The 60,948-nt window shown below is 37.2% G+C and overlaps 2 protein-coding genes across 3 annotated transcripts; one reads left to right on the top strand and one right to left on the bottom strand.

Moving 5' to 3' along the window:
* Positions 1-3,371: 3,371 nt before the first annotated feature.
* LOC109155102 (vacuolar fusion protein CCZ1 homolog) lies at positions 3,372-11,502 on the bottom strand. 2 transcript variants are annotated; one of them, XM_019302836.1, is made up of 11 exons: positions 11,365-11,502; positions 9,913-10,126; positions 8,838-8,931; positions 7,888-8,071; positions 7,749-7,787; positions 7,538-7,647; positions 6,638-6,733; positions 5,930-6,388; positions 5,423-5,578; positions 4,722-4,951; positions 3,372-3,930 (listed from the first exon to the last, which is right to left on the bottom strand). In XM_019302836.1, exons 2-11 carry the CDS (start codon positions 10,092-10,094, stop codon positions 3,900-3,902), a joined length of 1,581 nt encoding a protein of 526 aa, XP_019158381.1. In that variant the 5' UTR covers positions 10,095-10,126; positions 11,365-11,502; the 3' UTR covers positions 3,372-3,899. The 2 variants fall into 2 exon arrangements, with proteins under 2 accessions (XP_019158381.1, XP_019158382.1); XM_019302837.1 differs by lacking the exon at positions 7,749-7,787 and having other exon boundaries at positions 3,392-3,930.
* Positions 11,503-14,935: 3,433 nt separating this feature from the next.
* LOC109155103 (zinc finger BED domain-containing protein RICESLEEPER 2-like) lies at positions 14,936-15,908 on the top strand. The gene is made up of 3 exons (XM_019302838.1): positions 14,936-14,950; positions 15,267-15,699; positions 15,849-15,908. The coding sequence occupies exons 2-3, from the start codon at positions 15,343-15,345 to the stop codon at positions 15,885-15,887; spliced, it is 396 nt and encodes a 131-aa protein (XP_019158383.1). The 5' UTR covers positions 14,936-14,950; positions 15,267-15,342; the 3' UTR covers positions 15,888-15,908.
* The last annotated feature ends 45,040 nt before the right edge of the window (positions 15,909-60,948 follow it).

Raw genomic sequence — 60,948 nt, 5'->3', positions numbered from 1 at the left:
CTCAAGAACAGGAAAGTGATTTCACCTCAGTCCAGTTCAAACACATCCTGATTCCTTTCCTGACGCAGACAGGCATTTTGGTTTCGTTGGATGTAATCATACTGTAAAAACTTCATCTTTCAAGCATCAAAATCATGGAATTTTACACTTTATTTGTGTAATGGCCGGAAAATTTTAACATTTCAAAAACGCATTTTCAACTTGCGTTTTACCTATTCGAACCAAAAACTCACTTGCGAATTGCGTTTTGTGGTTCTCGCCCGCCTTCAACTTCGCCGGAGACGGCGAGTACAAAAAAATGACAAAAACGCAACTTGGTTTTGCGTTTTACGTATAATACGTAAAACGCAAAACCAAGTTGCGTTTTGGTGGATACCGTATTGCCTCAAAAACGCAAGAGCGTATTGCGTTTTACGTATACGAATACGTAAACGCAACTGCCTCTTGCGTTTTTCACAAATACAAGAAAAAATACAAAATACACCAAAAACACAACTCCAAAAGGAGTTTTGCATATTGTTGTCAAAAAAAAAATACGACACATTTTGGAAATTTGGGCTTGTTGACCGCACATTTTAGTCTTTTTCCCGGGATCTTGAGCCACCAAAGCTGAGACCAAGCAGCAAAAGGAAGACGACTATCAATCTGGGAATTAAACAACATTATGTATCCCTGTTTGACCGAATATAAACCTCTAAGATTACCCCTCCAACACCATTTGGTCATCATATTCAGGAGAAATAGGAATTTTAAACATGAGGTCAACGTGCGTCCCTTTGGGAGAAATGCTCCTGGATTAAATCTACATCCCAATCACCAGTCTGTGCATCAATGAAGCTAGCCACCGTGGAGTTAGCAAGAAGAGGAGTAATAGCAGTAACAAGGAACGGGTTACTTTGATCAAGCAACCAAGGGTGAGACCAAATTTTCGTAGCTCTCCCATTTCTTATCCTCCGGCACACCCTTCTCTCAAAAGCTGTTAGCTCCAACAAAAGTTGGGGTTGGCACCAACAGTAGCTTCAAGAAACCTGGATCATACCGAGCCATCGACAATCTGGAGGGTTTTTGACTGAAATAGGAATGGGACTTGACAAGAATGGGAATGAATTTTTTTTTTTTGACAAAAAGGGAAAACCGAGTTTGGGAAACGCGGTTGAGCTGAAAACCGCATTTCCCAAACTCGATTTTATTTAATGCCAACGTCAACTACAGCCGCATTTCCCAAATGCGGCTGTAGTATAATATACCACAAACGCATTTCCCGAATGCGGATTTGCTTTATACTACAACTGCATTTGGAAAATGCAGTTGTGGTATATTATACTACAGCCGCATTTGAGAAATGCGGCTGTAGTTGACGTTGGCATTAAATAAAACCGAGTTTGGGAAATGCGGCTTTCAGCTCAACCGCGTTTCCCAAACTTGGTTTTCCCATTTTTGTCAAAAAAAATTCATTCCCATTCTTGTCAATCACTCTAGCCCCATTCCTATTTCAGTCAAAAAGCCCAATCTGGAAGCCAAGGAGGTTACAATATAGATCCTACTGCCCCCTTAAGAATCAATTTAGTTATATTGTTTTCTTGACTAGTTTAGTTACCTTTTTTATTAAAGATTGCATTCATATCTAGTTTAGCAGTTTTTAGAATATTATTTCCTAATATCGTTGGTTATACCTAGAGAATATTAATTTGTTTGGTTAAGTTGGTATTGAATAAAATCAAAAGGAGGTGTCTTCCCCAATTTCTCCTCTCTCATACTATCATCAGCCACCATAGGTAAACCATCTTCTTCTTCGATTAGCCATAGACCCGTGACGCGTAGTCTAACTATTGAAACATATCAGTCGTGTCGTGAGCAATTTCCAGCCTTGCTTAACTAACAAGGCCTTGTTGAATAAATGCAATTTCTTGAACCTCCAGACCACCCTTTTTCTTAGGAACACAGAGTCGATCCCATGACAACCAATAAACATTACTCCCTGTTGCATGTTTAGATTCCCACCAGAATATATTACATACTCTCTCCAGCCTCTCACAAAATGAAATGGGGAGATAGTAGAGGCTCAGGGTGTAGGTAAGAATGACTGTGCAACACTCTTTAACAAGATTTCCTTCTCGGCTCTAGAAAGAATTTTCTTCACCCCACCCACCAATTCTGTGTTGCAGCTTTCTTTCAATGAAAGATAAAATCTCATGTTTGTTCCTGCACACGTCTATAGGAAGGCCCAAATATTGTTCCAGTTGGTCGCCTTCTAATTCGTGACTTAAGAAGGCGATCAGTTTGGTCGCCTTCTCCCTCGTCAAAAAAGTCAGCAACCAACTTTTTTTAAAAAAAAAAATAAATAAAAATAAAAATTCACAGACAGACTTACGTGTCTATTTGACCGCGAAGAAAAATAAAAACAAAACAAAATTATATGACAACAAACGTATTTGAGAAATGATCTTTTCTTATTTTCGTCCCGTTTTCAAAACTGTCCTATTTTTGTCAACTTTTTTATTTTGTTCCCATTAGTCTTTAACCCACCTTATCGCCTCCTCCGGGTCCCCCTCCCTTTGTTCAAAAAATTATATAACACGTGTTTTCATTTTTGACATAAGAAACCAAAATTCAAGTCAAATTTAGTGAGTGATTGTCACCAGGGCTGTTAACGAACTGAACATAAACGAACGGAGATTATTCGTGTTCGTTTGTTAAGAATTTTGGAATGTTCGTGTTCGTTTGTTAAGGTTTTTGAAAATCCTATTCGTGTTTGTTAACGTTCGCGAACACGTTCACAAACATGTTCGTTAACAAGCACTTTCATGAACATGTTGGTTTACGTTCATGAACACGTTCGTGAACCTTTAATAATCAAACACCTGCACATGTTCATGATCACAATTCGTTCGTGATCAACAAATAATCTACGTTCAAAAAATAATCAATGTTCATAATCACAATATAATCTATGTATATATGTTTTTGTGGACATGTTCGTGAACATTATTAAACGAACACAAACGAGCTTGTTCACGATCTCTTAGCAAACGAGCATACAACTGTTCAAGCTCTGTTCGTTTATCAACCGAACTCTAAATTTTGTTTGTTAATAGTTCGTTTACCTTAACAAACGAACATAAACGAATGCTTACCGAACACGAACACGAGTAGTTTACCAAAAACTCTGTTCGGTAACACCCCTAATTGTCACCCATAGCAGTTAAATTAAAATCACCTGATCTTCTATGCATTTCTCCAATGCATTATTTGATGGTTGTGTTATCTTTGAAACTACTGAAAACAGTATCCAATAGCTCTGCTTCTACAAATTAATCATCAAACTGGAAATCAAGCAATACACACAAGGCTTTCTGTATGAAGGCTGGCTCTCACAAGAAAGATTAATATCTCTCACCAGGCAAGGCACTTCCTCAATCCTCACTACACTTTATTTCAAAGTTCATAGAATGAGATTTGTCCTCAAGTACATAGAATAATCTAGATATCTGTACATTCACAAGAGTGTCATGTTCTTAATTTAACCTCTTCCAAGAAATCACAAAGAGGCAAAAAGGAAAGCTAGTGTACAATTAGGTTAATACATGGAATATAGCATAGCATGGTGTTCCAGCATTGCTACCTTTGTAAAACTCAACCTGAAGATGATCAACATATTTGCGAACGTGTACAATATACTTTATGGCAGTTGTAATATCAAATCCCTTTCCAACTGATTGGAGCCAGTCCAACCATTCTCCAAATCATAGGCAGTACTAGAAGCATATTCGGGGGTATATTCCTTTGTCACCAATCTCATATTATCAGAGCACCAAGTATAACATTTAAGTGCCTAAGTTAAAACAAGTGTTCCAAGTGTCTCTCCTTCATATGAGTACGAAAACTAAAGATGATAATCATCACCCCAGGGAAAAAGCTCCATTGCAATACCTGTGCGATTTAAACATAAGGTGTGCCATAATGATAATTGTAAAACAAGAGAAGTTGGAAAGAAAACATAGATAGAGCATGTGTGCCCTAAAGGCTTTTTATACATGCAGTATGAGGCATGCCCATTGTTGCAAAAATCGGTTTAAGCGCCCGCCTAGGCGCTAGGCGCCCCTAGACCGTGGCGATTTCCCCCCTAGGCGACCGGCCGCCTAGCCCTAACTCGGCCGACTTGGCTGCCTAGCGTCTAACTTAGCTGAGTTAACTCATCCATTTTGGTCGAGTTAACCCGATCAGCTCGGCCTTGCTAATTTTTTTTCATTAATGTGTGTGTGTGTGTATATATATACATATATACATACATATATATATATATATAATGACATATATACACCCATAGACTAGTTTGATACTTTGAATCTTTGAATGATTGAAGTATTTGAGTATTTTTAATTTTTAATATTGTTTTGATGTTATGACTTATGAATTATCATTATTTCATTTATTTGGATGTGTTATTTGATTGAAGGTTGAAAACAGTCTCATTAAAATTGTCAAACTGCAAGTCTGTCACTATTTTTTTTGCGCCCGCCTAGATCGCCTAGGCTCTGCCCAGGTGCCCGACTAGCGCCTAGCACCTAGCACCTACTGCAACCATGGCATGCCTAGTATGTGTATGCATACATAGATGTTCAATTAAAACCAGTCTGGTGGGTGTGTGTGTGTTACTTGAACTGAACATCTTCACCAACAGAAGAGTTTAGTGGTTTGAATTTATCGAGATGAATTGTTACCTGTCACTGAATTTCTCAACAGTATCATTGGCATAGAGAAGTGTCTCATTGGCCTTCTCAAGAACCATGAAAAGAACCTTCCCTCTTGTTAGCCTAGCAATCACCCAAGCATTGTTTTTGGCTCTGATACATATTTCTTGATCTTTTTCATTGCCAGAAACATCACACTTTGCTCTGTTTCTTTCCAAATCAACCTCTTCTCGAAGCTTAGTCAGTGCAATTAAAGAATCCTAAACAGTGTCACAAAACAAAGGATTTTACAGTCATACGAAATTAATTCGAACTTAAGTACCTGCAACATGAATGTGTGGGCTGTGGGAATAAAAGATATTACCAACTTTTAAGACAAGAAAACCAACTTTGCAGAAAATAAACTTCTTAACTTAAACAATGCACCACTAATTTCAATAGACATAAATAACCCTTTCCATAATTATGAGGACTACTCTCTAACAGAGTACACAACCCCAACATACTGAATTAAACTGAATGAATTTCTGAAAATTGGAAAGCTGAGTTCACAAATATCACTTTAGAATATGAAGAGAACTCAACTTAAAATGGTTGGAAACTATACAACTTAATATTAAATATGCAAAAGTAGTTTTATATCAAACAGGTAGAATAATAATGGTTGTCAATTATACAACTCATATACTACATTTAATAAGCAAAAGTATCATACTGACAATAATGCTCACCTTTGTCAGAGTTGTTACTTTTCCCGTCGGAGAAGCTCTAGAGATATATCTATCACTGTCTACCAGCAAATAGCGGTACCCACTCACATGATATGCATTCTCACCACCCCATCCTCGTGATAATTTCTCCTCAACTTTAATTATCTTATGTGATGCCTGAAAGTGACAAGATATTTTATAATTATTTCATTCTGACATCCAACTTATTTAGTCAAGCAAGCAAAAGGGCAAGAAAGTAAAAAAGAGAGAATTGCAACATATATTTATTTATACAAAATAGAAATTAAAAAACTAAACATGCTTGAAAAGGACTTTCTTCCCAGGGAAGAAGGGAGAGAGAGAGAGATAACCAGGGAAGGGAAATATTATACAAAAAATAAATATACTTTCCAGTTTCCAACCTAAGATATTGCATTAGAAAAAATGATCTTGGCATAAAAACAAATATACACAGTAGGCAATTTAGTTGTAAATATGAACTAATAAGTAATCACTATAGTAACTCACTTGCTCCAAAACCTGCCGCTTCACTATGGAAATCCCCTGCTCCCCATTGAGCACAGATGCAAAGGGAATGAGAAGCACGACAGTTAGGCTCCTATGCTGATAAGCACAAAGATACATTCTTTCCTCGGTCTGCTTAAGCCAAACAGTTGGGCTGGCAGGATTTAAGCTACCAACCTCTGCCCCCCAAATATCAGTAACAAGAAAACCATCTTTCCCTTTTGACCACTTGTCTAGCTGTAACGGCCTCACAACATGATAACTTCGTATGCCAACAGGAGAACTGTCACGCAAGGCATTATATTGATCAAGTATTGAGGAAGAGCCTCCCAACAAAGAACCTCCAGAAGTATTAGATGAAGTATTTCCTTTACGTAAATAAGACAAGGAGCTCTGTCCAGAGGACAAAGCACGTGGAGTCAACCTCATGACAGCATAGGTAAATATATTTATTAAGTCATCCTGCAGAAGAGAAATCGATAAAAGAGCTCAGCAAGAGGCACTTAACTCTTCAATAGTCATAATTTATAACAGGAAACAAAATAGAATGTGTATGCATATATGATTATATGTAGATACATGTATATATATTAAGATATGCCTATCACTTGTACGGAGTATTTCTTAATTTTGAATAGCCATCTGGCCTATCTGCACTGAACCTGGGGCAGAAAAATGTGCAGGTGTATGTAGAGAGAGAAGAAACCATACATTAGAAAGTGTTGTTGACACCAGCAGGTCCTGGAACATGATTAATGAATAGCACTGCATGTTTTCAGCACAAGATTCCAACACTCTGACCAGTGACTGCCAAAGCCATATGTAACATAAATTTATTAAAAGAAGAAAGAGTAACTTTATCTAACTTTATGGTCTCCTAAACAATTTTGTTTAGTTGTTTACATTAGAAAACATAAGTTATGAGCAGCATTTAACAGTTCTTTCTTTCAATTTGCAATAATGTATCCTAAATTACAACATTTCTCCATGGAAGAAGGATCCTTAAAGTTGCATGTCTCAACTAAGTGTTAACCTTAGTCTAACACGGGACATGTTAGAACAATAAAGGGCAATCCCTGTTTCCACAGAGTCAATTTGCATACTAACATCAGATACGTCAAACCATACACACTCTGAAGATATCAAGGCCATCAACACATGCCCACGCCGCATCTAGAACTCGTGTGAATAAGGCACCAAGAAGACAGTGCAGAACACTCAACAGTTCAATTATGGCATTCAATAGTGAATTAAAGATCATGCTTGTGAATATTTACAGCAATTTTGATATAATTTTTTGTTAAAGAAAGGAAGACCGACGATGGCTACATGAGAAACAGGAAATAGATTCCGCTTATTTTTTTTAGCTAATGGTCAGAGGAATTTAACCAGAAATTATTTTTATGTTTCCAAGGAATTCTAACCAAAAAGGAGCCCCAAAATAACAATGAACTCTGACCCAATTTATTGAATGGAAATATACACAGAAAAAGAAACCTCTCTGATAATTGATAGAATTGAATTCACCTGCAAAATTATATTACCCATTTATCCTATTACCCATGAAAGCCCAATTATGTTGATGCACTTGAAAAAGAAACAAGGGAAAACCTGAACTTCAAGAGCTGCCTCCCTCCCAATTGTCAACATCTGTACTGTTCCACGTTCCTTCAATGAATCACGAAAATTTGGCAACTGAAGCCTCTTCCCAACAAGAAAATCTGCCTCGAGGAAAAAAAACAGGTAAAATGTGCTACAGCTTAAGATTGTGCAATAGCAAAATTTGAAAGGATATCATTTGATCCAGACACTGCAGCATTACCCCAGCAGCAAAAATCCAATGTAGCACGTTTTTGAAAAGCTGACAATTAGTGACTTAACAATGAAATATTTCAAACTAGAAAATCCTTAATAAGAAAACAGAATTCACAAAATTTTAAAATGAAAATGATGATGCTAACCATTTAAATAATCCATGAGGAAGTAATACAAGTGGGTCCTGATAAGTCCTCCGCTTGGTTCTTTATCCAGCAATGCTCTTACAGACCCATGAAACATCACAAAAAGGGAGTGAACTTCACAAAGAACTCTTCGTAGTCCATCAATTCGCCAAATAGTTTCTGAATCTTTACTTTTCTCAACCACCTAAACAGAAAATAGTATATTACAAAAACATAAACAAGCATGGTGCAAAAAATTAAACAATATTTCCTTCCACTATGTAACTGTAGAAAATGAATTGCAAAATTTACAGATTTACTCGCTGTGCATTTTACACCAACTAAACTTGACAGGTTACACTAACAAAACAAAAGCTAGTCAGAGAAGAAAAATGCATATAATAATTCATTATGAAAATATGATAATGAATTGAATTTTGAACCACCAAAATTTGATGTGTGTGCATATGAAATAAAATGACACGGTATATCTGAAATAACATATTTTGCACTTTGGTTCAATTTTTCCTTATAGAGAAAGATGTTCTCCCAACATGGAGCATCAACCCGGTTTAACTATAATTGCATATATATTCTAAAGAAACACATTGGATAAAGTATTTGAATATCAAAGAATTTGCCATGCAGACACAAGACATGATATTTGCATATGCTATAGTATTTTATTAAATATTCAAGATTCTTATACACACACACACACACACACATAGCTTCAGGGGGTGGAGGGAGCATACTCTTTATAGGAAAGGTGTAAAGCAAAACCCATGGTATGTAAGGCCCATCCGTTCTAAAATTATTTTCACTATGTTAATAACAGATGATATGTAGAATTAAGTGATGTTAGTGAAAATATCCCTTAATTCTACAGGCTCAAACCACAAATGTGGTTATCTGATTTATCATTATTTTAATAAAACATAAATCATTTTTGTAGGATAAAGCTATCGCACCATCACCATCCAGATATCTGGCTCAGCCTCGTAAAAAACATGAGAGTGCATCTCTGCTTCTATAGTCTCACAAGGCATCTCTGGGGAGAAAATTCTGCAGAAGACTAATATTATGATTTGATAGTCATTTAGCATACAGCTATAACTAATCCCAAAGGCTTAAGAGTATTCAAAATAAATTGAAAGCAGAATAAAAAATCAAAATTATTGTACAGATTAAATCATCAGAGGAAGCAGAATAATCATCAATTATAGTATTATAGTAGCAATCATGTAGATATAAAAGCAAAGAAGTTAAATCTTCAAAACCATTGAAGAGTTTAACAGTAGCAGTTAAAAGATTATTGCAGCTGAAAACCTATAGACTAAAGAGCCACATACAGTCTCTTTCAGTAACATGTAGATGCTACCGGAGCAGACACAGGCACATAGTTGTGCTACAGAGGTAAAGAATTCAATGGCCAATCTTTTGTGAAAGTACTAGTTGATCATCATGTTCCTTGTGATGATCCAAATGCACTGACTGAGGCCAAAATGCACAAAGGACTGTTTGTCAGCAGTCAGCCAGGATATCGTGTGGTGAGAAAAACAAATAAAACTTGACTAAATTGACTTACTGATTTATGCATACAAATATTGAAGTGTCTCAAATTGCCACATAGTTGGCCACAGTGCCACCCTAACCCAAAGTCTTTTAAACTTGATGGTATGGCAAAAGTAGTTCTGTTTACAGGACCCAGAACACTTTCTTTTCTTCATGTTATCATTTTAGCATGAGTGCATCCACTTTCCCTAACCATTCACTATATGCCCTAAACCAAGCTCAAATAACACAGGTGCTTGATCAAACCATTGGTCCCATAACATATTGACTCGATAGATAACTAAACCTAGTGACTGTTGATAATAGGTGATGACATTAAACAATGCATAAATATGCAGCAACATCAGTACACCAGATGAAACTGAACTAAATCACAAAATACACCAATGTTCATTCCTATACAAGGAAGACCCCCTAAAATTTCATTACACATACATGTATACAAGGATACAAATCCCAGTCAGTACGAACCTTGTAAATGTGATGAGACCTTCACTTAAGCCAATAACTGAGAGCTGGGTGGAGAAGGGTAGATCGGCAGGAAAGAAGAACAAAATCTTGTCCAGTTCCTGCCCTTCATGCTGTCCCCTTCTCAAATCAAACATGCACAATTTCATCGCTTCACTAGCAGTACTAACAGTTGACATTCCCATGCTTACCAATTTCCGGTTTCCAATTATTTGACCTAAAAATAAGTACATATAAATGAAGGAAATGTTGAAGAAGCAAAACCATTGATCTTATATTATAAATATCATATATCATGTCAAACATCATATTTATCAATATATAAATACCTCAAAGCAGAGAGAAACTTATATCTATTTTCACAACATTTGGTATACTATGTGAGACAATATTGGGGGCCAAAGCCATTAGCCATCACACTTTATCTGGTAATAATTAGTGTTCACAACTTCACATGGCAACAATTTTGCTTATCTTAGCATTATAAGTTTAGGGATGGAAATAGGCCAGGCTGGGCCAAGCCTTAACAAATTAGGCTTGGGCGTGTTATGGGAACCTAAGGCATGAGCCTGTAAGTAGGCTTTTTTTAGGCAAAAGCCTAAGACTACAATAGGATTGACCTACTCTAAAGCCTTTTTAAAGGCCTACTTAATGTGCGGGCAATTAAAAAGGTTTCAAAGACTACATGTTGTAGGCACAAGATGTAGTAGCAGGTAACATACAAAGTATTCCAATTATTTCCAACATTCATAGTAAGTCAGTAACATTTCCAGTATTCACAGCTGCATTTAAACATGAAGAATTCACAGCAGAAATTCCAGAAATTACAATATTCAGATTATTCAAACCAACACTAGAAGTATTAATAACTCTTAAAGAAGAATACTTTCAGCTTTGAATTATGTCTTTCATCAGTTTTCAGTACTCTTAAATCCTAAATAATAATTACTAACCAAGTATTACCCCAAAGAGCTTTAAGCTACTGATGTTGAAGTGTTTCCTTTTATACAGTATTATAATTCAGCTCCTTGGTCACTAGCAATTCCGGAACTCGGAAGAATCATGTGAAACACTACCCTCTAGATGGAGCTAAAGATTTCAAACATCAGTGTGCATAAGTAATCTTTTAACACAAATATTTTAGTTCTAATTATGGTATATCAAGGGTGAAAATTAACAGCAAGTCAGCAATACATTTCGAAGTTCCCCAAATTTCAGTTATTTGAAACCACGCCAATAGGAGTGAGTACTGAGAAAATTCACAAAATTGTATAATAAACGAATGAAAAATGACAAAAAGCAAAAGCACACAATCAAAATGTTCATATCTCTAGTTTGGCTTCGTATTAAGATTAAGCTATTAGTATCATTTCTTTAGATTCTTTAGATGGCCGCAGTCGCAGCCGACCACAGGTCCACAGAGTATTTTCAGAAATTCAGTGTAATGCAATCTACTTGGAGACTTGGAGTTTGTCTGCCGCGGCTTGCTTCCGGTAGTCACTCCACCGCTACTAAGCACAAATTTGGTAAGGGAGTCGCCGTCTCTGACTCTCTTCACAGAATGATGGTGATACTTGAATTTTGGGAATTGAAATTGGGGATCAGGTTTAGGCTTAAATTTCATATATATATTTTGTAAATATAAATTATAAAACATAGGCAACTGTTTACTTTTAGTTATTCTATTTTAAAATATTTAATCTATACTATTAATAAAAATAAAATCTTTCATTTTAATTTCTCGTGCAAAACAGACCTATAAAATTGTATAATATTGTAATAAAATTGTATAATATTAAATACAATTTTTAATAGAATATATTGTTTCTTACTTTTCTATTCATATTACAATTCTATATTAAATTCCTGTAATGTTTAATAATCTAATTGGATGTTTTTCTTATTTTGTTTTTTAATAATTAATATTTTGGTTTTTAAGTCTCTATGTTTTTATTGATAAGGATGAAATGAAATTCTAACATTTAATCAACTTATATATAGCAGGCCGTTTTTTTTAATAATTAATATTTTGATATTTACATCTCTATATTTTTATTGATAAGGATGAAATGAAATTCTAACATTTAATCAACTTATATATAGCATTCACATTATTAGTAGACGTATAAGATTTGTTTGATACAATATAGTAGATTTGGCTTTATAAAATATTTTAATAGTAGTACAGCATCCATAATTTTTTTAGAATATATATTTATATACTATAATATTAATAAAAGTAAAATCCTCCTCTTCAACTTTCCCGCTAAATTTTTTTTTAATATTAATTAATTAATTTATTGGTAAAAGAATTAATAAAGCTTAATTGGTAAGAAATTGTTATATAAAAAGTAACTAATATCTATTAATTGACAATATTCTTTGTAAATTCTGCGTAATAACATAATTGTTTAAATAAATAATGATTTATTAATTATTATATAATTTTATAAGAAAATAATGATTTATTATACTAATATAAAATTATGTTATTTACACTAATAAGTTTACACACGCAGAATCTTTTCAGCAATGTGAGGTTGAGGATCTGGGTTGAAATAATTAATAAAATATTTTCTAGTTCAAACTCTATACATTTATATCTTTTGGCATCAGACATTTTTTATATTATTCATGGTTCATATTTAACAGGAGTTTGTCCATATTAGGACTCTACTAGTAGTATTATATAGGGGTGGGAATACGCCAGGCCCCTACACAGGGGCCTATGGCCTGGCCTGGCCTGTTTAGTTAAAAGGCCATGCTTAGGCCTATTTAATAGCCTATTTAGTTAAATAGGCTCAGGCCTATATGTGGAGGCCTGGCCTACGAGCCTGCAGGTCTGGCCTGTTTATATATATATATATTATATATAAAATATATATTTAATATTTAATTATTTTATATTATATTTTATAACTAATATTTTGTAATAATTATAATATAACCCAATATATATATAAGTCATAAGTCATCATAAGTGAAAACTGAAAACCCTAGGACTGTTTTTATCGTATGTCTGTCTTCCCCAATCCAAATCGACGCGAATCAACTTCAATAAAAAAAGAGTCGGAGACGCGGCGAGTCCGACGAGCGGCAGGCTACTACGGCAAGGCGGCGCGGCAACTCGGTAAGGCTGTGTGGTTGGCGGCGATCGCTTCTCTGCTATCTGTTTGGTGGCAACCACTTTTCTGCTAGTGAGGTTAGTGCACTCTTCTAACTCTTCTTAATATACTGCATGCGTGAATGTTACTGCATGCATGAATGTTTAAATGGGGTTTTAGTTTGTTGTTCACTTGAGAACTTCTTTGTTGTTTTAGTTTGTGAATTGTAGTTTTAGTTTGTATAGTAAGAATTATCGTTTTAGTTTGTGAATTGTCGTTTTACTGCATGCGTGAATTGTCGTTTTAGTTTGTATAGTAAGAATTATTCAATTGATTACTAAACAATTGTTATTTATTTGTTTACTAATTAGTTACTGCATGAATTATTATTTATTTGTTTACTTAGGTTTGCACTTCTGTTTAGTATATTCAATTGATTACTAAACAAATTATATTACTAATCATTACTAATCAATGATTAGTAATATAATCTGTTTAGTAATAAATTGATTACTAAACAGATTATATTACTAATCAATGATTAGTAATATAATTTGTTTAGTAATAATCTATTTAGTTGTTTGGTAATTGATTATGTGTATTAATAGTTAAATATTTATAAAATTATATAGGATGACAAGTAACAATACAAATGAGTCTATTCCTGAAGAAGTTAATGTGCAAGTTACAACTACAACTCCATCAATTTCTTCAAGTCAACCAATTGAAAGTAACAATTATGAAGAAGTCAATAGGGTTGATAATGATTCAATCATAACAAAAAAGCGGAAAAAAACATCTCCGGTATGGCAAAATTTTGAAGAAATTGTACTTGCTGATGGTACAAAGAAAGCAATGTGTTTGTATTGTAAGGAAAAATACTCTACTGGTGGAAAGGGTTCAAGCACTAGCCATCTTAAAAGGCACTCAGAGATTTGCTTGCAGCGAAAGTTGCATATTTCTCGAGAAAATAAGCAAACAACGATACAATTTCGCCCGCCTAGTGAAACTGGTGGTAATCCCTTTATTGTTCTTAATGCTAAATACTCCAATGAAAAGATGAGAGAGATTATTGCTGGTGGAATCATGGTGCATGAGCGACCATTTAGCATCGTAGAGGATGACATGTTTATGTGGGGTTTTGAATATGCAAATCCAAATTATAGAAGAGTCTCTCGTAAAACAGCAAGAAGTGATTGTTTGCAATTGTATGAAGCTGAAAAAGAATACTTTGAAAAAGATTTTGAATAATGTGAGTAAGATTAGCATTACAACAGACATGTGGAAGTCAAGTCACCAAGTAGTTGAGTACATGGTTGTGACAGATCATTTTGTTGATGCAAGTTGGAACCTTCAGAAAAGAGTTTTGAATTTTGTGAAAGTGCCTCCTCCTCGACGAGGAACAGATATAACAAATTCTATTTTCAAGTGTTTGAGAGGATGGGGCATTGAGAATAAAATATTCTCGGTAACTGTTGACAATGCATCTTATAATGATTCTTGCGTTAGAAGTTTGAAAGAAAACATGTCATTGAGTAGTAAGTTAGTACTTGGTGGGCAACTATTTCATGTTAGATGTTGTGCTCACATTCTGAATTTGTTGGTGCAAGATGGCCTTAACACTATTAAAGATGTCATTCACAATGTTCGTGAAAGTGTGAAATTTATAAATTCTTCAGATGCAAGGCTAAAGTCATTCCATGAAGTTGTTGAATTAAAAGGATTAAAAGAAAGGAAACTTATTCTTGATTGTCCAACAAGATGGAATTCCACATTCTTGATGTTGTGTACTGCAAGTAAATTTAAGCATGCCTTTTCAGATTATAATGAAAAAGAGCTACATTATAAGTATGCACCGTCATTTGAGGATTGGGACAAGATTGAGAAGGTTTGTAAACTTTTGGAGGTTTTTAATGATGCCACTCATGTCATCTCAGGTAGTGATTACCCTACTTCTAACTTGTATCTTGCTGAAGTTCAAAGGGTGAAAAAGGTTATTGATAATGCATCTGAGTGTTTTGACATGTTCATGAGTGAGATGACAAAACCTATGAAAGCAAAATTTGACAAATATTGGGGGGAGTGTAATTTGTTAATCTGTATTACATGTGTTTTAGATCCAAGGATGAAATTAAATGGTATTAAGATAACTTTTCCCTTATTGTATAAAACACCAAGTGATGTTGAAAAGAATGTGGACAAGGTGAAAAAGGCATTAGAAGATTTATATCTTGATTATGTGAACTTGTATAGTCAAGATGCTTCTTCTACTAGTGGACATAGTGAAGTCAATGTTGAAAGCAGCACTCTGGTTGATGGTGGACAACAAATGGATAAAGGGATGCAAGAATTATTGAGTATGGTCTACCAAAGTCAATCAATTCCTCTTACGAAATCAGAGTTGGAGACTTATCTTGAGGAAAATCTTTTTATTCCTTCTTCTACTTCATCCTTTTGTGCCTTGGCGTGGTGGAAAAATAATAGTCCAAAGTTCAAAGTTTTATCAAAGATGGCTTCTGATATACTAGCTGTTCCTATTTCAAGTGTGGCATCTGAATCCACATTTAGTGCCGGGGGAAGAGTCATTGATGAATATCGGGCTAGCTTAAATGAGGAATCTATTGAAGCTCTTATTTGTGGTGGGGATTGGCTTCGTAACAAGTACGGGCTGAAGAAAAAACAAAAGGTAAGAATTTACTTATTACTTTAATATTTTATATTATTTTATATTACTACTTGTTACTTTAATATTTATGATTTATGATTTATGACTTTATGAGCATTTGAACTTGTAATGGACTTCATTATTTATTCTCAATTTTTTTTATTGTGTAGGGAGATTCTGGACAAGAGGAGATTATGTTGAAGCCATGACTTGTTTCATTTTATGTTTGAATACTATTGTTGTTATTATGTTTAATGTTTCGTGTTTGTATTGTGGACTTATGATTTCTGTTGTTGTTAAACTTATGAGTTGTGAATATCTGATGGACTTTTGTATTATGGACTTGTAGACATGAAGTTATCAAACTTGTATGGTTTTTGTATTATGAATTCCTACTTATTATACTTGTGTTGTTTGACATTTTATTATAAAATATGAACTTGATTTTGTCATTTACGATTATTGGTTGATTCACTTGATTGTAATTTAATAACATGATTATTTTTTACAAGTATAATCATATATATAATCTATTAAAAGGCTTTAAAATGTAGGCTTTAAATAGGCTTTGAGCCTATTTAAATAGGCTCAAAGCCTATTTAGAACCTATTTTGAAGCCTTTTTAAAAGCCTATTTAGTAAATAGGCTTTTAAAAAGGCTTCAGGCCAGGCCAGGCCTACTGCAGGCTCAGGCTTGAGCCTAAAAAAAAGCCTACATACAGGCCTAGGCCCAGGCTCAGGCTTTAGGTTTTCCTAATAGGCCTAGGCCTAATTTTAAAAAGCCTGGCTCGGCCCGGCCTATTTCCACCCCTAGTATTATACTAGATCTCTATTATATTAGTAGTATTATACTAGATCTCTATTTCATGTCTTTATATACTTTGTATCCGCTGCTCTTGATCAATACACAGAAAATATATTCTCATCTGGTATCCGCTAGGTTTTCTCCCATGGAAAACGCCGGTGTTAATGACGACTCTGTTCTTGGTTCCTCTTAACGGACCGTTACCGAGACTCCTTCGGTGCCTGCGAGTGGTAGCCTTTCATCGGCTCACCACTTCGTTTCCTTAAAGTTGACCTCCCGGAACTATCTGTTCTGGCGGACTCAGATGCTTCCGTTTCTTGAAGGTCAAGGGCTTCTAGGGTTTGTTGATGGTACTACGCCCTTTCCGACGGAGTCACCGGCGCTGGCGTCGACCGCGGACAGCGCTCCGGCGGTGGCTTTCGATCTCCCGGCGCGGCAGCTCGCATGGCGTCGGCAAGACAAAGCCATCCTCTCCATGCTCATCTCTTCCTTATCCGAGGAGACCCTTCGTTTCGCCGTCGGCAAGGGTACTTCTCGGCAGCTTTGGCAGGTGATCGAATAAACCCTAGGATCGTCCACTCGCTCTCGCGCTCTCCGGATGCTCGGCGAACTACAAGGGCTCCGCCAAGGTGACTCCTCCATATCTGATTACCTTGGTCGCGCTCAGATGTTGATTGATGAACTGGCTTTCGCCGGTCGTCACGTTTTGAGTTGGATGATCAGAATCTGTATGTGTTTCGTGGTTTGCGCCCGGAGTTCCGACCGTTGGTGGCAACCCTAGCCCGTGGTGCTCCCGTTCCCCTCCCGGAGGTTGCGGATTTTCTTGTTTCGCAGGAGTGGATCTGCTCAGATGACGGCGCGGCTCTCAACGCACCGGCGGCCTTGGCCGTAAGCCATGGGGGTCACGGCGGCCGCGGTGGCAGTCCGCAAAACCGAGGTGGTGGCGGCCGCGGCAGGGGGCGCGGTGGTCTTGGCCGGGGGCGGTCCAACTCAGGCCCTCGGTGTCAGATTTGCAACAAGCAAGGGCATATAGCTACGGCCTGTTGGCGTCGTTTCACTCCTGATCCAGATCCTCAGGCGAATGTTGTCGTTTCTGGTGTTGATGGTCCTACGGACGACTCTCATCAGTGGTTCCCCGACACTGGTGCCACAAATCATGCTACCCCTGATCCCACCTTATTGACGTCCTCTACTACATATGATGGTCCGGAGACACTTTGGGTCGGCAATGGTACAGGTTTGCCTATTGTTACTATTGGTTATACTTCGTTAGCCACTAATTCTAGGTCGTTTCGTATGTATGATGTTTTGCATGTTCCTGGTTTATCTTCTTCGTTATTATCTGTTCAGCGTTTTGCTAAAGAAAATAATGTTTTTTTTTAGTTTCACCCTTCGTGTTTCTTTGTGAAGGACATTCAAACCAGGAACACTCTTTTTAAGGGGCATGCGTCCAGGGGTTTATATGCCTGGCCTGCCTCGCGTCCGGCTCCCGCTGCTTTCGTTGCTGCACGATCCTCTTTCGTTTGGCATATGCGGCTTGAGCATCCACACTCTCGGGTCCTGCGTCAAGTTTTAGTCTCTTCTAGTCTTAGTTCGTTTAATTCCAATAATCTGCCCAATATTTATTCCTCTTGTCAATTAGGCAAGTCGTCTCATTTTCCTTTATCGCGTGTTGAATGTACTAGTTCGCATCCTTTAGAATTAATATATTTGGGGCCCTACGCCGATACTTTCTGCAAATGGCTTTAAATATTTTGTATTATTTGTGGATGATTACACTCGTTACGTGTGGTATTATCCTATGCGAGCTAAGTCTGATTTATATGCGATATTTGATAAGTTTCGGTCACTTGTTGAACGTTCCTTCTCTCGTAAAATTTTGTCTTTTCAGTCTGATTTAGGGGGAGAATACAAAAAGCTTGGTTCGACTCTCGCGTCATTGGGTATTCATCACAGGCAGTCCTGTGGGTATACTCATGAACAAAACGGCAGAGTAGAACGCAAGCATCGCCATGTTGTCGAAACGGGACTGGGGCTAATGGCCCAATCCTCTGTTCCGTCTCGTTTCTGGGATTATGCCTTCGAAACTGCTGTGTATCTCATCAATAAAATGCCCACTCGTGTCTTGTCTGATAAGTCTCCTCACTATCTCTTGCATCGGTCTCCGCCCTCTTACTCATACTTACGAGTTTTTGGGTGTCTGTGTTTTCCTAATCTGCGGCCTTATAATCGCAACAAACTGCAGTTTCAGTCGTCTCCTTGTGTCTTTCTAGGATATCCTCCGTCTTTTAGTGGCTATCGTTGTTTAGACACTAACACTAACAAGGTTTTTATTTGTCGCCATGTGCGATTCGATGAGACTGTCTTTCCTTTTGTTGCCTCTGTTGATTCACAGGTAGCCGCACCACGCCTGGAGCCATGGGGTATTGGGCCGGTTGTGCCGCCTGGTGAGCCGAGTGCTGTATCGGCCTTTGATCCTCCTGCCGTGCCCGTAACCAGACCAGAGCCACACCGACAGCAGCCCGTTTCTGCCGAGCCGTCCGTGACCGAGTCCGAGCGGACAGTCACGGACCAGCCACCTGCTCGGCCGAGGGGCCGACCCCGTGGTCGATCTCGTCCCGCGCCCTCGCCCGTTCGGTCTCATACGATGAATACGCGGAGCTCGGGACCGCATGACCATGTTGCTCTATCTACTGACGTCACTACTGAGCCTACATGTTTTACTCAAGCGGTCAAATTTCCCGAATGGCAGGACGCAATGGATTTGAAATTTAATACCTTGGTGCACAACAATACATGGCGGCTTGTTCCTTTTAAATCAGGTATGAATGTGGTTGGCTGTAAGTGGGTGTTTAGAACCAAGAGGAAAGGTGATGGTTCGATTGAGCGTTACAAGGCTCGTTTGGTTGCCAAGGGATTCAATCAGGTTGCTGGAGAGGATTTCTTTGAGACCTTTAGTCCCGTGGTTAAACCGACTATGGTACGTCTTCTTTTATCCTTAGCTATATCTCGTGGATGGACTATTCGACAGTTGGGCATACACATTACACAATGCTTTCCTAAATGGCAATCTCGCTGAGAAGGTTTATATGCACCAGCCCCCTGGCTATGAAGACAAAACGATGCCCGGGCACGTTTATCTCCTTCAACGTTCTTTATATGGGCTTAAGCAAGCTCCCCGTGCTTGGTTCACTCGTTTGCATGATTTTCTGGTTTCTGTTGGTTTCTCACCTTCCAAGACGGATGTCTCTTTGTTTATATATTCACATGGCAATACTCGTCTATATTTTCTGGTTTATGTGGATGATATTTTGGTTATGGGTTCTGATTCGGCTCATGTGACTGCTCTTATTGACAAGTTGGCTCTTGAGTTTAAAGTTCGTGATATGGGTGTGCCCTCGTTTTTTCTGGGTATTGAGACCGTTCCGTTGTTTGATGGCATGCTTCTGTCTCAACAACGGTACATGAAGGATATTCTAAAACGAGCAGGTATGGTTGATTGCAAGCCCGTGACCACTCCGGTTTCAACCACGAAGGCTGAGACTGATGTCGTGGTACCATACACTGATCCCACTCAGTATCTCTGCTTTGCAGGTGCTCTGCAATATCTTACGGTAACTCGGCTTGATCTTTCCTATGCAGTCAACGTTTGTGTCAGCACATGCACTCTCCCTCTATTGCGGATTGGGCGGCTCTCAAGAGGGTGTTACGGTATGTAAATGAGACACTACATCTTGGTCTTAAGATTGTTTCTTCTCCTTCTCTGGATATTCATGCATATACTGATTCGGATTTGGCTGGCAATCATGATGATCGCAAATCTACTAGTGGTTTTGCTGTGTTTTTGGGGACCAATCTTGTCTCATAGGTTTGTCGAAAACAGCGTACTGTGACTCGTTCATCAACTAAGGCTGAATACAAGGACTGGCTGATGTCTTTACAGAGGTTACTTGGCTCGTCTCTCTGATGAAGGAAATCGGGTTTGCGCCACCTTCTGTGCCCAAACTCTGGTGTGACAATTTGGGAGCTACTTATCTGTGTGCTAATCCGGTGTTTCATGCTCGCACCAAGCACATTGAGATCGACTACCACTTTGTTCGTGATAAAGTCGCAAAGAAGGAATTACAAGTCAATTTTATTTCTACCAAAGATCAGATAGCGGATATTTTTACTAAGTCTCTTTCGTCTGTGCGTTTTAATTTACTCTGTTGCAAGCTCAATATTTTGGCTAACCAACCTTGTGCTTGAGGGGGAGTATTAGGACTCTACTAGTAGTATTAGACTATATCTATATTATATTAGTAGTATTAGACTAGATCTCTATTTCATGTCTTTATATACTTTGTATCCGCTGCTCTTGATCAATACACAGAAAATATATTCTCATCGTCCCTGTCCAATAACACTATTTAAGTTGTATCTCAAAATTTAAATTTTAAATTTATGTGCTTTGTTTCAATCTAAACAGGATTTAATTTTAAGTTTATTAATATTTTACTGGAAATTTAATCTTTACCGGAGTACATTATTTATTCATATTTTACTAAAATTTAATCTTAACCAAAGTCAATTATTTATTCATATTTTATTGAAAATTTAATCTTAACAGGAGTCAATTATAAATTAATTAATAATTGGTTATATTCGTTGAAAATTTACGTAATAATAATACTATTTCAAATACTGATTCTGTGTGATAAATTATTGTGAAAATAATGAAAACAATTTTGCGTAACAATTGGAAATATTGCTTTGAAATTCTACGTAATTTTATAAGGAAATAATGATTTATTAATTATTATTTACACCAATAATAGTAATTTGAATATTGTTTATTTATTTATTTTTACTATTTAGCTACGATAAGAATATATTAACAAATATATTACAAAATTTAATTAATTATATTAGTATTTATTAATATTCCATTTAAGTCAATATGTAATAAATGAAATCTCTTTTGAAGTACATATTTAATATACGGTCAGATTGTTTTTTACTATTTAACATATACGGTAAGAATATATTGACTAACATATTACAAAATTTATATTACGTAGTAAATATCCGTTATTTTGAAAAAGTTGCATGTAGATGGTACATATTTATTTTTTGTATTTCCATATACATGGTAGAAAAAAGGCACGAAAGTCAATAATTTTGAAGGAAAAAAGGAATATTAAAATCTTAGGAAATAATTATGAAGAGAAAAAGAATGGAAATTAAGAATATGTGGTAGCTTCTCATATTTTCGACAATTACTCAATTATATACACAATTCATAATTAATTCATTATATTAATAAATACTAATATTTAATATTTAATAATTTTAGTATATACAATAATTGATATTTATATGTATTGACCGAATATAAAAGGCTCACGAACTCATTCATTTTCTAATATTATATACTTTTAATTCTTCTCTTATATTTCTCAACTTTCTATTCATTAAATAGTAATGGAGTCAAATTTTCTCATTGCCGCCAATCTTTTTCCTATGAGGCTAGGACAAGGAAAACATATATACGCCTTCGGTTAATGTGTTGTTATTTGTCTAGAGAATATCAACGCACACCCGTGAACCACCAAACTATAGAGTGCTAAGGTACATATTGCGTTTATACATTATTTAAACAACACTTTATTTTTGTGATATTAAATATTTATTTATTAGTGATTCCCATAGGGAATTTGCATCCATTTACAAATTCTATGTCGAAAATTTCAGTAAACGTTTGAAGGAAGGAAAAGTTTATGAGATCCAAAATTTCATTGTGGATACCTCCCGCATGAGGTTTAAGTCATGCGAGCACAAATAAATTATGAAAACAAACAATGACATAGTGATAAGTGTTTCGGATCAAGATGATTCTGTTTTTCCCAAACACATGTTTAAATTCAAGAAGTTTATGGGTCCTCGAAAGCTCCCGGAGGTGTTGATAGCAACCAGTTAGTTGGTAAGTTATTATTAAAATTTCGTTCTATATTTAGTGTTATCTACATTCCTCTTTCATATTGTTCTAATTCATTCATATCTGCAAACTTATAAAGGTTTTGTTCGATTTCACAGATTTGATTGGTCGTGTAGTTTCCATTACTGAGCTAAAAGTTACTCAAGTCAATCAAAATCTTCAAAGGTTGATTTTTATTTCGTCGTTGAAGATTCTCGATATATATATATATATATATATATATATATATATATATATATATATATATATATATATATATATATATATATATATATATATATATATGTACATATATACATATATAGAGGAGTGATCACATGTGGTCATGTTGTTAGGTGTGGTCATATGGTCAATTATAGGCCATTAGATTACATAGATCCAATGAATCATATTAATCAAGATTTTTTCAGTATTTTCGCGCACATTCTCTTACCCAGCGAACTGCAAGGGTAAACTCGTCATAAAACACCGGAATAGGGGAAATCACATGTTTGTGTGTTTTATTACACTATTGGTGCATGTTGTCAACACTGTTGGTGTATTCTGGAAGCCGGCCGCTATAAATGGCCATTGTAATTACCATAACACAGGAATACACCATTGGTGTGTTTCACTGTGGTGTGTTTTATTACACTATTGGTGTATGTTGTCAACACTGTTGGTGTATTCTGGAACCCGCCCGCTATAAATGGCCACTGTAATTACCATAACACCCCCACTTACCAAAACGCGCGAAAATTCTCAGAATTACCACTGCCATTAGATTAAACTGATTCAACGACACAGATACGACCACACGACCATACCTAATGACATGACCACATATGAGCGTTTTTCTACATATATATATATATATATATGTATATATGTACATATATACATATATATGTATATATGCATATATACATATATATATATATATATATATATATGTACATATATACATATATATATATATATATATATATATATATGTACATATATACATATATATGTATATGTATATATATATATATATATGTATATATATACATATATATGTATATGTATATATATATATGTATGTATATATATATATATGTGTGTGTACATATATACATATATATATATATATATATATATATATATATATATACATGTATACATATATATATATATATATATATATATGTATATATATATATATATATATGTGTACATATATACATATATCTATATATGTACATATATATATATATATATATATGTACACATATATATATATATATATATATATATATATATATATATATATATATATATATATATGTACACATATATATATATATATATATATATATACATATACATATATATATGTACATATATACATATATATATATATATATATTATATACATATACATGTATATATGTACATATATATATATATATATATATATATATATATATATGTACATATACATGTATATATGTACATATATATGTATATATATATACATATATATGTATATATGTACATATATATACATATATATATATATATATATATATATATATATATATATATATATGTATATATATACATATATATATGTATATATATACATACATATATATATGTACATATATATATATATGTATATATATATATATATATATATATATATATGTATATATATATACATATACATGTATATATGTACATATATATATATATATATACATATACATGTATATATGTACATTTATACATATATATATATATATATATATACATATACATGTATATATGTACATATATATATATATATATATACATATATATGTATAAATGTACATATATATGTATATATATACATATATATGTATATATATGTATATATATATATATATATGTATATATATATATATATATATGTATATATATACATATATATATGTATATATATACATATATATATATATATATATATATATATATATATATATATATATATATATATATATATATATATGTCTTCTTTATTTGTATAAATAAATATATAGTCTTTATCACGAAATGGATTTATTTTTACTCAAGGAAAGTCGGTTGACAATAACCCTATGGGACGAGCACGTGGATTCTGTGTTGCCTTTCTATAATGGTGATTAGACATATTCATTGATTGTTATACTACAACTTTTTAGACTCAGGATCACTGATTGTAAGTAATAACCCAACGACAAACTTCAATTTAATTGTTTCGATTATACCTATATAAAAATTGTTTTTATATTAGATGGTGAAGTAAGGATTTCCAATTCCTACACTGCAACAAAGGTTTCGTTCACCTATAAATGCCCCGAGTTTTTCACTTTCAAGGAGAGGTATTGGGAAAATTTACTTTTTTACTCACCATATAATATGTACTTCATAACATCTTTTACGATTACGAGTTATCTATTTTAAACAGTTTGCCTAGGTTCTTTACTTCTATACGGAGTATAAGCTCAAGTTCAAGAATCACTGGATTTGGATAATTGGAAGCTATGTCGAATAAGAATATCACAGTCACTTCTTTGAAGGATATTTATGACAATAAGAATGTCAAAATCACAACTATTGAATTTATATTAAATTCGTTTAAACATTCAACTGCTAAATTGCTAACGCATTTTACTTATCATTTATAGATAGGAGAATTTTGGGTCGTTGGAGAGATTATAGACACTGAATGCGATTGGTACTTCACAGGGCTGTGGGAAGAAACTTCAAGACGATACGGACAAAATGTACTGTAAGACATGCGACAAACAGTGGACTGACGAAATAATTAAGTATAGAGTGGTCATTGTTGTCCTGGGATGACCAAGATGGCCAACTTCTAATATGAGGCAATGTTTGTTCGTCTCTGTTAGGGATCACTGCTAGCGAGTTGAAGGAAAAGTATTATGGGTAGTGAAATCAACACTTTATTTTTTACCATGTTAATAATATTATCTGTTTTTTAATATTTATTGTCTTTTTTGGTTGACCTAGGATGGTTGTATGCCCAATGAAATTGAGGGATTGGTTGGAAAGACCATGAAGTTTAGGATAGTCACACGGCAAAATCAATTCGATTATAGGGGAAATGATATTTTTACTGTTTTAAGAGTGGAAAATGACGAAGCAATAGCTAAATCAGTCAAAAAAGTGAAGAAGGAGGCGTGGTTAGGAAGCTTGCTGATCAAAAAAAGTTCAAGGAAAATTTAGAAATAGGAAGCAACATATATTATAATTATTGTTAATTTAATCGTTATTATAACACACACACACACACACACACACACACACACACACACACACACACATATATATATATATATAATATAATATAATATAATATAATATTTGAACATATGTCAGTCAGAAAAGAATGATTGAGTAGTAAAATAATCAAACATAATATTAGCAATACCACAATATTAAAATTCATATTTCTATTCAACAATATTATATTATTCATTTTCCCGTTAAAAATTATATTCTTCATTATTAGTTTTATAATTCTCCGTCAATTCTATGTTAAAGTTACTAAATTTCAAACTCCCATTAAAAATTAACTGCATGGCTAAATTATTAAGATTTAAATAAAAAATCCTTAAAAACATGCATGCTTAACTCCTAGTTAAAATCAAACTCAATCTCACAACTCCATGTTGTACTCGAACACTCCTAAATGACCTATAAATATAGCCCAAAATCTAGCACTTCATTACCAAGACTGAAACAGAAGATTGAGAAAGAGCAATTTGGAGCTTGACTTTTCAATTTGGAGCATTCCATTCTATTAACTTTAGTTTCTATAGGTGAAGAAAGGATTACAAGTTATTTTTTGGTGATTATGTAGTTTATGTTTTTTTAATGTTGCGGTATAAAATGCTATATTCATGTTTTAGTTTCCTTTTATATTTATTTATTAGTTGTTTTTTATTATAGTTGTTTCTCTTGAATTTTCATATATTGCAGAAAGTATTTCAGCAAGGCATGGGTGATCATCATTTTAAATTTTATTGGGTAATAACAGATTAACAGTTTCAATCCTTTTTAAAAATCTTATTTCAGGCTATAACTAATTTCTTTTATAATTAGGTTGATGTTGAGGCATAGTGCTGGATTGAAGATGTAGCATTTTCCTCTTTTATATGTATCACATTTTACAATAGGTTTCAAGTATTCTGCTATATACAAATCTGTTTTTTTTTTTTTTTCAAGTGTATTAAGATTGATTCTATTATTTTGAACAATAATATTTAGAAAATTGTGTTCATCGATCTCTAAAACACTAAAAAATTTATTCTATTGGATTCAAATAACTTAATAACTTACTGTATCAATAGATTGACAATGGTGAAGTTGTGGGTGATAGTTCAGTGGTAAAGAGACACATTCTGAATGAGTTCTCATCAACCCAAACATCAAAGAACAGAGGGTCTCTCAGTGTTAACCTTAAGGAAACTCATTGATTATAATTTGTGTGGTTGAGGTGTCTGTTCGGTAATTTGTGTGGTTGAGGTGTCTGTTCGGTATGGACAATGATGTCTGGTGGCATTTTATCTTATATATATATATATATATATATATATATATATATATATTATTGTTATTGGGTTTCAAAAAAAATTGTGCCTGGTGACACATAAGGTTGTTTACTCTGGGCTACTAGTGACACATAAGCTTTTCTAAGGTTTTGTAAAGCTCATGTAATCAGTGGATTTTCAAGTTTTCCAAGCACCTATTCTTCCAAGTAGTTGATTGCATTGTAATCAAACTGTTTGGATGGTTGAATTATTCTTTTGAGTTCTATAATATTGTAAACTATTGAGAATATGTACTTTTGCTAATTCTTTTATTTTGTTAATAGACTATTATAGGTTTGAGTTGTATGGTAAAGTATTGAGAATATGTACTCTAAACTTTAAAAGGTATATTACTAATATTTTGTTAATAGACTATTATAGGTTTGAGTTGTATGGTAGAGTATTGAGAATATGTACTCTAAACTTTAAAAGGTATATTACTAATTATTTCTATACTTTGAACATACCCTTGACAAACTATATATCCTATACATTGTTGATTTGCAGCCTATGATAAGTTTAAATATCTGTAAGTAACAAGCTCAAATTTTATTAAACTTTCAATTTCATATAATTTACTTTCTCAACCTACTGAAACACAAAGAGCTAATAACACCTCCACTGAGGCTCAAACTCACAACCTTCCAAATAGAAGTCCAACCCGGGTACCATTGGACCACATAGTCCTGGTTTTTTCAATTTTATATAATTTGTATTGAAATTCATATATATATGAATATAAAAAAGATAAAAAAAAATGCAACAAACACTTATAATGTCTTCTGCCAATACTTCAGAACTGCACATAACACAAATACACTACATACATAAATTTGTGTTTATGCTAAATAAAAAAAAAATTGTAGTTCATAAAATTGTATTAAACAAAGTGAACTTAAAGAATAAAATTCCCACTTCTTCTTAGGTTAACTCATTAACAGAAATTGATTAGTGATACCCAAAAAAATATTTTTTTTTTGAATAATAAGTGGTAATTTTATTAGAAATAAGCCACAATAATGTCAGGAGGGATTAGATCCCAGTACATAGCAGTATGATGCTGGAAAGCTGTAGATGCTAAGGTATGTGCTAAATAATTGTTTGATCTAAGAATAAATTTAAATGAAAAAAAATCAAACGAAGATGTAGTTGCCCTGCAGCTATCAATAGCATAGCCAACGTACGAACAAACCATAGATGGTGGTGAAGTGAGATAATGCTGAAGTGTCAGGCAATCCGTATATAGCTTTATAGACCACTCGCCCCGATCCTTTAACCATGACAAGACCTCCTTGCATGCAATTTGCTCGGCCATGAGTGGTGAAAAACAGTCCGGGAGAGGTGCACTGAATGCTGCAATATATCCCCCGTTTGTATCGAGAAGTACTGCCCCCGCCGTTGCCTTGCCCGTCTCGTGGAGGAAACCAGCGTCGATATGGCAGATTCTCGGTTGTGGCAGACCGTCCGTAGCTGCTGGGGTGGCCGACTGTCCGTGCGGCAGTGTCGGCATATCGGCCGTGGCAGGGTGGTCGGCTCGCGTTCTTGCGTCGGGAGTGAGGCGGGTTCGCTGCCACGCTTGCATGGTTGTGGTGGCTGCCGCAATTAGTCCCCTCGGACGCGGAAGATAAGCGTCCTAAACCGCTCCATTTCGTGCTCTCCAGATGTGGTATAGAATTGTTGTTGCATATATTATCCCATTAGAGTCTAGAACATTTAGAAGTTCACCAAACCAAACATGAAAAATATTTGTCACAATATTGGGGATTGGAAGGTTGGATAACTCCCATATGGCTTTTGCAAAATCACACAACACCAAAGCATGCATAGTATCCTCTTGAGATATTCCACACATGGCACAATTTGGATCCATATCTACTCTCTTTATAAGTAATTTCTAGTAGTGGTGAGAATATCACTTATAGCTCTCCAAAGAAATGTTTTCCATTTGGGGGGGGGGGGGGGTGGGTTTTGAGTCTCCGTAGAGCAAGCCAGTTATTGAAAGCCCCATCATTGTCTTCATAATTTCCCACGATACGCTTGTATCCACGGATGAGCCCATATTAGTGTAATCTCTCCATTCCCAATCCTGCGTCTCACACCACTACAAAATTGATACATCGGAGATAAGATTGCAGGGGTTGTAAACGGCGGTTCATTTGAGATTAATATCCCGGCACAGTTTTTGTTGAAGTGTGGACACAATTCCATAGCAACTATAGTGGAAAGGACCTTACCAAGCTCGAGATATGACATACTTGATGAGTCACAACTAGAAGGCCGAGCGATCCTCTCACTGACTTTAAATGTCGTTGATCAAATTAATCAATATATGTGCGACATGAATACTGCAGAAGGACAAACATATTTAAGTTGTGACTCTTTGTGTAAGGCAGAATCAGATAATGAAAATCTATCAAAAGTACACTCTCATTAATTCTTAAATAGTTCGAGATTGTCAGGTCTTCCTAATCATTCATTGACATTAAAGGTCGATGCATCTGTTATGTTATTGCGGAACATAGTCTACTCTATGGGTATTTGTAATGGGACGCGGCTCATCATCACAAGATTGGCAGATCACATTGTCAAAGCAAGAATAGTTAATGGGACACATGAAGGAACCAAAGTTCTTATCCCCCGATTGTCTTTCACTTCTTCTGATACGAGATTGCCCTTCAAGTTCCAGCGTAAACAATTCCTATTGATGCTTGCATATGCCATGACTATCAACAAAAGCCAAGGCCAAACACTAACTCACGTTGGGTTGTTGCTCAAAAACTGGTCTTTAATTACAGACAATTGTACGTGACTTTCTCCCGAGTCACCCATCCTGATGGCCTGAAGGTGTTAGCTCTAGACGAGGATGGACAAGATCGTGTTGCGACTACCAATTGCTATATATATATAGACAAAAATATATAATCTATGCAAATGAATTAGGATAACAATAGATTACTATAACTAAGTTGCTAGAGAACGGGCACAATTGTCTAATTTATAAAAATCTTAAACAATGATATATAAAATCTTTAAAGTTACAGCATCGCATGCGTACATTGACACATTAGCTATTAATTTGAGCAACTATTTGCTCGAATTCAAGCAATGATAACATTAACAAACATAAAAGATCCAGATCATATTTTCAATTGCACTATATAATATTTGATATTATCATTTAAATAATTGTATAACGACCCAAATATTTTTAATATATTATAACAAATCCATTCCGTGCATCGCACGGGTGAAAATACTAGTTTTGTCATTATATTATTGTGGCGTGACCATTTTTAGTCATCTTTCAATAAAATCGTTGAAATTTTAAATACAACATTTTTATATTTTTTTAATACAAAATAGGTTGATCGGGTATATTTATATTTATATTTTTTAAAATTCATAATTGAAGATCTAAATACCATTGTATTTTACGGAATTTAAACGATTTTGTTGATGGATGACCAAAAATGATTATGCCAAAATAATAATAAGACCAAAGGAGATTTTCTAAAAAATGACTAAAAAGTTTCAGCTCAAAATTTTTAAAATTAAAATAAATTCATTTGATTCAAATATATATATATATATATATATATATATATATATATGCTATATTTAAATTGAGGTAACGATTCATAGTTGTAACGATTTATGCTCAAAATATAGTTTGACTTTATTAAATTTAAAGTACTGTTAATTTGGTATCACTTTACTATTAGCTACAATAATTTTATTTACCAAATTTAACAATGTAATAAATTTTTAATATTAATTTAGAGATTCTAGAAATATCAATTTGAGGAGTTTTTAATCATGCTAATCTATTCCCCTATATTGTTTTTTTTTTACATTTTACTGCAAGTAATAACTCATATAGTTCATTATGACTCTCACTTTCTTAGCACTATTTTTTAAATATGTTAGAGTGATGACTATTGAGCCTAATAGATTTATTTATTTATTTCGCTATTAACACGAATATCATTTTACAAATAATGGTAGTTATTCATTTCTCATAGACTAAATATCGGTTTGCACATTAATATTTCATTAAATTTTTTTAAATGTTATGCTATAAGTTTTAAAAAAAAAAAAGATGTTATCTTATAATGTTTCTAATGAATGTTGGATGCAGTTTTATTGATTAACAACCTCAAGAACTTCCAAATATCTTTTAGGTTTCCTATCAAAATTGTTATAAAAGTGCATACATTTTTTATATTTGTAAAATTCACCATTTGTATTTAACTCTAATACATACTTATTAAACCATTGTTGCATGCCAAATTTTTTTTTTTTTTACTTAATCAAACTTTTAAAAGTAGTTGTAACTGTTGGAAAAATAGCATAAAATGACATTTTAAATGACTATTTTGTGGTACAAATATTTAATTTTGTCATAATATTATTGTGGCGTGACCATTAATCCTTCAATAAAATCGTTGAAATGTTAAATACAATATTTTTATCTTTTTCAATACAAAATACGTTGATCCGCTATATTTTTATTTTTATTTTTTAAAATTCATAATTGAAGATCTAAATACCATTGTATTTTGAGGAATTTAAACGATTTTGTTGATGGAGGACCAAAAATGATTATGCCAAAATAATAATAATAATAATAATAATAATAATAATAATAATAATAATAATAATAAGACCAAAGGAGATTTTCTAAAAAATGACTAAAAAGTTTCAGTTCAAAATTTTTAAAATTAAAATAAATTCATTTGATTCGTGTATATATATATATATATATATATATATATATATATATATATATATATATATATATATATATATATATATATATATATATATATATATATATGTTCGCGTTCAGGTGCGAATAAGTGCCCAACAGAGAAATGCGATCGGGTGCACCTACTTTCACCTACAAATGCACCTACTTTTTCCTGCAAGTGCATGTAATTTTGCCTTGTTAACATTCATTGATCTGAGTTCGTTCTGTTTGGCATCGTTTACCACCCACAAACATTCATGCACCTAGGTGCAACTACTTATAACTATAGGTGCAACTACTTATAACTATAGGTGCAGTTAGTATTGATGCTCAGTGCAAATTTTACTTGCATCTATAATACATTTTACATGCACTTGTAATACATTTTACTTGCACTTCGATGTTCAATTATTTACGAAAATGCCACCGCATTCTTTTAAAAAATCAGTGTTTCTCATCTATTAGATCTGGACATTTGAACGGATATCAGGCATTCGCATATTCACACCTGGGCGCTCCATTCGCACCAGAGTGCAATTCTATATATATATGGTCGCGTTCAGGTGCGAATAAGTGCCCAGGAGACAAATGCGAACCAATCAGCGCGTGTCACGTGTCAGCATTCATTGATCGAGTGCACCTACTTTCACCTACAAGTGCACCTACTTTCGCCTGCAAGTGCATGTAATTTTTCCTTGTTAGCATTCATTGATCTGAGTTCAGCGGGTAGAAATACCCCTGAAAACCACTCGCAAACATTCATGCACCTAGGTGCAACTACTTATAACTATAGGTGCACTTAGTATTGATGCTCAGTGTAAATTTTTTACTTGCACCTATAATACATTTTACATGCACTTGTAATACATTTTACTTGCACTTCGATGTTCAATTATTTATAAAAATGCCACCGTATTTAAAAAAAAAATCAGTGTTTCTCATCCATTAGATCTGGACACGTGAACGGACAACAATCATTCCTATTTCGCTCCTGGGAAATCCATCCGCACGGGAGCGTAACTATATATATATATATATATATATATATATATATATATATATATATATATATAAATTGAGGTAACGATTCATAGTTGTAACGATTTATGCTCAAAATATAGTTTGACTTTATTAAATTTAAAGCATTGTTAATTTGGTATCATTTTACTATTAGCTACAATAATTTTATTTTACCAAATTTAACAATGTAATAAATTTTTAATATTAATTTAGAGACTCTATAAATATCAATTGGAGGAGTTTTTAATCATGTTAATCTATTTCCCTATATTGTTCTTTTACATTTTACTGTAAGTAATAACTCAAATAGTTCATTATGACTCTCACTTTCTTAGCAATATTTTTTTAATTTGTTAGAGTGATGACTATGAGTTTAATAGATTTATTTATTTATTTTGTTATCAACACGAATATCATTTTACAAATAATGGTAGTTATTCATTTCTCATTGACTAAATATCATTGTGCACATTAATATTCCATTAAGATTTTTTAGATGTTTTGCTATAATGTTTATAATGAATGTTGGATGCAGTTTTATTGATAACAACCTCAAGAACTTCTAAATAACTTTTAGGTTTCCTATCAAAATTGTTATAAAAGTGCATACATTTTTTATATTTGTAAAATTCACCATTTTTATTTAACTCTAATACATACTTATTAAAACATTGTTGCATGTTAATTTTTTTTTTACTTAATCAAACTTTTAAAAGTAGTTGTAAATGTTGGAAAAATAGCATAAAATGGCATTTTAAATGACTATTTTGTGGTACAAATATCAGTGGGGTCCATTTCCGATTTGGGTCGAATCAAAGTGGATTCGGGTTCTTCATAGTGAGACGAAAAGATTGATATATTGTATGCTCAAAACGGATAATGGGTGAATGAGAAATTGATTATCAAAGTAGATCCATTTGAGTTGGAAAAATGAGGGAGAAAATGCTTTAAAGTAGCCTTTGTCCCACATTGGTTTGAGAAGTGGGTTTGCACCACTATTTATACAAGAGCCTTTTTTAAAGCTTATTGAATTGGATAGCATAGAGACTCTCTCTCACGCGTAAGGGGGTGCAAATCAAATCCCAAAGGCAACGCTCCTAGCCTACACTAAGACACATTGCAACAAAGGAGCAACCCTCCACCCGTTGTCTATAGCTTACGCTTCTTTTTATAGAAGCGGCGTCAAAAGATTCATATGTTCATGGGCATGGGCCGTGTAAACGGGGAGTGAGAACCACCCAGAGTGTCGTACTCAAGGAATGACAACTTGGAAGTTGAGTAAAGGATTGTCGTACTCAAGGAATGACAACTTGGAAGTTGAGTAAAGGATTGGGTGAGATTGCTTTAATTTTGGGAAGCTCGATTCAAGGGGAAGTGTGTAACTAATTGGTTGAGTAAGAAAAATGAATAGTAACAAGCTTTGAAAAGTAGAAAGAAAAAGAGAGAGAAAAGCGGATTAGGATCGTGTTACAATTGCATTGTGTGATTTGACATTGTGTGATTTGTCTTTCCCGCAATTAAGAGGTTGTGGTGAGTTGAGTGACTTGTTACGGATAGAGAGAGATTTTGCTAATGCGTTGCCATTCTCGGTCAAAAACGCCTCACGTAGCGAATTACGACACCCACTTTTTCTTCCAAACGAATTTTCCCGTTTTTCCCGAGTAACTTGTCTTGTCCTTTGATTTTTTCTTTGCTTTCGCCACTTTCTTTTGATTGCTTCGTTTGATTGTGGTGCCAAACTTGGCCTCTTCTTCATCAATTCGTAGGGTCAGCTTCCTAGTTCCTACATCAATTATCGGTCGACAAGTGGCCAAAAATGGCCTTCCTAAGATTATAGACACATTTTTGATTTCCGATCCAACATCTACGATTACGAAGTCAACAGGTATAACAAAATTCTTAATTGTGACTAACACATCTTCTGCTATGCCTTTTGGATACCGAGTGGATCCATCGCCAGCTGGATAGTCATATTAGTCGGAGTTAAGACAGGCAGATTCATCTTTTCAAAAACACATGCAGGTATAACATTCACAGAAACACCTAGATCCGCTAGTGCATTGTCGAAAGAAAAGTCCTTTATTGTGCAAGGCACGACGAATGCACCAGGGTCACCCTTCTTTTCGAGGCATCCCTTCTCAAGAGCCTCCGAACACTCCACACTGAGGTGAGCTTTAGAATCGTGACGAATCTCTTTCTTATGCTTGACTAATTCCTGAAGGTGACAGGTCAATCTAGGCAGTTCTCTGAGTGTATGCAGAAAAGGCATATTGAGGTGTAATTTTCTTAACAAAGCATTTAATTTACCTCGTTGTTCCAGCTCCACCATGTTTACCATTCTTTGCGGAAAAGGAATTTGCGCCCGTAACGAGGCGTTATCAGTCGGGTATTCATCTTTGCTTCTTCTGTGTCTGTGGCTTCGATAAATTCCTTACCTTTAACTGATTTTTCTGGCCTTTTGTTGGTAACTTCTTTCTCTGTTCCCAGACAGACGGATGTTGCGTTCACCCTTTCTCTCAGATTATTTTCTATTGTACTTGGCAGTGACCCAGATGGTCTTTCGATTACCAATTTGGTTAGTTGTGCAATTTGGATTTCCATGTTTTAAGACGAAGTCTGTGTCTCTTGCCTCATTGCGGCCATTTCCTGTCCGCATTCCTGAATAATTTCTTGTTTCAACAAAAGTCTTATCATTTTTAAATTCTTGGATTGACCTTGAAAACTTTTCATCCAATTCTCTTATCTCTGACTGATAAGGTCGCACATCGGTTTGGGAGATATGTGGTGGTCGGTAGAGAGCGTTGTTGTTTCATCCAGATTATGGGCTATAGGTGATTGAGCCCCTATCTCTACCTTGACCATAAGCAGGTCTTCCGCTTTGTAAACTTTGGGTCTTCCCTGACGATGAGTTTCCTTGGGTTGGCTTCTGATGGACAATTTTTATTAAGTCCTCGCAAGTGCACGAGTCAGCTGTAGTTTTAGCGTGCTTTTAGCAAGGGTCGATTCCTCAGGGAATTGTACGATGCAATTTAATAACGACTAAACTTAGAAATAATTGACTTGATAATGTAAGTACTAGAATCAAATGCCAAAGATAACGATCAATAAAATTCAGAAAGCTAAGCAATAGTATTAAACCAGAAAGCAGAATTAACAAATAGATTAAAGAGGACGACAATCAAAATGGATTAAACTAAATGGAAAAGCAGGCAAAAATAGTGACATGAAAAAAAGTTGACCAGGTTTCAACACATTTAACCTTAGTATAAAATCAAAAGTAAAAGTTAATTTGATGGCAACATAAAAATCAAACTATTGCAAAATTCTCAAGGTTACGTTAAATCATTTTGTTTCTAGAAAAGCAATTTAACAAGCTGTCAAAGTGAAGGAAATCATTGCAGTGAAGAAATTGTAATTATCATATAATTAACTCTAAGTACTGTAATTAAGCAATAAGCATTGTCTCTTCTTTCACGTACCAACAAATAAACTCAATGGAATATGATGAATTGCTAATAACAATGTAAACCAAACAAAATGGAATATGAGGAATTGCTAATGACAACATAAACACGGCAACTTAAAGAAAACTTTAAAAAGGAAAAAACGAAACCAGAGTGCTGCCAAGAAAAGTCCGAACGCCGCCACCAACCGGAGTCTACTGAACGGAAGTGCCACCGGAAATGGTACGAGAATCTCCAAGCTCGCCACCGAAATTGATCCGGAGCCAACTGATGGTCTGTTGAAGCCGACGGCCACGCCTCCGGAATTGGTCCGGGACGATTGATGATCATCTGATGTGAGGTCTGTTCTCTATTTATAGTGTTCAGGCCTTCCGCTCTTCGCTCAGATCGCTAGAGGAATTAGTCTGCGGAAGATTGGTTCTTGTTCGCTGAGCTTGCGCCTCTGTTCTCTCGTGCGTCGACCGCCATTGACGGAAAGAAGGGAGAAGAACCGCTACTATTTCATGGACTCCAAACATGCTGATACAATCTTATTAACTAACCTAATAATAACAACAACAACAACAACAACAACAACAACAACAACAACAACAACAACAACAACAACAACAACAATAATAATAAGAATAATAATAATAATAATAAATAATAATAATAATAATAATAATAATAAATAATAATAATAATAATAATAATAATAATAATAATAATAAAAACTAAGATCAAGGAATTAAAGGACTAACAAAATTCAAATACTAAACAAATTTAATAATAACTATACTAAAATTGAACAAAATTAATAAAGCTATTAAAAATAATATTAATTAAAAATATATATTAATTAATTAATTAATTATTAATTATTGCAAATAAACTATAAAAAGGTTATATAAAATAACACTAAAAATAATGTTTATCAAATTTCCCCACACTTATTTATTTGCTTGTCCTCAAGCAAAGGCATTATTAAAAAGGAAAAGATAAAGAAGTTCAAAATAAAACCAAAAATAAAACCAACATTAAACTGAGCTTTACCCGAATAGCCTTTCAAATTTATTACCATCAATGCAAAGTTAGTGCCAACTCAAAGTATGTATAAAACATTTCGCTAGAAATTAAAAACTTTAACAACTAAAATAAATATAAAATGTGTGCTCGTGTGCTGACATCCCTTATATCTACTATACTAATAAGAGCCCAAGAGAGTTAGGCCTATAATGGGTAGAAAAAATGGCGGTCAAATTTTTTAATCAAATGAATGGCTCAGATTGATCAGATTTTAATTTTTCCTTAAGATTTCCTAATTTATCCTTAATGAATGTGATTTTCCGTTAATTTTTCCGTTAAATATTATCTTTTTCGTTAATTTCTGTTAGTTCACCATTAACTTACTCATTGATTTTAATAAGAATTTAAAGGTCTTAGGTTCGAACCTCATCCCAATCAAAGTTGGCATAATTAGTACTCTATTTTCTCTTATTAAATTAATTAATAATAATAATTTAGTAGCTACAACAAAAAATAATACATATCATTTTTTAATTTAGAATTATGTGTCTACAATGCCTTTATTCAAAAAAAATTATTCATTATCAATAAATTAAATAAGAGAAATAATTTCATTACCAAGACTATGTGGTCTAATGGTATCCGGGTTGGACTTCCATTTGGAAGATTATGAGTTCAGTAGGTTGAGAAAGTATATGAACAGATACTACAATGTAATAGGGCCAGTAACATTAAAAAAAAATAAGAGAAATAATTTCATTAGTTATATTGTATTTATTTTTCTCCAATATAAAAATTCTTTATATTCAAATTCATCAATTGATTATATTTGCTACATTGTCCCTACAATGTCTTTATTTAAAAAAATAATTCATTATTAATAAATTAATTAAGAGAAATAATTTTATTAGTTATATTGTCTTTATATTTCTCCAATGTAAAAATTCTTTACATTCAAATTCATCAATTGATTATATTCACACATTGTCTATTACCTTTTTTTGTGCACTATTTTTTTTAATTAAATATCAAAGTTATAATACAAAATAATGCTATATATTTATTTACCAAGTATTTTATTAATACCATGAAAAAATTAAAAAAATATAATTAATAAAGCTAATCATATTAATTACTTGAAGGATTTGTTGACAAAGAGACTATTCAAATCACACAACAAATTGAAGTGAGAACAACTTCGCAATATCCTTGTTTGACAATCAGCAGTTAGCGGTTAGCGTTAGCGGATTATATTAGCGAATTTGACCAGCGAATTATATCAATGGTTGGTAAAAAGATATTTAAAAAAATTAGTTGTTTAGATTAACATGTAAAATGACCTAAGGGTATGATGATATAATAATAATAATAATAATAATAATAATAATAATAATAATAATAATAATAATAATAATAATAATAATAATAATAATAATAATAATAATAATAATAATAATAATAATAATAACAATAATAATTGTTTTAAAAAAATAAAAATAAAATAAAAAATATAATTAAGTCAATCATATTAACTACTTGGGAGATTTATTGACAAAAGAGTATTGAAATCACACAACTAATTGAAGTGGAAAACTATCTCGCAATGTCCTTGTTTGACAATCAGTAGTTAGCTCTTCAATATTAGTATATACGGAGTATTTAATAATTTATGCCCTAATTTTTATTTTTTCTCCCTTATGTCCTGTATTTGGTTTCAACCATACCTATACAATTATTTTATTGACAACTATAATCAATCTTGACTATATTATCTTGCATTTGTAAACTTAGAATTGCCTATTTAAATACACAAATTTAACATTCAATTATCTATGCATGAACAATTCCAATATAATCTTGCATTGATATACTTTAAAATACTTATTTAAAAAAATATTGGGCATTATCTCAATCGCGCAATGCGCGTAAAAAACTAGTGAACTATATAAAAACTCAATAGAAAAATATGAAAATTTCACCAAATTCAACCTAAATCAAATTCAGAAATATTCTATCACAATGCAGGTGAAAAACATGAAGGAAATCAAGATCAAGGCATTTATTAAAATTGAAATGCAATTGCTCATCTCTTCCAAAGTTCACTCCTTATTTTTCTATTTTGACTTTTTTCAAAGAGAACTTCCCCAAAAACCTCGCCATTTTACACCAGACTTGTTTGGGTTTTCAATTTTGTGTGTACTCATAAATCAGACCACGACACTTATTTATTTATTTATGGTACATGTGTGTATGTGGCTGATTCAGCGGAGTAGAATCTCTTTATTGCAAACAAAATAAATAAATAAAACACTCATTTTTATTTTTCATTAATATTTTTTTAAATCTTTTTTTTACCTCACTTATGCCATAAAAATGATCCTTGAACCAACACACTACACCACAATTTATAGCACTCAAAAATTGTTTAAGAATTTGAAAAAGGTAAAATAAAGTGAAAGATGCATATAAACTACTAAAGAAATTGTATAGAACACATAAGGGTATTTGTGATTTTCAAATTCAATTTTTTTTTTTTTTTGATTTCTTTTTTGGTTCTTTTTTTTTTTTTTGACAAAGTTATTCAAAATATAAAGAAATTAACAACTAGTCAAAAGCAATATACACACTAAGAGCTGACAAAAACCTGCATTATTTTTATCACCGAATATTTAAAAGACTTATGGATAAAGCTCAAACTAATGCTAGAATTTTAAAATAAAAAGATTTAAGAAAATGAACATAAGAAAATTAAAAATTTTGGAAATTTTCAATTTTTTATAATTTGTAGGTAAAAACCCTTCCACACACTTATTTTCAACATTGTCCCCAATGTTGTGAGGGGAAAGAAAAGAAGATAAAGAAAGTCTTCCTTTATTAGACTTTTTATTTCTGAAATTCTGATTAAGCCTTGCAATTTTAGAATAACAAGAAGAAAATGATTTATAATCAACGCCATTCAAAATATTTTCTTTTTGGAGTTTTTCAAACCCCAACTTACCATCCTTTGCACAATCCAACCCCTTAACTGCAAAAACTTGATTAGATTTATCAGAGAAATGCATAGATGTAACAATTGGAAACTCAACAGTTTCATCAAACACATTTTTGGTCAATTTATCTGCTTGAGCATCAATAGGAATTGGGAGCAGTTCTTTTTGTAACTCTGCACCTACCATTTCAGGCACACAACTTTTGAGCCTATTTGGAAACGGAATTGGGGGCACATATGAGAGGTTGGGCACCTTCTGCTTCTGCTGCGGGGTGTTAGGCCATTCCGACAAATTCTGTAAGAAGGTTTCCCCGGAGGAGCCGGATCCAGAGTTGTTTCCGTACGGAGCTTGGATGCGGGCGGGGACTCGTCGCCAAGTGAAACCTGTGGGGGCGAAATGGCTGTTGTCGGATCTCCCCCTGCCTGATGTTACGCCGCCGGCTAGCGTACCTTTGACACCCACGCTAACGCTGGCAGAGGAAGAGGAAAATGGAGCGTTGCATGGAGATTAGAAGCGGCGCAGGGAGGATAGTGCACACCCATGTGATACGATCATGGAAGGACAGGATACTAATGCTATTCCGGCGGGTCTGGCGGGCCAGATCCGCCCAGATCAATGAGCGTATTAAGCTGGAACTGCCGGGGGATGGGTAGCGACCGGACAGTTTGAGAACTTCTGGATTTTGTATCCAGAAAGCAACCCAGCTTCGTTTTCCTTATGGAAACGAAGACAATGCTTTGTCACGTTGAAAGTGTGAGAGTGGAGTTAGGTTTTGAAGGTTTGGTATGTGTTGAACGGTCAGGTATGAGTGGAGGACTTGCTTTGTTCTGGCGGGACTCAGAGATGGCAACTTTATTGAGCTATTCACCCAATCACATCGATGTTGTGATTACGCTTCCAAACAAACCAGAGTGGAGGTTAACCGGCTTCTATGGGTATCCCGATAGAGCAGATCGTCAATTATCGTGGGACCTCCTACGGCATCCCAAGGGCCAATCACATCTCCCTTGGTGTGTAATAGGCGACTTGAACGAATTGTTATGCCCGTCAGAGAAACGAGGTACGTATTCACATCCCAGGGCCCTAATTGAGGACTTCAACGATGCTTTGGAAGACTGCCAACTTGTTGACTTGGGGTGGGCAGCCGTTTCACATGGGAGAAGGGATGTGGGTCTACGATGTGGGTGGAAGAACGGCTGGATAGGGCGGTCTCGATGACGGACTGGCTGAATTTGTTCGAAGAAGCGATGGTTTACAATCTGTTAACCTTTTCGTCGGACCACACTGCTTTACTACTCGATGTGGAGGCGAGAGCTGTTCGCGTTTCCAGAAGGAGTTTCAAGTTTGAATCTGCCTGGCTTTTGGAGGAGGGGTGTCGTAAGGTGGTAGACAATGCATGGCGCTGTTCTTTGGGAAAGAGCTTTCAACAACGCGTGGAGATATGCGGGCGCTAATTATGGAAGTGGGGTGGTGAACATTACCGCCGTTTTGGGAACCGCATTAAACTTCTTCGTAACAGGTTGGAGGTTCTCAGGGACTCACGCGTGATACAGGATGTGTCTGAATATATAAATACTGAAGGGGAGTTGCATCAATTACTGCGGCAAGAGGAACTTCCAAGCAATTGTGGCTACAACATGGTGATCTCAACACCAAATTCTTCCATAAAGCGGCCACAGCACGGCGTCGGAGGAATCTTTTGTTACGTATTAAAACAACCGAAGGGGAGTGGGTGGAGGGCGAGGGGATGCACAACGAAGTGTTACGATACTACAATGCAATTTTCCAATCGGAAGCTACATCGGTCGATCTGTTCCGTCATGTCCCGAATCGGATCACTTCCATGATGAACGAGACGCTTCTTCAGCCGGTTACTTTAGCAGAGGTTAAGACGGCTGTATTCTCAATGGCCCCGGAAAAAGCCCCGGGCCCAGATGGTATGTCGCCCGCCTTTTATCAACAGCTTTTGCCTTTGTTAGGTCATGATCTGTTCATTTTCATTTGGAATTGCTTTGAGAGTCGTTCACTCCCATAGGGTATTAACGACTCTAACATTGTTTTAATTCCAAAAAAGAAGGTCCATGAGAAGGTCTCAGACCTCCGTCCGATTGCTTTATGCAATGTTGCTTACAAGGTTCTCGCTAAGGTGTTAGCCAACCGCTTGAAAGATGTTCTCGAGGTAGTTGTCTCGGCATCTCAAAGTGCCTTTATTCCAGCCCGGCTTCTTATTGATAATGTGATTGTTGCTGGGGAGGTAGGTCACTACTTGAGACGGAAATCTGCTGGGTTTATGGGCTGGGCTGCCCTAAAGCTCGACATGGCCAAGGCGTACGACCGGATGGAATGGGGTTTCCTGAATGGGATGCTAAAGGCTTAGGGCTTTACAGATGAGTGGACAGAGCTCCTGATGATGTGCGTGACGTCAGTCCGGTATGCCATTCAGATCAATGGCAATGAGGTAGGGACGGTGATCCCTACGCGAGGTATTCGTCAAGGGGACTCGTTGTCCCCTTACTTGTTCATCCTCTGTGCTGAAGGGCTCTCTATCCTTTTGCAACAGGCGGAAGCCCGCTGTGATATACATGGGATCAGGGTGGCGAGGGGTGCTCCGCCTATCTCGCACCTTTTTTTTGCGGACGACAGCTTGCTATTTTTCAGAGCCGTGGAGTCTGAGACTATCCGGATTCGGGAATGCTTGGAGAATTACAGTGCAGCCTCGGGACAAGTAATCAATTATGACAAATCTAGTGTCATGTTCAGTATGAACACCAGCACTGACATGAGAAACACAGTGTCCACAGCTATGGGGGTCGGCTGATTTGGGTCGGTATCTTGGACTACCCTCGGTTTTGGGCCGTAACAAAACGGCCACTTTTAAATATGTTGAACAGAAAATTCGAGAACGAATTGGGAGTTGGCAACAGAGATTTCTCTCTAGGGCAGGGAAGGAAGTTCTGCTTAAAAGCATTGCGCAAGCCTTGCCTATCTTCACCATGTCTGTGTTCTTGCTACCGCTTCGGGTCTGTGACTCGATCGAAAAACTATTTAATAGGTATTGGTGGGGGGGGGGGGTGGTGGAGTTAACAATAAAGGAATCCACTGGCTAAGCTGGAGCCGTCTGTGTGCACCTAAGGACCAGGGGGGTTTGGGTTTTAAAAAATTGCATGATTTTAATCTGGCACTCTTGGCGAAACAGGGTTGGCGGCTGTTGATTTATCCCAACTCTTTGGTCAGTCGCATCCTGAAGGCAAAGTACTACCCAAATTGTGAATTCCTCGACGCTCAGGTAGGCAACAATCCGAGCTACATCTGGAGAAGCATCATAGCTGGGCAACCCGTACTGAGGCTAGGCACTGCTCGACGTATAGGTGATGGCAAATCTTCCAAAATCTGGGCGTGGCCCTGGCTGGCGGACTCAACTTCCCCGGAGCTTCATACGCCGATTGTGGATGAACTCAAAGATGCTACGGTGCATAGCCTAATGAACACGCAGGGTAGCTGGGATGAAGAGGTTCTCCGGGACATCTTTCTGGAGAACGACGTTTCCAGAATTCTAGCAACGCCAATCTCACCTTTATACGAAGACTCCTGGCGGTGGAAGGGGGACATGCGAGGTATGTACTCTGTAAGGCATGGCTATGAACTGCTCACGAATCCACAACAGCATGCCGATACACAATCCGGTTTCTCCGGTTGGTCCAAACTCTGGAAGATGCCAGTGCCGCCCAAGGTGCGCATGTTTTTATGGTGTTGTATCCGCGGGATTGTGCCCGTTAAAGAGACACTGAAACTCCGACGGGTGTGGATCGGGGGTGGCTGCGCGTTGTGCGATCATCCTTATGAGACTTTGGACCATGTTCTTTGTACGTGCATTATTGCATGAAAACTGTGGGGCGAGGAGCTGGGATTGACAGAAACCACCGTGCATGCATATCTGGAGACGGTTCTGGGAGGTAATATAGTTGATCAAATAATTCACTTAGCAGCGGCGCTATGGGTGCTTTGGTCCGCACGCAATGCTTTCATCTGGAGGAATGAGGTCTGTTTGCTCGACAGGTTACGCATGCAGGTCCAAACGTACCGTGTACTTTAGAAGGCCACATATCAACGGCCCAGATCTACGGCACTCGTGGATACGTCCAATGATGTTTGGACTTCGCCTCCGCCTGGGTGGCTCAAGTGCAACGTCGACGCAACTCTCTTTGCTAACGGGGCGGGGTTCGGGGCAGTCATTCGCAATCATGAAGGAGGCTTCGTTGCAGCTTGAAGTGACAAGATTGGCGCCATATAGGACCCTCTCATGGCTGAAGCGATTGCAGTAAAGGAGGCCCTCACTTGGATAAAGAGTCGAAATCTCAATAATGTTATTTTCGAAACAGACTGTTTAAATTTCTCAATTGCTTTTAATTCGTGTTGTTTAGATTTTTCTTGTGTGGGTTTGATTGCAAATCAATGTCAGTTGCTAGCTAGTGACATCGGGAACATCAAAGTTCACCATGTCAAGCGGTCAGCGAATCACGTGGCTCATGTCTTGGCACGGGCAACGGATTCTAGGTCTGTCCTAGGGTCGTGGGATGTTTATCCTCCCCCTTGTATCTCCGCTTTGATTAATTAATATATTTCTTTGTTCTTGTGTTAAAAAAAAAAACACTAAAAATAATGTTTATCAGCTTCCAACCGTAATTTCCTCCACCGGAGTTGTTCTGATAAGTGTTTCCTTGTTGTCCTTGAACAAATGCTAACTCATCCGTATTTTCTATAGAGCTTGGTGATGTACAAATGGCTGTGTCATGTGCTCCACCATAAATATTACAATACAGTGCGAGGGCCATACACAGTTTATTCTTAGTTTCCATCTTCTGAATCATTTCTTGCAACTTTTTGATTTCACTGCTCATGGCCTCAACCTTCGCGTCTTGGGCTACGTTCCCAGATACTTCATACATCCCCACTTTAGTGTCTCTCCTATTATACTAGAAGGAAGTATTGGAAGAGATGCGTTCAATTAGTGCCTCAGCTTCTTTGGATGATGACGAAACAAATGCCCCGCTCGAAAATGAGTCCAAGAGCATTTTACTCTCATCGGTTAAACCTCCATAAAACAAACTGATTACATCCCACGGGTGCAGTAAATCGGGCGGACACTGTCTTCTCAATATCTTGAATCTTCTCAATGCCTCACCTAGCGATTCAGTTGACCCTTGTCTAAAATCTTGCACTTGCTTTCGTACTTTCATCGTCTTTGTGAGTGGAAAGAACTCGTTCATAAATTCTCGATGTAACTGTCCCCATGAGGTGAAGTGTTCATTGTCCTGAGAATTTAACCAAGTTGTCGCCTCTCCGATGACGGAAAAGGGGAACAAGGTTAGGCGAATGATGTCTTTAGGAACTCCATTCGGCCTAAACATGTTGCAAGCTCTAATAAATCTGGTCATATGGGAATGCGAGTCCTCTAAGGGTAATCCACTGAATGGATTGTTTTGAATCAGGTTAATAACCGAGGGATGGACGGTGAAGTTAATTCCTTCCATGGCTTGGATATAGATAGAGTTGTACATAGAAAACTCCGGAGTCATATACTCCGCTATCGTTCTCATATGCCCTTCCCTTCGTGCATTGTCCACTTCATTACGTCCTACCGCATATCCTAGTAAGTTTTCATCAAGTTTAACATTGTTGTTCGCATGTTCTCTCGGGGGAGATTGTTCAAACTCATTTGCTCCTGGTTGAGGGTAATTCGGCTGATGTGTCATTCCTGGCCTTAATTCTTCATTCAGTCCTTGATTGTTTATCCCACTGGCAGATGCCATTTCACTTGCTATATCTCAGGCTTCTTAGGTCCTTAATCTCCGTCTCGCTGTTCTCTAAATTTCTGGATTTAATGGGAGTAGTCCTTGTCCTCCTCGTGATCTAGTGTGCATCAACTCTTCTCAAGATTGAAAGGAATGGTTCGGCTAGAAGTAACCACACTCGGGTAAAGAAAGGAAAAGAAAAGAAAAGAAACTTGAAATCAAGGTTCAAAGGTGTGCTGTCTCACTTACTCAAAAACTCAAGCTACCGTTTGCCATTCCCCGGCAACGACGCCATTTTGATTGCAACACGCTTAAAGCTTACAGTTCTCTCTATAGAAGTGGCATCAAAAGATTCAGATGTTCATGGGTCATGTTTGGAAAGATAGGTAAAGTTAAAACGGGGAGTGAGAACCACCCCGAGTGTCGTACTCAAGGAATGACAACTTGGAAGTTGAGTAAAAGATTGGGTGAGATTGCTTTAACTTTGGGAAGCTCGATTCAAGGGGAAGTCTGTAACTGATTGGTTGAGTAAGAAAAAGGAATAGTAACTAGTTTGGAAAAGTAGAAAGAATAAGAGAGAGAAAAGCGGATTAGGATCGTGTTACAATTGCATTGTGAAATGGGTCTTTTATGCAATTGAGGGGTTGTGTTGAGTTGAGTGACTTGTTACAGATCGAGAGGGGTGTTGCTAATGCGTCGCCATTCTCGGTCAAAAACGCCTCCCGTAGCGAATTACGACACCCAGGTGCCCGTAGTTCCTATGGGGAAAACTTTCAAACACCTTGCCTACATTCCTTCTCGGGCCATCATCCTATCGGATTTAGGCGGGGACTGTAGAAGATTAAGGGGTCTACCTCAGTTTAGCAATCTCTTGCCTAAACCGAGAGATCCAAACCCTCCAAGGAGTCGGGCCCTACTCCAAAGAAGTCACAAAAACCATCCTCCTCCAACAAGATCAAATCAACAATCATCAAACAACCACCACAGTTATACAATCAAATCAACCCAAACATCACAATAGCAATTTACATCAAATCCCTAGAAATTTAGCCAAGCATCATTAAAGGAAAGATCAAGAAATTGCACAATAGGTGAAACACAAGATAAGCAATAAAAGAATAGGGAATAGATTTCACCCAAAATCCAAGCTAGATCTCTTTAATTGTGAGTAGGAAATGAAGATCCAAGACCAAGCATCTCCGAATCTCCAAAATCCTTGTACAATTCAAGCCAAATTGGCTAAGATCTAGTGAAGGAAAAGTAGATCTAAGCTAGATCTAGATTCTCTCTCTAAGAAAATGAAGAACCCTAATCTAAAATTGACTCTCCTAACAAACGATGGTCTAATCAAAATTGTGTAACTTCTCCAAATCCCCCTTCAAAAATCAGCAATTGTGCCTTAAATTTCATGAGCTTGGTTCGGCACCCTATTCACGCATGACGCCGGCGTGAATAGGGAATAATTTCCTTCTGCCTAAGCTCTTGTCCGGCTTCTCTATTTCCCGTTCACACTGCCTTCACGCCGTGAGGGGGGGGGGGCGTGAATGGGAAATAATTCCCATTCTCTCCTTCTCTCGTGTACTGTCCCGGTGTGTTCGGTCCTTATCCGTGCTCCTTTCTCGGCTATGCTCTTTTCGACCACTCTTTACCACTGTTCCGTCCAAGAATACCTAAAAATGCATAAGATACGATTAGCAAGGTATTTCCATACTAAACTGTGCTTTTGGGATATTTCATTATAGAAACTGATAAGCCTCAAAATATGCTAGTTTTAGGAGCCTTTTTAAGGAATTCTGTGCATGTTTTGATAGGAAAGACTTACGCTTTAGAGTGAAATGACCTAAAAGCACAGTGTAGTACGGAAATGCATTCCTAAATATATTTTACTTGTTTTTAGGTACTTTTGGATAGAAAACGTGGTAAAAAGGTCAAAAGGAGCAAAGCTGGGAAAGGGCGCGCGAAAAGACCACAATGCCACACCGCGAGAAGGAGAGAAGGGGAAATAATCCCCATTCACGCCGTCCTCATGGCGTGAGGCGTGCGTGAACGGCCTATTAAAGCCCCGGACAAGCTAAGGCGCGGAAAGGATAAAATCCCCAATCACGCCGGCGTCACGGCGTGATGGCCAGCGTGAATGGGAGGCCGAATGCTGTTATGGTATTTAAGGCTAGAAAATCTGATTTGAAGGGGAGTTCAATTCATCTTTCAACAATTCTAGAGATAAGTTTCTTAGAGGTAGCTTTAGATTTAGTCTAGTCTACATATTCTCTTTCTAGGGTTTTAGCCTCAAATCTAGATACTTTGGAAGGAAGATTGAAGTTCTAGAGTTTCTATAGCTTGGATCTCTCATTTCTCACCACCAATTTGAAGGGATCTAGCTTGGATTTGGGTAAAGATTACTTTTGTTCTTCATTTGATAATATCTTGTTTTACCCATTTTGCTATTGCTTGATCTTGGTTTGTATAATGGTTGGCTAAAATCCTGGTAGTGGATTGGATCTCATTCATTTGTGCTAAATATGCATTGATCTATTTGTTTGGCTTTGTGTTGATGTCTTGTTGGAAGTGGACTTTTTATTGCCTTGTATATGTGTTGTACGTGCTCTTGCGTAAGGTTTAGGATGGGTGTATTGGCAAGATATTGTGATACATCGTAGCCTTGTTCGTAAGAGTGTATTGGCAAGAGATTGTGATACACTCTAGCCTTGCTAGCGGGTAGTGTGTTGTCTTGACTTATGCTTGAGTTTGTGCACTACATGTATGAGTTGTGAGAAGAGTGTATTAGCAAGAGATTGTGATACACTCTAAGCCTTTCCACTTGCATTTCCCACCCTCAGACCCGAGAGGATATAGCCCGGAATGAGATATAGACAATGTGTTTGTTGAAATGCTCATAAGGAACGTGGTCAAGGAACGGTGGTTCTACACCTATGAAAGATCTAGTAACCGAGCGGTGAACGGCATTGGAAGTCATCTCGCTTGACTAGATCAACACTAGCCCAGATTCACCTCACACGCACAAAGGAATGGGAATCTGACACCACCCGCTTTTCACTTATTACTAAGTGTGGTTCCAGATCAAGCGTGGTCAAAAGATTGAACTTGTGTGTGATTGGGATTGTTATGGATAGATAGTAAAACGGGGAGTTGGAAGCACCCGGTGTAACACCCCGAAATCCAAATTCAATTAAGGGATTAATTGAGTAATTAATCATATTTCAATTTGTAATTTAATTCCTTAAATTCCTGAAATTTAATAGTTGGGGACTAGTAATTGACTAGTTAACCCCAAAGTCAAAGTTGTACATTGAGCTTTGTAAGGAGTTTCCTTGTTCCTTACACTTCCTTATGTTAGTAAGGGTATTCTTGACCTTTCACTTGTTGTTGGTATTGTAACCTAACCTAGTAGACCACCTTCATTCTCTCCTTACACTTTCTAAAAATATAGCTCTACCTTATCTCTAAAAAGGTGAGTAGCTTTTCTTCCAAGCCAAGTTGGAGCCTTGCCAAAACTTCAAGAGTTGCTTCCAAGATTCAACCTTTCATATATTTGGGCATCTATGAGGGTAAGATCTAAGTTCATCTTGTGTTTTTGGTTTTATCTAAGGTGTCTTTTCTTAAAGATAGGATCTTTATGATCTTTTGGTATGTTCTTGAAGTGGGTTTGGAAGGTGAGCCTTGTGAGGAGCTTGTTGAGGTGTAAAGTGAAGTCTTTAGCCTACAAGAGGTAACCCATACTTTACAGAATCTATTTTTCTTTCCTATATGAATATTTCTTGGATTCTACATGTGTTTTGCTATGAAATGTGAGTGTTTATGCATTGTCTTGTGAAAATGCATATCTAGAGCTTGTGTTTAGGGTTCATTTGTGCCATTGCTTGACATTTCCTTTTATTCAAGTCATTTTGTTGTATTTGGTGAGATTTGGCATGTTTTGGACTTGAATTTGAATTTGGAGATGAAAATCCGTGAAGGGATTTGTTGTGGTACAGGGGTGTACCCGCAGGCGGAACGGCGGGTAGGGGTCCAACCCGCCGCCCACCCGCGGGGTACACGTTGTGAAAGGGCCTGTACCCGCGGGCAGGACCACGGGTAGGGGCCCAGCCGTGGGCCCACCCGCGGGTACACTACGTTGGTTGTTGGGGGATTTGTTCCCCGTGATTCTTTTGACTCGGTATTTGGTCTTTTGACTTCCCGATGTTCTTTTGTGGAACTATGTGAGTGTCTTCTTGATGTTTCGTATGTCTAGAACTATATGGTAGGTATCCATGTAGGTTTTGGTGTCTTGAATCATGCTAAGTGTTCAACATTGTGTTTCGTTGAACCGTGATGAGTCTTGTGTGTTCTTCGGAACTACCTTTGGTTTACCCGTTTGATGAGCATGCTAGTTCGGTGTTAAATGCTAGTGTGTGTGTTGTTTGTACCTTCCGATTGGTTGATGATAACTTGTGTTATTCATCGTTGTTGTTGTTGGACTGTGATCCACTCCTTGATTGAGTATGGTTTCATATCTTCGTTGTGATCCGTTGATTGATTCCTGTTGTGGTGTGATGTGTGTGTGGCTTTACCTGGATTGCACGATTAGTGGTATGGGACACTAATCACCAAGGTATTGCAGCGGTCCTCGTGGTGGCTGTGACGTGATTATGGAGTTTGTGGCCTTTGTGGAAGGTTCACATGTTTATTTCTGGGATAACATGTGTTATCCAGGGCATGTGTTGCCATGTGTGATCGGTACCTCGTGTACTATGAAATCGGTGGTTTTGTTGGAGGGACTGTTGGAGGGGGAACGACGGTTCCCGGGGGAATAAGGTTGGACTTGGTGTACAGGGGTCCTGGAGGTAAAGGTTGGAACTAGACATAAGGTTGGGGGTAGCCATAAGGTTGGAACCGGGTATAAGGAAGGCATATCAACTCGTGATGGGTGATGTCACGAGGGCTTGTGTAGCCGTTATTGTGAGTTCTCTTCTTGTGATGTGTGTAGTCACAAAGGCATGTGTTGCCTAGGTATGTGTTGTCATCGGTCTTGTCTTTATCTTTTGTGTTGTGGTTATCCTTTGTGGTTTTGGGATGTGTTCCCGTATCCTTGTTGAGAGTGTTGAGTCTTGTATTGACTATTGCTCTTGGTTTTGAACTTATATATATGTATTCCATTTCGAAAATGGGTTTAAAAAATTATATCTTATCTATGTATATTATTTCACATGTATTGGTGGGTTACCAGCATTATTCGCTGACCGGGCGTCGTCCCATGTTTTATTTTGTTCTTTCAGGTGATGTCTAGACGTGTGCGCGGTCTAGTGCTTGCTAGTGTAGCTTCTCCCTCTTGTTTTGTGGCCTGTGTGCCAGTTTAGTTGTAGCCCTTTTGAGACTATGGATTAGATGTAAACATTGCAGATGTTGCCGTAACGTTCATCCTTTTGGGGAACGTGGCATAACACCCCGTGTTTTGGATTTATGTTTATCTAGTTATCTTTCAGTCTTCCGCTCTGTTTGTTGTTTAGTTCAGTTATCTGCATGTTTAAGCCTTTTAAGTAGCTTGTTTTCAGGGGGTGTTACAGTTGGTATCAGAGCCTAGGTTTGAGTCTAGGAAGGAGTTAAGTCTAGACTTTCTAAGTGGCTAAGTGTGGATTGAGACCTTTAAGCGACCTTAGGAATCTAAGTGTTAGGCTTAGGACTCTAGGTTGCGCGGTGAGTTGAGTGTTGCTTTCTGTTCTTTGCTTGTTTGCTATCTTTTTGGTAACCGTGTTGTTGTTGTAGAAGTTTCCAATGCCTCCTCGTCCCCGAACTCGCACCTCGGAGACCCCAACAAACGAGTAGCTCGCTCAGAATCTCCACCAGCTGACGTAGACGATGCAGATGCTCAGTGAAGCCTTGCTGAACAACAACCACCCTGTGCCGCCTCCTCAACCCGCTGGGCACCGCGATATAGGTTGCTTGGTGTCGGGACATAGGCCGCCAACCTTCGCGGGTGAAGAAGACCCGGTGGTCTTGGAAGAATGGATGAGAGTGTTCGACAAGATCTTCGCGGTTGTGGGTTGTCCCGAGGAGAGAAGGGTAGAACTGGCAACGTTCTACTTCTGCCAAGAAGCTGATCTGTGGTGGGTCCATGAGGGTCCGACCTTCCTTGAAGAGCCTGAGTTTGGTTGGTCCGCCCTTAAGGATAGGATGCGCGAGAGGTTTTACCCAGCGCATGTGCGAGCCGCCATGTTTGATGAGTTCCTTCACCTGCAGCAAGGATCCCTGTCTGTGGTCGAGTACCACAAGAAGTTCTTGGAGTTGGCGCACTTTGCTCGGATGCTTGTGCCTACGGAGCTTGCTAAGGTTGAGAGATTCGTTGCCGGTTTGAATTATGAGGCACGAAAAGTGTTCACGGTGAGTAGGCCAAGTTCCCTTAAGGATGTGTATCTGAGTGCCGCGGATATGTATCGCGTTTATTAGCTTCAGAAAGGATCTTATGAGCTAGCTAGGAAGAGGGTTGAGAGCGGAGGTTCTTCCACCTTCAAGAAGCCACGACCGGGTTTTCAAGCCAAGGGTGTCATCCTCATCTCAAGGACCTAACCGGATGGAGCAAGGGAATCAAGTCAAGACACCTCCTTGTCATAGGTGTGGGAAGATGCATGTCGGTCAAAGTTGCAACGGCTTCGTGCTTCGCTGTTTCCGATGTGGAGATCGTGGTCACAAGGTCGCGGAGTGTCCCCAGCAAGCCGGTCAGAGAGCGTTGCCACCACCCCCGGGAGCCGGAGGAGCATCGGGAGGTAGTTCGGGTCGTGGAGCAGCTAGAGCTAGGCCGCCAGGGAGAGTCTTCGTGATGGGGAGTTCGCAGGCAGAATCTGAGGGTTTGGTAGAGGAGGAGTTGGCAGGTAATCCTATCCTAGCCTATCCTTGTTTTTCGCGAATATCGTGTTCTTTGTTGTCTTGAGTGTTACCTTGTGTTTCGTTGTTGTCTATGTGAGTTACTTGGCAGTCCTTGGCATGTTTTTCTTTGGTAATGATTCCTTTGGGGTTAGGTGTAAACTCTTCTTGTTAAGTGACTTCTTTAGTTTGGTCTATAAGTTTCATTGTGGAGTTAGCTATCCATCTTTAAAATGAGTTGTGCTTGGATTAATTCCACAATCCTTATATTTGGTCATTCTTGCCACTTTCCTTTTGAGAAATCCTTTAAATTTTCCCAAGTATTCTTTGAAAGTTGAAATTAGTAAATCCATACCAAAAATCCTTTCTTGTGTAGCTTAAAAGTCAAACCAAAATATTTAATTGTAACCTTTAAGTTTCAAACCCGGGCCTATTCTTTGCCAACCCAACCTTTAAACCACTTGAGCTAATTGTCTTCCCTAGAACTTACTCAATTTTAATTCCATTTAAACCATAAATCCTCACTTTACCCAAATCCCCAAATTAAATCATCTTTTTCCCCAATTCTTCCCACAATCCCTAATTTCCCAAATTTCCTTCTTCCTTCTTCTTCCCTACCCGTGAACCACCGAGCACCCACCCCCCACCCGTCGCCCCACCAGCAGCCCGCCGACGCAGCAGCCTGCCGACGCACCCCCGCCGCCGTTCTCCGTCTGCCGGAGCTTCGCCGCCGTTCCGCTTCGTTGCCGTGACGCCGAGAGAAAGCAGCGGGAGATCGAGAGGCAGCGAGAAGAGAGAAAGAAGAAGAAAAAGAGGAGAAAAAGTCTTGGATCCTTTTTGTTGAGCTTTGGGTCATCATCAATCATGCCTAGAAGGTCAAGTTTGGCAAGAAAAGCGGAATGGGTGGATGCCCATTACCTCGTCCTTGAAGGTAAAGCTTTTGATCCGGAATCTTTTCCTAATTCCTTGTTGGATATGCTTAGATTCCAAGGTTTGTTGGATGGGTTTCTCGCCATAAGGGCCGAGACTTACCCAAGTTTAGTAAAGGAATTTTATCGTCACATGGTCGTGACAAAAGAGGGTGATAAGCTTGAGATCACTTCTAAAGTGAGAGGTGTGAAGGTTGTGCTTTCTGAGAAGAGGCTGGCTCAGCTTTTGAGTTTATCTGTTTCAGGAGTTGCTCAGTATAGTGGCCATTCATGGATTAGTACGGATACCATGGGGTACCGGGACTATTTGAGCTATCTGTTGGGCCGTATGAGTGGTTTCACTCAAGCTTCAAGGCCGGAGGAAAAGTGGTTGTCCGCGGAGCAACGGATTTTGGTTATGTTGGTATCGGATTGTTTGTTGCCTAATAACAACAAAAGCAAGTTGTTGGGAAAGTTGGAGTGCACCTTTGCCTTTTGCCTCAAGAATATGGTTAAGTTCAACTTGCCAGCTTTGATGTTGCAGCATATGGTTTTCTGTTGGGATCATAACCGGAAAAGCCTACCGTATGTGATGGTGTTGAGCTGGATTTTGGTTAGAAAAGGTGTAAGCATGGATGATTGTCTCCCGAAGGCCGTGGGAAAGTTGGTGTTGGATGCCACCAATCTTCGGAGTTGTAATTTGTTTCAGTTGGAAGATGGTGACTACATCATGCTTGAAGAAGTGGCAAGGAAAGCACCTGAAGAAAGGGCAGAGTTGGCAACGGAGCTTGGGATTCATGCCGGGAAGTTGAGCCTCGCAGTCCAGAGTTTGGGTGGTGATGAAGAAGTTGAGGAGGAAGCAAACCAAGAAGAAGAAGTGGAAGCACCGGAAGCTGCCGAAGCCGAAGAAAGTGATTCTGATAGTGAGGAAAACCGAAGAAGGAAAGAAGCTCGCACCAAGAGGGAGCATGATGCCATGGCGCATGAGGAGCGCGTTGTCACCTTGCTTCGCCAACAGAACAGTATGATCGCAGAAGGCTTCGTGTTTATGAAGGCGCAGTTTGTCGCAGTGCACCAGAGGTTAGACCAGATTGAAGCCAGTTCAAGCCGCAGAGGAGAAGATGATGAAGAATCTGAGGAGGCCGAGGAGTCGGAGAGTGAGGAGTTCTAGCTTGTGTTGTGGTTATCCTGTTCGCCTTCCCTTTGTCGTTGTTTCTTCTTAGCCGTTGTTAGTTTGGTAGTAGTTTGTTGTTTGCCTTGTATGCTTGTTTTTGTTTGCTGCCTTGTTATTTTTTTAGCTTAGTAGTTGGTGTTGGTTTTCTAGTTCTTAATTGTTGTCTAGAAGTAGATGTTTGTGTTGAGGCTAGAGTTCTTGATGCTCAATTCATCCGTTTGTTAAACCCTTGCCAATCCTCGAATTGATATGCCTAATTTCTTCCTTTGAAATTCTTGTGGATTCTTTTGAGTTTTGACCAAAAGAGTTTGTTCTTGAACCTCTTGTCACAATGTTATTACTTTTCACCGTTTGCTTTAATTCGTCGTACCCAAGCTTCGGGGACGAAGCTTCTTTGAAGGGGGAGAGGATGTGACACCCCGAAATCCAAATTCAATTAAGGGATTAATTGAGTAATTAATCCTATTTCAATTTGTAATTTAATTCCTTAAATTCCTGAAATTTAATAGTTGGGGACTAGTAATTGACTAGTTAACCCCAAAGTCAAAGTTGTACATTGAGCTTTGTAAGGAGTTTCCTTGTTCCTTACACTTCCTTATGTTAGTAAGGGTATTCTTGACCTTTCACTTGTTGTTGGTATTGTAACCTAACCTAGTAGACCACCTTCATTCTCTCCTTACACTTTCTAAAAATCTAACTCCACCTTATCTCTAAAAAGGTGAGTAGCTTTTCTTCCAAGCCAAGTTGGAACCTTGCCAAAACTTCAAGAGTTGCTTCCAAGATTCAACCTTTCATATATTTGGGCATCTAGGAGGGTAAGATCTAAGTTCATCTTGTGTTTTTGGTTTTATCTAAGGTGTCTTTTCTTAAATATAGGATCTTTATGATCTTTTGGTATGTTCTTGAAGTGGGTTTGGAAGGTGAGCCTTGTGAGGAGCTTGTTGAGGTGTAAAGTGAAGTCTTTAGCCTACAAGAGGTAACCCATACTTTACAGAATCTATTTTTCTTACCTATATGAATATTTCTTGGATTCTACATGTGTTTTGCTATGAAATGTGAGTGTTTATGCATTGTCTTGTGAAAATGCATATCTAGAGCTTGTGTTTAGGGTTCATTTGTGCCATTGCTTGACATTTCCTTTGATTCAAGTCATTTTGTTGTATTTGGTGAGATTTGGCATGTTTTGGACTTGAATTTGAATTTGGAGATGAAAATCCGTGAAGGGATTTGTTGTGGTACAGGGGTGTACCCGCAGGCGGAACGGCGGGTAGGGGTCCAACCCGCTGCCCACCCGCGGGGTACACGTTGTGAAAGGGCATGTACCCGCGGGCAGGACCACGGGTAGGGGCCTACCCGTGGGCCCACCCGCGGGTACACTACGTTGGTTGTTGGGGGATTTGTTCCCCGTGATTCTTTTGACTCGGTATTTGGTCTTTTGACTTCCCGATGTTCTTTTGTGGAACTATTTGAGTGTCTTCTTGATGTTTCGTATGTCTAGAACTATATGGTAGGTATCCATGTAGGTTTTGGTGTCTTGAATCATGCTAAGTGTTCAACATTGTGTTTCGTTGAACCGTGATGAGTCTTGTGTGTTCTTCGGAACTACCTTTGGTTTACCCGTTTGATGAGCATGCTAGTTCGGTGTTAAATGCTAGTGTGTGTGTTGTTTGTACCTTCCGATTGGTTGATGATAACTTGTGTTATTCATCGTTGTTGTTGTTGGACTGTGATCCACTCCTTGATTGAGTATGGTTTCATATCTTCGTTGTGATTTGTTGATTGATTCCTGTTGTGGTGTGATGTGTGTGTGGCTTTACCTGGATTGTACGATTAGTGGTATGGGACACTAATCACCAAGGTATTGCAGCGGTCCTCGTGGTGGCCGTGACGTGATTATAGAGTTTGTGGCCTTTGTGTAATGTTCACGTGTTTATTTCTGGGATAACATGTGTTATCCAGGGCACGTGTTGCCATGTGTGATCGGTACCTCGTGTACTATGAAATCGGTGGTTTTGTTGGAGGGACTGTTGGAGGGGGAACGACAGTTCCCGGGGGAATAAGGTTGGACTTGGTGTACAGGGGTCCTGGAGGTAAAGGTTGGAACTAGACATAAGGTTGGGGGTAGCCATAAGGTTGGAACCGGGCATAAGGAAGGCATATCAACTCGTGATGGGTGATGTCACGAGGGCTTGTGTAGCCGTTGTTGTGAGTTCTCTTCTTGTGACGTGTGTAGTCACAAAGGCATGTGTTGCCTAGGTATGTGTTGTCATCGGTCTTGTCTTTATCTTTTGTGTTGTGGTTATCCTTTGTGGTTTTGGGATGTGTTCCCGTATCCTTGTTGAGAGTGTTGAGTCTTGTGTTGACTATTGCTCTTGGTTTTGAAATTATATATATGTATTCCGTTTTGAAAATGGCTTTACAAACTTATATCTTGTCTATGTATGTTATTTCACATGTATTGGTGCGTTACCAGCATTATTCGCTGACCGGGCGTCGTCCCATGTTTTATTGTGTTCTTTCAGGTGATGTCTAGACGTGTGCGCGGTCTAGTGCTTGCTAGTGTAGCTTCTCCCTCTTGTTTTGTGGCCTGTGTGCCAGTTTAGTTGTAGCCCTTTTGAGACTATGGATTAGATGTAAACATTGCAGATGTTGACGTAGCGTTCATCCTTTTGGTGAACGTGGCATAACACCCGTGTTTTGGATTTATGTTTATCTAGTTATCTTTCAGTCTTCCGCTGTGTTTGTTGTTTAGTTCAGTTATCTGCATGTTTAAGGCTTTTAAGTAGCTTGTTTTTAGGGGGTGTTACACCCCAAGTATTGTTCCCTCGATGAATGACAACTTGAAAGTTGGGCTTGAGAAAAGGTAAGGTAGATGAGACACTTGAAGGCTCAATTCGGGAAAGTGAATTGACGTTGTTGCTTTGGAAGGCAATTAGAACGCTATTGAAACGGAGAAAGGTGGATCGGGGGATTAGGAATTTACTCAGAGAGAGAAAGGCGGGTAGGATTGGGTTTCGATTGTGTTGTGTGATTGGTCAATCCCGCAAGGGGAGTCTTGTGATGATTTGATTGTGCGCTACTAGTTAAGAGAAGTGGATGGCTAGTGAGATAGCCGATTCGGTCTAACGCCGCCCGTAGGAACTCTTGTTATCTATGGGGCATTTAAACAAACACTTTGCCCTCACTTCTTTCCGGGTCTTGCCCTCTCGAATCGAAAACGGGAAAATGAAGAGGATCACGGCTACCCGGATCTAGCAATCTCTTGCCTAGACCTAGGTTTCCAACACCATCCAAGGAGTTGGGCCCCACTCCAAGAATGTCACAAAGATCATCTTCAACAACAAGACATCCACATAGTCAACAATCAATCAAACATCACAAGATAAGCAAATCAAAGCATCATCACAACAACAATCTACACCTCAACCCTAACCACTAGATTTAGCCAAGCATGGTTAAGATCTCAACAATCAAAGGGCAAAAAGAGATACAACAATAAAGCACAAGATAAAATTTACCCCAATCGTTTAGATCCACCGAATACAAATCATTGATGAAGATCTACTAGTCAAAATGCATTCAATCTTCAAGCTTCTTTGCAAAATCTAGCATACAAGGTGTTTGCTATTGTAGATCTAAATCTCTCTCTAGAAACCTATTCTAACCCTACTAACATCTCTCTAAAAATTTGATCTAATCTAGTGAAATCTCTCTACACAAAGTTGGCTCTCCCTTGCAAAAGGAGACCTTTGAGCTTAAATATGTTGAAACCATTCGGCCTCCCATTCACGCACGGCGTCATGCCGTGATGCCGGCGTGAATGGGGTATTAAGCCCCTCCGTGCGTAGCTTCGTCTGGCCTCCTTTAATGCTCCATTTGCGCAGCCCTCATGGCGTGAGGAGGGGCATGAATGGGAAATAATTCCCATTTCGTCCCTCTTCTTCGTGCGTAGCCTTGGCGTGTTCGATCCTCGTTCGCGCGTTCTCCTCGGCTTAGCTTCTCTAGCCTTTTTACCACGTTTTGTGTCCTAAAATGTCCAAAAACACATAAAATATAATTAGGAAGGTATTTCCTTGTATTTTCGTGCTTTTAAGGTAATTTGCTCTATAAATAAGACTTTTCGGTTAAAATACACATGCAAAACCTTAGAAAAGCTCACAGAATTTTAGCATGTTTTGAGACTTATCAGAATCTCAATCCACTACGCTTTCTACTTTATAGTTCCTTTTATTGCTTTTCTTATTTCCTTGGTTATGTTTTCCAAATACACTCCCACACTTATAACCTACACTCCTTGCACCTAGTTACTCTTGTTAATGCACTGTGACATATGATTGTCTTGCACTCTATTTACTCTGCATTGCCATCCTTGAGTACGACACTCGGGGTGGTTCTCACTTCCCCGTTTTAACTCTTTTCTACTTCTCTCCATACACGACCATGTTCATCTAATCTTTTGACGACGCTTCCTAAAAGAGAACCGTAAACGAAAAGCGTCTGGTCAAAATGGCGTAGTTGCCAGTTGCTGGGGATGGCAGTAGGTGCTAAGTAGAGTGTACTTACTATGACAATCTAGGAGTGTGTTGATATGAATTCTAGGTTGCCCGTTTTGTTACTTGTTATCCATTGTGATCATTTGTACTATCTAGTGAAACCATCTTGTTTTTAATTTCAGCATTTTGTAATTTTTATTTCATTTGCACATTGTGTGCTTTATCTCTTCTCTTCTTGCAAATTGAATTGAATTGCATATCAAGCTAACTTGCAACTACTTTTAGTTGCAAAGTCTTTCTTTTGTCTTGTGCTTTGATGCTAGATTAATCTTTGAAAATGGACTATCAATGTCATGATTTCCATGATGAATCCTTCAATTACCAACCTTGCTATTATCCTTATCAATCACATACCCCACCATCACCCCAACCATATTCATATTCTTACAATCCTCACCTCCAAAATCATTATTACACTCGATCACCACAAGAACCATATTCTCAAAATGTCTACGCCTATAATTCTTATGAAGATCAAAATTCCCAATCGTATTCTTCAAACTATTTTTGAGAAAAATGATGATTACTTCTCACAAAGAGGTCGAAATACCTTCCAATCTTATACCCCTTACCCAACCCAGGCATACCCTCCGCCACCTTACACTCTCAACGCATCTTCCGCCGAAGAAAACACGATCAGGGGAGTGACAAGAGAGGCGATGGAGGAAACTTTGAACTCATTTAAGAAGGTGGGGGAGACTCTTAGCCTCTTGATAGAGGAACTCACAAAGAAAAGGGAGATGGAGGCCCGAGCTAATGCTTCGAGGAGTGTTGATACACTCCCGGAACCAAAGGAGGCCGAGATTGATCCCTTGCTAGATGACACCCCCGTCCTTGAAGAGATTCCAAGTCGCGAATTGGAAAATCAACAAAGGGTGGATGATGCTAGTGACAGTGAGGATGACATAGAAGTAGTGTGGGAAGATGAACGGCCAATCGATGACAGGACTTGTGGTAAAAATTCTAACCCCACTTGTGTCATGATATTTGCAAATTCCTGTGTTAAATTGTGTAATGAAAATATTTCTTTGCATACTAGTAGAGATGACTCCCGTGAATCATGTAATGACCTTGTGAAAATGTGTGATAATGATTGTCTTAACTCTAGGGAGGATGATTCTATTGATAGTATGTCTTTTTATTCTTGTGAGGATTTGCATGATGATTGTAGAGGTATTGATGGTGAGGATGAGGGGTGTGTAGGCGAAAATGGAGAGGGTGGTTTGAATACGTCTAGTGTTGTCACTTTTGGCAACATTACCTATGTTGAGGGGATAGACTTTTATGTTGAAGAGATTGGAAAAGAGGGGGGGTATAAGGATAGAAAGGATTGAAAAAGAGAGGCAAAAAGAAGAGAGAAAAGAAGAGAAG

The sequence above is a fragment of the Ipomoea nil genome, unplaced genomic scaffold (assembly GCF_001879475.1).
Source record: "Ipomoea nil cultivar Tokyo-kokei standard unplaced genomic scaffold, Asagao_1.1 scaffold2690, whole genome shotgun sequence".
Classification (NCBI taxonomy): domain Eukaryota; kingdom Viridiplantae; phylum Streptophyta; class Magnoliopsida; order Solanales; family Convolvulaceae; genus Ipomoea; species Ipomoea nil.
The sequence above is the reverse complement of the archived record's forward strand: the minus strand, read 5'-3'. Positions and strand labels throughout refer to the sequence as shown.

Excerpts from the sequence above, each read along its gene's own strand:
- LOC109155103 (XM_019302838.1), top strand. The coding sequence starts at position 15,343 with ATGGATAAAGGGATGCAAGAATTATTGAGTATGGTCTACCAAAGTCAA. Across the intron at positions 15,700-15,848 it reads GGCTGAAGAAAAAACAAAAG|GGAGATTCTGGACAAGAGGA; the intron begins GTAAGAATTTAC and ends TTTATTGTGTAG.
- LOC109155102 (XM_019302836.1), bottom strand. The coding sequence starts at position 10,094 with ATGGGAATGTCAACTGTTAGTACTGCTAGTGAAGCGATGAAATTGTGC. Across the intron at positions 8,932-9,912 it reads GGTCTCATCACATTTACAAG|AATTTTCTCCCCAGAGATGC; the intron begins GTTCGTACTGAC and ends AGTCTTCTGCAG. Across the intron at positions 4,952-5,422 it reads AAGTAACAACTCTGACAAAG|GATTCTTTAATTGCACTGAC; the intron begins GTGAGCATTATT and ends GACACTGTTTAG.